We start from the raw sequence: 60,948 nt of genomic DNA on the forward strand, positions 1-60,948 counted from the left end.
ATTCTATTCAGAATTTTTATCATAAATGGATGCTGTATCTTGTCAAATACTTTCTCTACATCTATTGAGATAATCATGTGATTTTATTCTTCACTTTGTTAATGTGGTGTATCACGTTGATTATTTTACAGATGTTGAACCATCCCTGCAATAAATTCCACTTGATCATGGTGTATGATCTTTTAATGTTTTGCTGTGTTCAATTTGCTAGTATTTTGTTGAGGATTTTTGCATCAATGTTTATCAGTGATATCAGCCTATAATTTTCTTTTTTGTGTGTTATCCTTGTCAGGATTTGGTATCAGGGTAACGTTGGCTTCATAGAATGAGTTAAAAAGCTTCCTCTCCTCTTCAACTTTTTGGAAGAGTTTGAGAAGGATAGATATTAAGCCTTCTTTGAATGTTTGGTATAAGTAACCAGGGAAGCCATCTGACTCTGGACTTTAATTTTTTAGGAGGTTTTTGATTACTGTTCAATCTCCTTTCTGGTGATTGGTCTACTCAAATTCTCTATTTGCTCTTTTTTTTGTTTTCAAGGAAGACCAGCCCTGAGCTAATATCCACCACCAATCCTCCTCTTTTTGCTGAGGAAGACTGGCCCTGTGCTAACATCTGTGCCCATCTTCCTCTACTTTATATAAGGGATGCCTGCCACAGCATGGCTTGACAAGTGGTGCCATGTCCACACCCAGGATCCGAACCCAGGATCTGAACCAGCGAACCTCAGGCCACCAAAGAGGAGCTTGCAAACTTAACCACTGCCCCACCGGGCCAGCCACTTTGTTTCTCCTTGATTCAGTTTTAGAAGGTTGTATGATTCTAAGAATTTATGCATTTCTTCTAGGTTATCCAATTTTTTGACATATAGCTTTTTGTAGTATTCTCTTTTAATCTTTTGTATTTCTGAGGTGTCCATTGTATTCTCTGCTCTTTTATTTCTGATTTTATTTACTTGAGCCATCTCACTTTTTTCTTGGTGAGTCTAGCTAAAAGTTTGTCAATTTTGTTTATCTTCTTGAAGAACCAGCTCTTCATTTCATTGATTTTGTCTTCTTTTTTAATCTCTTGTTTTTATTTCTGCTCTGATTTTTATTATTTCCTTTCTTCTACTGATTTGGGTTTTTATTTATTCTTCTTTTTCCAGTTTCTTTAGGAAGAGCATTAGTTCATTTATTTGAGGTTTTTCTCATTTATTGAAGTGAGCCTGTATTGCTATAAACTTCCTTTTTAGAACCACTTTTGCCATATCCCATAAATTTTGGCATGCTGCATTTTCCTTTTCATTTGTTTCCAGGAATTTTTTGATTTCTCCTTTGATATCATCATTGTTCAGTAACATGATGTTTAATCTCCACATATTTGTGTCTTTTCCAATTTTGTTCCTGTAGTTGATTTCTACTTTCATACCATTGTGATCACAAAAGAATGCTTTGTTTTATTTCAATCTTCTTTAACTTATTGAGACTTGTTTTGTGGCCTAATATGTGATCTATCCTGGAGAATTTTCCATGTGCTTTCAAAAAGAATATGTATTCTGATTTTTGGATGGAATGTTCTGCATATGTCTACTAAGTCCATTTGGTCTAACATGTCTTTTAAAGCCAATGTTTCCTTATTGATCTTCTGTTTGGATGATCTTTCCATTGGTGTAAGTAGAGTGTTAAAGTCTACTAATATTGTGTTGCTGTCTATTTCTCCTTTTAAATCTGTTAATAATTGCTTTATATATTTAGGTGTTCCTATGTTGGGTGCATAGATATTTGCAAGTGTTATATCCTCTTGTTGGATTGTTCCCTTCATCGTTATGAAGTGCCCTTCTTTGTCTCTTATTTTAGTTTTTGTTTTAAAATCTATTTTGTCTGATATAAGTATTCTTACCCTAGCTTTCTTTTCATTGCCATTTGCATGGAGTATCTTTTTCCATCCTTTCACTTTCAGTTTGTGAGTGTCTTTAGGTCTGAAGTGTGTCTCTTGTATGAAGCATATACATGGGTCTTGTTTTTTTATCTGATCGGACACGCTATGCCTTTTTATTGGAGACTTAGTCCATTGACATTTAAAGTAGCTGTTGATAAGAATGTGCCCATTGCCATTTTGTTACTATTTTTTCTGGGTGTTTTAGTAGTTCTTCTCTGTTCCTTTCTTCTTCTCTTGCTCTCTTCTCTTGCGGTTTGATGGCTTTCTTTAATGTTATGTTGGGTTCCCGTCTCTTAATTTTTTGTGTACTTATTATAGGTTTCTGGTTTGTGATTATCAGGAGCTTCATATATAATAACCTTCATATATAGTAATGTATATTAAGATGATGGTCTCTTTAGTTTGACCTCTTGCTAAAAGCTCTACTCTTTTACTCCCCTCCTCCCACACTTTATGTTTTTGATACCATATCTAACCTCTGTTTTGTATGTGTGTATCTCTTACCCTCTACCACAGAAACAGATAATTTTAGTACTTTTATGTTTCAATCTTTCCATTAGCTTCATAGGTGGTTGATCTGCTATCTTTACTGTATTTTTGCCTTTAGTAGTGATTTTCTTTATTTATTGTTTGAAAATTTTATTCTTCCTATTTGTGGTCTTCTCTTTTCCTCTTAAATAGTCCATTCAGCATTTCTTGTAAGGCTGATTTCTTGGTGATAAACTCCTTTAGTTTTTGCTTTGCTGGGAAACTTTTATCCTCCTTCCATTCTGAATGATAACCTTGCCAGGTAGAGCATTCTTGACTGTAGGATTTTTCCTTTCAGCACTTTAAATATATTGTGCCACTCCCTTCTAGCCTGTAAGTTTTCAGCTGCGAAGTCAGTTGATAGCTTTACAGGGTTTCCTTTGTATGTAACTTATTGTCTTTCTCTTGCACCTTTTAGGATTCTCTGTTTATCTTTAATTTCATGACATTTTAATTATAATATTTCTTGGTATGGGCCTCTTTGGGTTTATCTTGTTTGATGCTCTCTGTGCTTCCTATACCTGGGTGCCTGTTTCCTTCCTTAGGTTAGGAAAGTTTTCAGCTATTATTTCTTCAAATAGATTCTCTGCCCCTTTGGCTCTCTCTTCTCCTTCTGGGACACCTATAATAAGGATATTAGTGCACTCGATGTTGTCCCAGAGGTCCCTTAGACTGGCCTCATTCTGTTTAATTCTTTTTTCTGTTCAGCTTAGGTGATTTCCTCTAGTCTTTTATCCAGCTCGCTGATCCATTCCTCTGTATCATCTACTCTGCTACTAAGTATCTGTAGTGAATTTTTCATTTCCAGTATTGCATTCTTCATTTCTGATTGTTTCCTTTTTATATTTTCCAATTCTTTGTTGAAGTTCTGAGTTCATCCATTCTTCTCCTAAAATCAATGAGCATCCTTATGATCATTAGTTTGTACTTTTTGTCAGGTGGATTGTCTATCTCTGCTTCATTTAGTTCTTTTTCTGCGATTTGGTCCTGTTCCCTTTCTTGGAAAGTATTCTTCTGTCTCATCATTTTGTCTTTTTCTTTGTGCTTATATCTATGTATTGGGTCGGTCAGCTACTTCTCCTGAACTTGGAGAAGTAGCCTTATGTAAGAGATACCTTATGAGGCCCAGCAGTGTGTTGACCTCTCATCACCAGCTCCAAATGTTCCAGGAGTGTCCCCTGTATGAGCTACGTGTGTCCCTCTGTTGTGGTAGGGCTGCTCTTGCTGCAGGTGCTCAAGGAGGCTAGGGTATCCCCTACCCAGCTGGTTATAATGCTCAACTACATGTGGCTTCTATGGTCCCTTCAGTCACTTTATCAGGCATGGGGAGCCCCAGCACAGTTGGCTGCAAGGTCTAATAGCACATTCCTATTGCAGTTTTTCTGTGAGTGAATAGGCTCCCAGTGTGGTTGGTTGCTAGGCTCAGGGGCTTACAATTGCTGTAGACCTCTGGCCTCTAAGGCTATTGTCAGCTCTCTCAGGATTGCAGGTGAGTGGGGCAACCAGGTCTTCTAAATATTAGAAAGTATATCTAAATGTGCTGTGGTTCAAACAAAAACCTGCACATGAATCTTCATAGCAGCATTATTCATAATAGTCAAAAATTGGAAACAACCTAAATGTCTATCAGCTAATGAATGGATAATCAAAATGTGGAAAATCCATGCAATAGAGTATTATTCAGCCATAAAAAGGAATGAAATACCAATATATTCTACAAAAGGATGGCCTTTGAAACCATTGTGCTAAGTGAAAGAAGTCAGACACAAAATGTCACACATATTGTAAGATTCAATTTATAAGTGACCAGAATAGGCAAATCCATGGAGACAAAAAACAGATTAATGGTTGCCAGGGGCTAGAGGAAAGGAGTAATTGAGGTCACTGCTTAATAGATATGGAGTTTCTTTCTGAGGTGATGAAAATGTTCTAGAATTAGATAATGGTGATGACTGCTCAACTTTGTGAATGTTCTAATAACCACTGAATTGTACACTGTAAAATTATTAAAATGGTGAATTTTATGTTACTTGAATTTTACCTCAATAAAACAAAGCAGTTTTGGAGAGGAATATAAAAAAAGTTTAGATTGGACTAGAAGCTCTGAGAGCCTTCAGCACCCTAACTTCGTGATTGTCAGCCCACTTTGTGGAAATCCCTGTCTTGTTCAGAAGGGAGATTGAAATGTTAAAGGAGAAGGTACAATTACTAACAACAAAAATGTTGATTGCACTGCTGATGTATTTGGTGATAGTGCTTTTTAGTTTAGAAAAATCACAGGGAATCAAAGACAGAGAGGACTTATATTCAATTTATTGTGCCAACTCTTCATCCAAGAACACAAAGTAATAGGCTCCTAAGCATAAAGCTGAGAAAAATCAAATGTTGACATCTAAAGTGACAGATTTTGCACTCATCTCGGAAAGGCAAGCCGTAAAGCAGCCAAAATTGAGGATAGCAGAGAGAAAATGGTGGAAGCATGAGAATGTGACATACAGATTGCATGCAAAAGGGTGAATTAACAAAAATCATATAAGCCTGTATAAAATTAAATACAGTATTAGTAGATAAAACAGTCCTAGAAAAGATGTGGTAAGCTTTAGATTTTAAATCTGGACGCTTTATTCAGTCATTATAAAGAGATTTTAATACATTTATTTTAAATAAAATGTTTAATTAGAAGAGGGAAGGTTCATAAGTAAATTTCCAGATATAGGAGAATTAAAATGAATTTTTACAGTTAACACTGCTATCTAAAGGCACCTATCTTAATGAAAAACGTATGGTCTTAGATTTTAAACAAGCTTCAAATTTTTATCAGTCATGTAAATATCTCAGAAAAGTGTAAAGAATATAATTTATAAACTACAGATGAATAAAGTTTTCTCCTGCCAGATCAAGAGATAAAGGACATTTGCACTATGAAAATGCAATAATAATCTTTTTTCAATAATTTTAACTAAGAAAAGCTACGCTAAAATCTAGACATATGATTCTAACCTTCATATCCCAGTGTAATTATATCATGTTACAGATTAATAAGCATGGAAAATCAATATTTGAGTAATACCTATTTTCTCATACAAACTAGACAAGATTAAAAATTATCCCTATATAATGCCTCCCTCACATATTTCCCTACCACAAAGCATCCTTTATTTGGAAAGAAAAGATTAGAATAACAACTAGTCACATATGGGATTTCAAAAAACACTGCAATTTTTTCCACAAATAACAAATTAAAGCAAAATAGTTATTAAAGTGAAAATTGGAATATTTCCAGTTCTACTAATGGCACATATTTGATCCATTAATAAATACTTGGTATAATATGTTAATTCTAAGTATTGTACTATAAAACAATATTTCAAAGTTATTTTATGCATTTTTAAATTGTTTGAATATTTTCTGCTTATTCTCATTACTGGAGGAATAGCAGCTCAAAAAAACAAGACTCTTAATATATAAAAATCACTACCTTAAGCTAAACTGTGCACATTTGTTTTCCTCATAAAATAGCAACTTATTGAGAAATTTAAATGCCACATTTTCTTATTTGCATGCTTGTAAATGCTTCCACAAATGACATGCAATGTCAATTTGCTTTACTTCTTCACAAAATTCATTTTTGTTCTTTTGGTCAAAATCTGGATCAACCCATGTAACTGAATTATATGTGGAAACAATATCCAGAATTTGACACAGGATGCAATATTAAACTTCTTGAGTACATTGAGTAATTTTTCAAGTGATGGAAGCTTATCAAAAAGACACAGTGCCAGCTTAAGGGTGCTCCAGTTGGATACATCTTGAAAAACTGAGAATCAGATGATAAATAGAACAATGTATTATAACACATAGAATAAGAAAAAAATATGTAAAAGTGTTACTGATATAAAAATGAGTAAATAAATAAAAGACAACAAAAGAAAGCCCTTTCTTATGATAAAATGTGAACTAGCAAGCATAGAAGGAATGATAGAGTTAGAAAATCTCAATAGAGGCGAAAACTAGGGTAAATGTTTGATGAGAAACAGGTTATATATATATATATTCTCAAATTATTACCTAACTGAAAAATTAAAATAATCAGTGTGGCAAGACCAGGAGGACACCACCTTACTACATAACCAAAGTTAGCTTTACAACCAAAGAAAATGGCTAAATGTAGAGTTAATAAGTTAACAGAAACAAACAAAAATATATTTAATTAAAACTAAATGAGGAAAGAAAGAAAAATAAATGACATTAAAACTCCTGGGATAAATTAAAATGATGGTAAGACAGGAAACAGAAGGCAAAAGGTAACCATAAATATGACATCAGCAAGATGGTACGATAGGAGTTTCCTGTCCTCATCCCCTCACAGAAGCATAAATTTGAATAACTGTCCATGCACAAAAATGCCTTCACAAGAGCCAAGGGTTCCAACTGAGAGACGACAGCCCATGCATTGAGCACAAATATAAGAAAAGGCATATGGAAGAGGGGAGGAAGGACAATCTCACATGACCTGTGTCACCCTTCCCTAAGCCCAGGTAGTGCAAGATGGAGAGAAAAAATTTCCCTGTGGGGCAAGGAGAGTGAAGTGAGCAACTGACATCACCGGGGACGCCAGCCCCAGTGAACTTCAGTGCCAGGCCAGCCCCCACAGCCCAAGGCTGCATGTTGGCACCTGCTCTAGCACCAGTCCAGCCCCTGAGGCCCCAGGCTCCAGACCAGCTCTCACAACCCCAGCCTCAGGCCTGCTGCAGCACCAGGCCGACTCCACAGTTCTAGGCTTCAGGCCACTCTAGAACCACACGGCTCCTGAGGCCCTGAGCTCCAGAACTTCCCTGCGTTTCAAGGCTTCAGGAATGCCCCAGGAGACTTAGGCTCCCAGCCCACCCAAGTAGCAGGCCAAACCTTGCAAACCCAGGCTCTAGGCCTACCCCCTATTGACCCAGGCTCCAGGACCAACACCACACTCCCAGACCAGTCCTGTCCCCATGGACATAGGTGCCAGACCACCCTAGCAGACTCCAGCACCAGGCTGACCCCCATAGACTCAGGAAACCAGGCCCAACCCGACACCAGGTCAGCCCCCAGTAGATTCAAGCTTCAGGCTACCCCCATGGGCACAGGTTCCAGATCTGCCCCGTGGACCCAGGTCCCAGATTTGCCATAATGGAATCAGATGCCAGTCCTACATCAGTGGACACACGCTCCAGTCACTCCCATGGAGACTCAGGCTCCAGGTCAGACCCTGTGGACCTAAGCAGCAGGCCTTTGTACCTCCTGAGCCAGTCAGAAAGCCAGCCCACTTGAGGTCTTCAGCAGCAAGCCCACCCTTGGACCCACCAGATGGTGAGCCCAGAACTTCTGGGCGGAGGGCTGGTGAAGGGTTTTTCCTGCCAAAGCCAGTCTATAAAGACTGGAAGAGGTACCTACTTCAAATTTATAGACACCAATGAGTCCACAAGGATCACAAATAATCAGAGAAACATGATACCCACACAAGGAAAAAAATAAAGCACTAGTAAACAACCCTAAGGCCGTGCAGCTGCTCAGGATTAGCAGCTTGCTTTCTTTTATTTGAAACTATAATACTCCCACCACTGCGCATCTTTCTTCTCCAGTTTAAAAGAATGCTACTCTTCAATCCTGAGTGAAATTTCAATGTTTAAGATATTAACTACTAGTTATTATTATTTTTTCATTTATTTGTTGATATAAGACTTTGAACTCCGCATGTCAAGAAGATTGGAGTAATGCTCTTTGGCTCAGTTTCTTGGCTTGTACTCCTGTCTCTTCAATTTTAGATATTGATGTCCTGAACTTTTTCGTGTTTCAATTTATAAATTTAATAGTACATTATCTAAATTAAGCATAAAGTTATTTAGTAAATATATCAAATATAATAGTTATATTCAATGACTATTAACATTAAATTAAACACATTACTAAATGGCACATAACTACTTTGGTCTCGATAATGACTATTTTAGAGTCTCTTGTGCAGATTTCTTTATTCAGATATTTCTTATAGTGATTTCAGGACATGAGAGCCCTTTGGCGAATGCTGCATGAGGTCATGTTGATAATGAATATGCTTCAAATTTGGCAGGGAGATGATAACTGCAATTTCACCTCATCTTCTTTCTCCTTATCAAAATATAAAATCTTCAATATGCTACAATAAGACAGATTATGGCACATAAAATTCATTACATAAATTCTGAAATACTTAGACAACAATTTTTTCCTCTGGTGTCAATAAAGCAATTTAGTAAACAGAGATAAACAGACACGTCGATAAACTAAGAGCATATTATTGCAGAGAGAGATCTCTACTACTCCATCAGCTTCTATGCATCCAATTACAGGGTCCTTTCCCATCCCTCTGCCACAAAAATGACACAGCTGCTTGAAAGGTAGTGTATTCCAGCAGATTGAACGTGACTTGAAATCAGAATTCAGTCTCCGTTATTTGCTACCTATGATATATTACTCAATTTTCTTCTGTCTACATTTTGATACAGCTAAAAACATATTTACAGGATCGGTAAGGGCCTTAATAGTAAAGTTTGAAAGCAGTTTCACATACGATTGGAGGTTCAAAATGACAGTTATTTTCAAAATTATGCCAATGGAAATAATTTAAAGAATGTTAACTGTTGTTTCAAAGCCCACTTTTAAAATCTAAAGTAAGTAGTCCCTGAGTTTTTAATTTAATATAGCAGGTAATGTTTTAAAAAAGTTTTAAAAAATTAATTCTTTGTCGTTTCTGTTAGCCAGTAGAAGTAATTATTTGCTTTCAAAGATAATAATTAAAAACGTGGGAGCATTATCAGTGGAAGTTTGTTTTCATTTCTTTTTCTTTCTTTCTTTCTGTCTTTCTTTTATTTTTCTTTTTCTTTTTTCATTGGCAAGCACACTGTTACTTGCTTCAAACTCTAAGTTCTTCAAGTTAGGATTTGTCTTCAATTTTCCCCTTGATTATAATTCCAGTATTTAATCCCTTTTGTAATTTCTTATTTTTTCCTATTACTTCCTGTTAGATACCCTTGGTATCCTCTCAATTATTCAGTTAGCCTTGTGTTGATGTGAATAGCTGTCTTATTCCATCAGTATTTAAACTTAGTTTTCCAGTTCACTCTTATGCATCTGTTCTGACTTTGTAGCCCATAACAAGCGCAGTTATGTTTAAATTTGCTTTATTTATGTGTATGACTTTGAATGGAAGTTCTCTAATGAATGTAAATAAATTGCTAATACATCTTATCAGTGATTGTAAAGATGTTTCCCTATCTTCAGTTCTGATTATTCCCGAACTCCCGTTGATGTTTCAAATTTCATGTTGTTGTTTTTATTATTTTAATAGGCCTGGAATGCCTTATTTTTTAAATTTATTTTTAATACATCATTGCTGTTGTTGTTTTCTATTTTTTTATTCTTAGCTTTATGATATTAATTTTGATAACTGTTTTGGAGAAAGAAGTTAGTACTATAACTATATAATGTATCTTCTATATAATTTACCTACTTTAAAATATTATTACTTTCCTTCCTTCCCTAGAGCATTGAAGAAAAGACTAGGTCACAAATGAAGACAAGTTTAATTACTCAGAAATATATTTTGTAGTTTCACAATGAGGGAAAATACAACGTATGAATTTGTTTGAAAGATGAAGGAATTTGATTAAGGTGAGACTAGGATGCAGTATTGAATGTCTTTGAGGAGGTTAATCTAACTAAATTATAGGCACAACATAATGAAATAAGTTAGAAACTTTAGATAAATATTTAGAGGAATTTTCTTTCATTTACTCTGATTCATCAGAACTTCTATTTGTTTGAGAGATATATAATCCTCTTTATGGAGTCATTGAAAGCTTTTTTCACTTGCTTATTCCTCAAGGTGTAAATGAAGGGGTTCAACAAGGGAGCAACAGAACTACTGAGCACTACAACTCCTTTATTTATGGCCACCTGGTCCTTTGCCGAGGGCTTGACATAGATGAAGATGCAGCTTCCATAGGTGATGGAAACCACAATCATGTGGGATGAGCAGGTAGAAAAGGCCTTTCTTCTTTGTTGGACCGAAGGGAATCTCAGAATTGTCCTGATGATGTATGTGTAGGACAGAAGTACACACACTAGGGTGATAATGAGTGCAAATACAGCCACAAGGATAATCATTTGTTCTATTACCCAGGTGTCTGAGCATGAGATCTTTAGGAGGGGTGCTGCATCACAGCCAAAATGGTCAATGGCATTGGAGTCACAGAATTCCAGCTGGAGAACCAGGCTAAGGGGTGGGAGAATGATCATCAAGCTAGACACCCAACAGCAGATGACTAATAAGGAGCACACCCTATTGTTCATGATGGTCATGTAATGAAGAGGTTTACAGATAGCAACGTACCGATCATAGGACATGGCTGCCAGGAGAAAAAACTCTGTTGCTCCAAAGAGAATAACAAAAAATAGTTGACTTATACAAGCATTGTAGGTAATGTTATTGTCCCCAGTTGATATACTGTACAGAAATCTAGGAATGCAGGCAGTGGTAAATGAAACTTCTAAGAAGGAAAAATTTCTGAGGAAAAAGTACATAGGCATTTTAAGATGGGAGTCCACCAATGTGAGAGTGATAATAACAAGATTCCCTGTTACACTCAGCAAGTAGGTGAGAAATAGAAAGATAAAAATCAAGATTTGCAGTAGTGGGTCATCTGTCAGTCCCAGCAGGATAAAAGTTGTTATTGCTGTGTGGTTTCTCATCACTGACTTTTGAATTCTACGCAGCCAGCATGTAAAACATCAAAGGGATTTAATGAGGAGGTAGATATTCAAATTCTGTAATACAAGACTGCAAATAAAAGTCAAGCAAATTACTCCACATTTATTTTCTCCTTTCTCGTGATAATCAATATTGCCACAATTGCAATGGCCTTCCCGAATTTTACGTGTATGAGCAGCAGATTATTCCTTCTGGATTCAGATTGTAGTAAACAATCCATCTTTTTCTCGGATAATCTTCACCCCTCAAAATTTAAGAATTTAGTTGATTGTAATTCATTACACGGATTGGGTTTACAAATAAGTTAGAGGAAAACAACATGATGTTATTTCATGTGTACTTAAACGGTCTTTATCCAAGACAAACCTTGGATATAGGACATATCCAGATAATTAAGACCATGAATTCTCTTCAATTGTTACTGTCAAAGGATTGTTATAAGGGTAAGATGCATTTCTCCTGGAATTCAAACAAACACCAATGACAACAAAACATAGCTCTGAATCCTGAGATTTTCCTTTGTCTTCTTATTCTTTTCTGTTGGTATTTGTTATTTTTAGTTCATAGATGGTTTGATGTACAACTATTTTATCTATAGTATGAGAAAATGTTGTATTCCAGTTATTTACAAAAGGAATATCCTCATATGCATTCATGTTCTATTTCACTTAACTGACTGTGGTCCCATTTCTCTCAAAGTCCTTTAAGCTGAAAAGACATGTAATGTCACTGAATATAGTCTTCCAGGCTGTGCCTTTTTTCGTTATGTTTTTAGTTCCTTTGAAAAGGTATTAATGTCTCCACCTTCTCATCTTACCCCTATTCAGTTTAACTTTAAGCCTCTGCAACCTGATTTTCACTGCCAACCCCCCACTGCTTTCTAACGTCTGCAAGAGCTATATCACTTTTGAAGCCAGTGGCACATTTTTGTAACTATTTTGTGGCATTGCCATAACACTTTTCTAATTAAAGTTCAGTCCCTCTTCAAGTGGATTCTCTGCCATCACTCTGATATTCCTCCTAACTCTACATCTCCCTTTCTAGTGTCCTGCACACTCTCCTCATTCTCTGTTCGTCTGTCAAATACTGCTCTTCCCCAGTATTCTGTCTTGAGACCTCTCCGTTATTGTTTTCTGGTTTTTATTTTTCTTACTCCATATTCTCCAAGGGAGATGTCACTCAGTGTAATTGATTGTCATTTGTATGATGGATTGCCGCATGAAGATCATTGCTAAGTATTCACCACCAGTTGGATGCTCCACAGACACGTCACATGCTGTACGCTCAAAGTGAAATCTTGCTCCCTCTCCAAGCCTTCTCCTCCTCCAGTGTTGACTGTTGCTTCGTAAAGATTAGTCTCTTTTTTGTTGCCTGTAAAGCTCTTCATGGAGAGGACCTTCCTTATTTCCCCACCTCATCACCTTCAAGGTCCTCACCCTTCTTCCTCAAAATTTAAGTTCCACTAGCCTTGACTACTTGCAGTTCTTAAAATTTTCTACATGTTGTCCCCTCTGCAAGGGCTCATCCTGTAACTGACTAATGGCTCTTGGTCCTTCAGGGTTCTCCTCAGGTAGAAGTTCTTCAAGGAAATCTTCACTGACCCACCCAGAGTATGTGAGATTATGATCCTGTGTTATTTCCAAGCACCTGTTGCCCACCCTGTCTCAGAATATACATACTGGATACTTCAGAAGGCTTATATTTCTCCTCTGTGTTTCTGGAAACTTCTCCATTGTAGAGGCTATTTTTACATATCCTCACATTCCCTTATGTCTGGCATCTATAGAGTATTATGTAAATGTGAACTGAAGAAACGAAACAGCGTTCTCCATGTACTGAGACTAAGCTATATTCTTTACTGCCTATTTTTGTCAGTTGGTTCAACATTTTAATTTTCACATCTGTTTCAAATTGCACTGTAATTTTGAGTGCATTCTTACACAAAAGGCCTGAAAAATCACAATTGTAAACTTTGTAAGTCCTCCTTTTCCAGACTTTTCCTCTGGCCTTTGAACTAGCCCTTACTTTACTTTCAACGTAATTCTTCACCCACTGTTGTTGTTCACTTGCTGGTTTTCCTCTAGCAATCTCTCTTCCGGATCTCTTGCTTTTAGCTCCTTACATATTTTCCTATTGTCCTGAATGTGCTCCCCATTTAATATTTTTAGATACTGAAGTTGTTTCACTTTCTGCTTCCCCTTTTTTTCAAAGTTGAAACCACCTACCACGTGTCTAAAGATTCACTCCTCTTCTAAGAGAGACGGTGGAGTGTGGCATGTTCTCTTTAGTTTTCCCACCTCAGTCCCCAACTTCAGCACCCTTCCCCTGAGAAGAGGCACTGATGTTCTTCATTCAAGGAATTGCTTTGCTTAGTTTTTGTTAAAATTGGCAAGAAATCACATCAATACTATATATGAAGACATTCCAGAAGTTCAAGAATATACTAATATGCTTAGGATCCCCAACAAAATCTAAGAACAGAGGATTTGTTCTTTCTTTGTTAAATCCTTTGTTGCTGCAGAAACTGAGCCTGACACACAGCACGTATTTCATAATTTTTGAATGCGTGATTTAATGTACCTCATATAGAATTTTAACTCAATTTGGATTTTAATATTTTAAAATATAGAGACAATTTCAGACAATACAGATAGTTAAAAATCTCAGACTGCAACATCAGGAAGATTAGAATTCCTGCTAAATCCTGTGATTGTACCAAGATAGGCTCTATTTCTTCTTTATTTACATAATTTACTTTCCTACCTATATTCTAAAACCAATTTCTCTCCTACTGAAACTCTCAGTCCATTTGCTAATATAACCTGAAATTAATTAATGAGGTATCCTATAATGTTCATAGTATTAATTCCATCCCTCTCTTTATAAACAGATCAGAAGGTTCATTTAGCTGCCCAGTTTATTGCTCTGTCCAGAACCAACCTCAGTGAATAATCTTTTTAGACAAACAAATGCTTAAGCAGAAAGAGAAACCAACAAACTGACTTTTGGTAAGGGAGAAATTATGTCATCCATTGCTGCCCCTTGAAACTGTCATAGAGCTTCTAAAGACTATGTTATTCAACTTTTCCTTGCCTTGTCCGTATTCCTGTTTCTCCATCTTCTTATCTGCCAATCAATCTAAAATAGCACAGCAATCTAATCTTTATTTGGACCCATATTTTGAGATATAGAATCTGACACCATAGTAGCAGTGAATTGCCCTCTTTTGCAGTGATTTTTAATTGGGAGCCAAGTATAGGCTGGTGAGTCTATCACCCCTAGGATGTGTGATCATGCTGGAGATTCTTCAGTGCAGTGGGAATTTCAGGAGTTTGGAATCAGACACACTCAAAACAGAATTCTGATTTGTACAAGGGTCCATAAAAATATTCAAATAAATTACAAATTTTATAATTACTAATAGACTTCAGAACATACTCCAAAATAGCTTTCTGTTCCATTCTCACAGCCAGGGATCTCAGTCCCTTGTGAACAGACTCTTGGTGAATCACAACTACAGTCATTACAGAAGCAATATCATTTGGAAAGGAGAAGAGAAAGCTCATTCTGAGTGTCTTAAAGATAAAATTTCCTGAATCATTTAATCTGTAGTTTGCTTTTTAAATTTTTTCTACTTTCTAACATGATCCTTTATCCAAACTTTAAAGTTAACCAGCTTCCTTTCTCTCTTCCTCTTCAGAAACACAACATCTTTTTATTCTCCCTTTCCATCTTTATATTTTATTAAGTAAGGATGAATTATCTTCTCCTTTTTCAGAAGATAAGAATCTCCGCATTCTTCTAGTTTATCTGGGTCTTATGCAATCAGAAATCCTTCCACAAATGGAGGGTAGGCAAACTAGGGCAAAGGTCAAGTTTGCTTCCATAGCCTTTGTTCTCCATCTCACCTGCCAAAACTCCCAACCTCCTTTTGCCTGACTCCCCAAGGTGTACTGGCCTGTGCATTGGTTGCGTGTGGAATGCTGCACTCTGAAATTCTCTTGGGCTCTCTCTTCCCAGCTAATGATGCACCTCTGGAGCCTTCTCTCCCCATCCCCCTTCTCCTATTAAAGCACATCCACTTAATTCTCTGGCAGGACTTGTTTCCACTTGGCTATAGGAAAATCTGAGACAAGCCATTTTTAGTGGTACTACTCTATCCAGTGTCTACTATTTGCCAAGTACAGGGCTAGGCTCTGTATGGTAAAATTCATTTAATTTATACAGAAATTCTCACAGTAGTTATTTATCTAATGTTTTATCTTCTTTTTCCAAAAATACTTGCATTTAACTAGGTTATTTAATGTGTGTAACTCTCTGAATTGGAGTCATCAAGGATGCTTTTCACAACATAGATTCTTGAACTCAGAAATCTGTATCGTTTGTTGATAGTATCTGTGGCCATTACGTGTTTTCTTTAGCAAGAAGAAAAGGCTCCGTTTCTGTTCACAGAGTAATAACTACTCCTACTCCTTAACTGGCATTAGTTATTTATAACAGCAGCTATGAAAGTACATCTTATCTAAAAGCACAGTCTCCAGGGTTCTTGCTATTTCTCTGTCACTGAAAGAAATGATATCTCCCAGCAGACATCAGTTTGTTATGTGAATGATTTTTCACTTAGTTAGCTTTAAAATATTTCCTGCAAATGACATGAGCCCTCTGAATCTGAAAAATTAATTCCTCTCTCTATAAACATGTGCCTTATAAAATCCTGTGAGGTCCGTCTCTTGGGGCCAATCTTGCTGTAAATGGACCATCATAGGAAAATGGGCTCTCATGCAGGATAACTAAAGCAAAAGAATAATAAAAGTAATGGTGCAGACCTGGCACGAAAAGAATGAAGACACTAACAAAGCTACTGGCCAACATTACACAGTGGCAGCCTGTCACATCCACTGATCTCTCTGTTAAACTCTCAAGGTTTTCAAGAAATTGATAAATAATGGAAACCCTTTCCTTTGATGACCCTTCCACTCCTTGTGAGCCTCTCACACTAATCAACAGCTTTTACAAGGCAAAGTTCTTTGTTTTCAAATTCTCTGAGATTTTCCATATCCCCTCAATCCTTTCTCTATGCAAATCTTATTTTTGCCTTTGTTAGATAGGACCAATTTATGAATCGTTTCTCTTTTATGCTAGTAAAGTAATAAGCTAATAAATTACTATGATTTATTCTTTGCCTTGTCCTCTGATTTTGGTTTATCTAAGAATTAATTCTCTCCTAACTACTTCAGGGCTACAAAAAGGGCAATAAATGGAACAATCTATAAAATAACTAAAATGGGACATCCTTGCTGTCATCCCTTTTTCGTACCTCTCCCTCTGAACACACCAGGCACAAACTGCCTTAGTGAGATCCTCTTCTCAACCTTACAGTCCTGTGCAGTGCTTCATGAACAACAACGAATGTGCCTCTTTCTCCTGGTCATCAAAGTACTCTTTATTGAGTAATTCAGATATTAATGCAACATGTCCATTGAGCTAACAGACTCTTAAGAGGGATTGAATTCTTTCTACTTAAATTTGTCATCACAAAAGAATATTTATAATTTAGGAAATGTTGACATCTTGAGCAATGTAATATTCTTTTGGGATATAAATTCCAGGGGTTTGGAAGGTACTTTTCTGCACATTTCTGAAACAATACTGCATGGATGACTACTTATAGATGCAAAATGTAGCCCTACGTATGATCTTAGTCTTACAAAGGGCTAATGAATAGTACTTCACATGTCTACTACAATTTTTCACATTAAAAGTTGAAAAAAGCTTAACTAAGTGCACTACAGAAGAAAATGCCAATAAATATTTCTTTCTCCTATCTCTCAAAAGGAAAGGTAATTCTCATATCTACCTTTGTGGTACTTACTCTTTTGATACTTTTTCCTGGTTTCAGCTGGCAGCTCCTTGCTGTATTTAACTGTGCTGTGTTAAGGAACATGTGACTCTGCACTGGTCTAACAGGATAGGGTAGGGGAGGAAGATATTTCCTCTACCCACTCTGGGTCCTTCTGGCTGGAAAATGAATTAAATTCACATGAGACAGAATAACAGGAGAAAATTAAACAAAGCTTTATAACATGTATACATGGGAGAGGCTCAGGCAAGCTGAGCAACTCCCCAAAATGGCTGAAGCCACCACCTTAAATATCATGTTTAGCTCAAGACAAAGGAGGATGTTGTGGGTGGGGAGAGTCAGTTATGGGAGATTACCAGAAAAGCACAGTAAACAAGGGTAAGGTTATTATTCAGATTTAAGTCCTTGCCTTCCTCATTGATAAGAGTTTCTAGACCTAAGGTCATCCCTCCCTCTTCCTGGTACAGAGAGGGAGACACCTTTATAGATGGAGATTTCCTTTACAAATGTAAATGTCTCTTAACAAAGGGTCAGCAAATTATACTTTTCAGAATTTCTTTCCTGTCTGCAGTTTTTAAAAGTAACCAGCCCAAAATAATCCTCAAGCCAAAGAGATATATCGTGGGGTGGCCCATTCCAGTCCCCCACAATAGTCAACCTGCATTAACTCTCTAGGCATCTTCTGGAGGGTCTAGAGTTCTTGAGTTTCCCATTTTCATATCATATAAAGACTCTCATTAGGGACTTTTTCTTATTTTAAACCTTGGAAACGTTTTCCTTTGGTCTCTGTCATGAAGGGAAGAAAGTCTAATGTAAGGGAGGAGAACAAAAGAACTCCCTCTGGGTTTTGGAAGATCTCCTATCAATCTGAGCAAGAACTGGCTTTCCTACACCAAAATTAATGATATTTATGTTCTTCTGCTCAGTATTCCGGAGGTGCACTGGGATAATCTGAATGAATAAAGGATCTTCAGTGACCTGGGTTCTAATGTCACTAACGAACCTTTTGCATAGTGAACTTTGGCAAATCAACTAAAACAGGTAGCAGTGACACTGTCCTTTGAGACAATGAGATAGAATAACAACATCAGACAGAGGCCAGGGGCACATTCTACTAGAGAGAAAAAACACACAAGCCTGATTCAGTCTCCTACTACAGTTTCTAAGGATGTTGACGTAAGAGATTTTAGTCAGCACAATATTTTGCTTTACCCAATTTCCCATGATATAATTGTTTGTAAAGTATCTTTTCAATATGAAAATGCACATTGAGAAAAATTACTATGAATTCAATGATATTGCAAAACGAATTTATATCTTTTCAGTCACAGGAGCATTTATCTGCATTTGAGAGACAGGGTCAAAATACATGACAGACACGTTCTTTATTCTGCCTACAGACAACACTTTGTAAGAGCATGATTACATGGATGACTCAAAAACAGTTCACCCAATTGAAAAACACTGATCTAATATTCTTGCTTTGAAATATCTGCCTCTGAGAACTTGAAATAAGTGCATATTTAAAAGGAACCCAACTGAGAATATTTTAAGACATAAAACTAAGGTTTGGAGAACTGGTTAACAAACGCTGCTTTTGGTCAATTAAAAAAGAGAAATAAAATTTACAGTAACTTGGAGATGAGGTGACTATTTAGACACCTGGAAAAATCTTGTAGGATTACATATTAGTTACTTTAGAAATTTATGGTTTGCTGATTTTAGACCAGGACTTGCAATTAATAAATTTGTCATGATTAAAGAAGAAAGCTCCTGTGGTAAAGGGAGAATGCCTTTGTTGCTGACTGTTTGAATAAATAAAGCTGCTCTTTTTTTATTAGTGTTTATTATATCACCATTGCTTTTATGAAATTATGAATTTCTTTCCCTAATTTTTATTTTGTTTTAATTAAAACAAATATTTTTAATTTTTATCATTCATTTCATATTTCTAATAATTGTACACAATAACGTTGTCTTTATTATTAGGATTTATGTTGTGTGAGACAATATATGAGAGGAATAGGCTGTTACTACGCCAATAAGTATTCAAATTTTTGGTCAGGGGCATAGAAAGAGATTAAATAGTGAATTTGATTAAGATTTATGAAAATTATGACTTTATATGCTGGATTTGAACTGATGAGAATAAATAATAACCATCAACCAGTATTATGCAGCTACAGAAAGGTTTAGTCTTTGGTATTTTATTATTTTCTTTTCATCCCCTTTTCTTTTTTTTTTTTTTTTTTGGTTAATGTATGCAGTATGTTGATATATGTAATTTACCTAACCAATATTTTTGCATTTAGAAAATGTCTTGATTTTAATAAATACATATTACAACAAGTCATCCTTTTCTAGATGATTATCTTAGATTTTTCAAACATATAATCATATTATGAGTAATTTGTAATAATTTTTCCATGCATTCACTAATGGGATTTACAATACGTTGAAGTTATCCTATTGTGCAGCTTTTAAACAAAACTTCTATTTTTATGAAATCTACCATGCATAGTGTAATTTTGGAGGTATCCATAATCCAGCTTGAGGAACAGAACATTATCTGTAACTTAAAAATCTCATATTTGTCCATCTCTGATCAAATCCCTCTTTAACTCTCATAGATGAATTCATGGACCACTTAGTTTCTGTTTGCACTCCTCTTCATCCTGCCCTACATCTGAGGAGGCTGACCAGTATAGACTGTGTGCACAGACTCCCTTTCCAGTGGATTTGACTGTGTTCAGCCATTGAGAGCCCCTTATTACACCATTGTCAAGTTTAGTACCACGATTATGCTGTTCTCATTTTTGAAATGTGTAGATAGTCCTTTAACTATGCCCTAGAATTGTCTGTGTAGAACTGGTATTAATTCTTTCTTAAACATTTACTAAATACTTTATAGAAACTTTTATATCCTGAAAGTTTCTTTATGAGATGATTTTCAGTTGGGGATTCGAAGTTTCTAAAAGATACATGAGTATTCAGATTTTATATTTTTTCTCTACCAGTTTTGATGTTATATTTTTGCAAGAATGTTAACACTATTTACAAATTTATGGGTAAAATTATAATTAATTATCTTGCTTTTATATCTATATCATGTGTAGTGATGTGTATTCTAGTTCTTAATATAATTTATAGATTCCTCACTTCTTTTTCTTTGATCACTCTTGAGAGAGATTTAACAATTCTCCTTTGGCTTTGCAGGTCTTTACTTTCCAATCACTCTCTTTGTTTGCTTCTTCTCCATATCTACAATCTCTGCTTCAATTTTTTTTTCTTCTTTCCAATTTAGTTAGGGTTCATGTCATGACTTTCCTAATTTTTTTTGATTAATACTTAGATTATTGATTTCAAGATTTTATCATTTTTTCTAATGGGATTGGGACTCCAAATATGCTGCTAATTACCACTTTCTATTTCTCCCACAAATTTGGGACTTTACATCTTTATATGACTATATCAAACTTTTTTTAACATTTGTTGTGATTTATTCTTTGATCAATGTTTTATAATAGATGCTATTTCATAATATCCAAGTGTATGGTGATTTCCCTTTTTTTTTTTCTTCTTTATTTCCATTCTGGTCAGAATTCATTCCCTTATAATTTTTAATATTTGTGTTATACTGCAACATATGGCTTTTCTCTGCAAATATTTTCTAAGTATTTGCATGAAATGCCAGTTCTAGAGTAGTTGGATGCAGTATTTTATATGTGTCAGTTAGTTCAAATTTACGTATTTCACTTGTCCAGTTTTTTACACTTAAATATGTTTTATATCTTTCCACATTTGTTATTGTTTATTTTCTTTATCAATTACTGAGAGTAGTTTGCTAAGATAGCCACTATAGATTTGTCTATTCCTCTTGAAAGTTCTAGTGATTTTGCTATGCATATTTTGATCCTCTGTTATTAAAGACATATGAATTCAGAATTATATTAGCTGAAAAAGTTTTGTCATTTTGAAGTCTTTCTCTTTATTCCTAGGAATTTTTTTTTCATTTGATAATAAAGGATACTTGGCCTTATTGTTAACATAGGTACACCAGCTCTGGTTTTTTTCAGTATTTGTATTATATATATATTTTCCATGATTTTACTTGAAGCCTGTACACATATTCTAGATGTGTCTCCTGTAAGAATATTACGTACTTTAAAAAAATGTATTCTGACAAGACTTGTATTTAAGAATAGCACTTATTCCATATAAACTTATGAGTAACAGTTTAAAAAGAAAGTTTTCCCCTCGTATAACAGAAATTAACTGGACATTAAACTTCTTAACACTGTGTTTTCAGCTTCTAGCTGATAAAAATGATACATCAGCTATATTACTAGGCAACATCACTTATAGTAATTCTAACCCTGAATTGGTAAAATGCATGTGTACTGGGAGGGCTGTGAACAAACTAAACATATTGAGTAACCACAGCTTTGGCCTTCCCTAAGTGTGATAACTCTTGTATCTTGGCATGTCCCATATAGGTACCAAGGAAGCTCTGTTCATGGATTATTACAAGAGACTTGAACTCCTAGGAGGCAGACGCTTCTAAGCTTAGGTAGGTCTGTACTGATCCATGAGAATTATCATTCTCTTGCACTTGGAGTTCCAAATGAGGCTAGTGTTGGAGGTTTCAAGGACTGAGGAACACCTAACGTTACTATTAGGACACAGTGAGTTTCCTGCCCACAATACTTGTAAGTTAATTATCTCTCTATCTACCTTTCGTCTGTCTAGATTCTACAGTAAGATACACCAAGCATTTAACAAGGAAATCATATGGTAATTTTGGGTTGTCTCCATAGATAGTATCACATAACTCTAATTTTTACTGAAATTAATAGACAATATTTGTTAATTTACAAAAAAATAAACAAACTGAATGAAGAGATAAAATGGATCTTTGCCCTCATCTCTCCTGTTACCTTACTAGTATTGTTGTGTAACTTTTTTTGTTTATCTTTGAGAATCCTATGCCCATAACTAATTTTCCCCCAAAGTTAGTTATTCTATAGATTTCTTAGTGACTTTTGAACAAGAGCCACCAAGATATTTTTTTATTCATTCAATTGATCCCCATGCACTTAAAGAAGTTTAGAAATTTACTGAAATATCAATTTTATTAGGATAAATGCTGTCTATGCTTAGAGAAATAAAAACACTTCTTTAGATTTCTTTTGCTTGCTATATTTTTTCTCTTCAGGAACCTACAATACAGGAAATTATTCTACAGGTTTTAAAATGAAACAATATTTTTGCTGAGAAGACTGTTATATGGTACAACAGATGGAAACAAAGAGAGAGATGATTGTTTCCAAAGTATATGTGGGAACACACTGGACAGCCTGACCAGGAGATTTGTATGTCTAATTAACATAAACTTTTTATTGTGTGCCAGCCTGTCTTAAATCTACGTGTCTGCCACACTCACAAGTTAACAGTTACTACATAAAAAACTGAAAAACCTGTTAGCTTGAAATAACACTAACTATTATCTTTCACAATTTGAAGTTGACCAGGTTTAGCTAGTCAGTGCTTTTGCTCCACGAGGTGTTGGCTTGGCTGGGATTTTAGCGATCTGGAGACTCAACTCGATTAGAATGTCTAAAACAGCTCGCACACATGGCTGGCAATGTTGGCTAGCTTTTGTCTGAGAGTTCAACTTGGGCTGTTGACTGGAGTGAGTCAATATCCTGCCGTAGCCATGTATATAGTGAAATTTTCTCACCGCATGGTGACTGGTTTCTAACAGAAAGAATGCTAAATTCATGAAAGAAACTGCATATTTCTTAAAAGCTCAGAATACACATTTTATCACATTCACTACTTTCTGTTGGTGAGAACAAATCACAAATCCAGCTTAGATTACAAGGAAAATACATAGATTGCACTTCTCTGTGGGGATATCAGTAAATTATTTAAGGTCAGCTTAAATTCACAACAGTCTGCAAAACAGTATTTAAAAGAAAAATTATAGGGGCCAGCTCAGTGGCATAGTGTTTAATTTCAAATGCTCTGCTTTGATGGCCCGGGGTTTGTGGATTCAGATCCTGGCCACAGACCTACACACAACTCATTAAGCCATACTGTGGTAGCATCCCACATACAAAATAGAGGAGGATTGTCATAGATGGTAGCTTAGGGACAATCTTCCTCACCAGAAAAAAAGAGAGAGAGAAAGAGAGAAATTATAGCTTTAAGTAATTATAATAGAAAAGAAGAAAGGTTTAAAATCAACAATCTAAGCTTCTGTAATAGACATAGTAAAAATAAAACCAAACTAAACACAAAAGTAGCAGAAAAAAATAATAAAGAATGCAAATAAATGACACAGAAATCTGTCAAATAAAGAAAATCAATGATAATCTAAGCTGGATTTTTAAGACAACCAATGAAATTGATAAATATCTGAATAGAATAAACAAAAGCAAAGAAGTGTATCAATAACAAATAAATAATTTAAAAACACCATTCCATGTATTTCAGTTATTAGTAAGGAACTGTTACAAAATGTATTATGGCAATAAAATTAACAAGCTAGATGAAATGGAAAATTTTTCCGAAAATTATAAATTACCAAAGTTTACTCAAGAAGAAAGTGAAACGTTGAATAGTCCTATAACAATTATAGAAACTTAACTCTTTTTCAAAATTTTTCCTTCAAAAAATCCAAGCTATAAAAATTACCAGTGAATTGTCTCAAATACTTAAGAAACAATACCAATCCTACACAAACCCATTCAGAAAATAGATTAGGAGGGCAGACTTTCTAATTCATTTTATGAGGACAGGATTATTATGATACCAAAACCAGAAAATGACATTACAAGAAAAGACATCTACAGACTAATACTCCTCATAAACATAGCAATATTCTTGATGAAATGTTAGGAAATACAGCAATATATTAAAGAATAATAAATTGTGACCAAGTAGGAATTACCCTAGAAATCCAAGTAGGTTTAATATAAAAAAGGCATCAATGTGGGACTACTACTTGTGTGATGATGGAGTAGAGATACTTTTCTATTTCTCCACTAAGTACTATTAAAAATCCTCAGCACTGTGTATGTAACAAATAAAAGAAGATTCCAAAAGGTGGAGAAAAGAGGTCAGACTGGCTAGAAAACTTGGGAACCAAGGAATAACATAGTGGTGGGTTCTTTGGGTTTTCTTTTTTATCTCATACACCCGAAACTTGGAGTTTCATAAGCTGACAACCTGATAATGTTAATGAGTACAGACAACAAAATAAAGTAAAATGTAAACCTGTTTTCTAGACAATCAGGAAAAAAGCAGCAGCTTGGAAATGGAACACTTTTAGACAATAGTGGCTTTATCTAACCAAACACACAGGTAATCCTGTGTCACTATTCCCACCTACACCAGTAATGGCTGAATGAGGAGACTAGGTTTCTATGCTCAAGAGGCTGTAATGAGGCACTCCAATGCCACCTCTGGAGTGGTATCAGAGAAGGCTGAGTAGAAAGCCAAGACTTTCACTCTCGTGATGTGGTCATGAGCAACCCCTACCCTGTGGTATCAGTGGACTTCCATCATCTTCTGGCAGTACCAAGACACCTTTCCTTTTCCTCACTGAGGTGGTGTTAGAGGAGGCTTTGCAGAGAGTCAAACATTCACCAAGGACCAGAGGTAATGAGCCCTCTCTCTCTCCCCTCCGCATTGTGTCACTGGAAGTCTTGTGGAAAACATTGATGGGCACTTTTACCCCTTCAGCCACTGTGATATCAGCAGAAGTTAGTGGGGACCTAGAAAGCCCCTCCCTGTCCAGCAGTAATGAGGAGCTCCTCTTCCCCTGGTGTCCACAGGTGCCAAGTACAAGACGTGGACTTGCACCGTATCTGGCAGTGACATGGCTGAGTCCCCACTTTCTGAGGCTGGACTGGTGTCAGAGGAAGCCAGCTAAAACAGAAAATCTAGGTACGATTCAGAGACTCGTAACATAATAACAAATCTGTCCAGGTTTCAATCAAAAATCACCTGTAATACCAAGAACCGGGGAAATCTTAGCCTGAATGGAAAAAGACAATTAACAGAACTCAACACTAAAATGACAGAGGTGTTAAAATTACCTGATAAAAACTTTAAAGCACCTATCATAAAAATACTTCCATGAATAATTATGAAGATAGTTGCAGGAAAAAAGAAAGAAAGTCCCAACAAAGGAATAAAAGGCCAGAGAACCAAATGGAAATTTTAGGACTGAAAAAATTAATTAAAATTTGAAAATTCAATTGATCGCTCAAGAGAAGAATGGACGGAATAGAGAAAAGAGTCAGTCAACTTGAAGAAAGGACAACAGACATTGCACAATCTGAATTAGAAAGTAAACTGATTAATAATAATAATAATAGTAATAATAGCCAGAGCCAAAGGGACCTCTGGGACCATAACAAAAGATATAACATTTTTGTCATCCTAGCCTCTGAAGGAGAGGAGAAAGATGTTGGGGCTAAAAAAAATCATTCAAAGAAACAATAGCTGAAAACGTCTTGAAATGAAAATAGAACATATTAATAATTTTGGGACACAGCTAAAACAGTGCTGAAAGAGAGGTTTATGGCACTAAGTACATTAGAAAAAAAGAAAAGTCTTGAATCAATAATCTAAGCTCCTGGTCCAACAACATAGAAAAGAGAAGCAAAATAAGCCCAAAGCAAGCAGAAAGAAGGAAATACTAAGGCTAAAAGCAGAAACTGAATGAATCAAAAACAGGAAAACAACAACAAAAGTCAATGAGACAAAAAGCTATTACTTTGTAAAGATCAATAAAATTGAGAATGAAAGAGTGAACTTAGATGCAATAGATCAATATTCAAAAAATGAAAACTACCACAACTCACCCAAAAATAAATGATTTGAAAATTCTTTGTACCTGTTAAGTAAATTGAATTATAATTCAAAAGAAAACAAAAAAACTTCCCCAAAGAAATCTATAGGCTCAAATGTTTTCAATGGAGAATTCCACCAGATGTTTAATGAAAAATTAACACCAATTCTATACAATCCCTTCTAGAAAATAAAAGAAGTAACACCTTATTTTATGAAAGTAGTGAAGGAACACTTACTTTATTCTATAACGCTAGTGATGCCAAAACTAGCTACGCGATAAGTGATTAAAGACTTCATTGTTACTTTCATTTTTGGTTTGTTGCCATAATTGACTACTCTGACACCTGGGAGCTCCACTTTCTCCAGGTCAGTAGAGTTCCTAACACCATTAAAAATGTGTATGTGAATTACAAATGTTCTTCTACCAGTGAATGGACCAACAAGCCAGTACATTCATACATGGGAATACTACTCAGCAATAAAAAGGAACAAACTACTATTCATGAAACAATAGGAATGGATCTTGAATGGATCGCTAAAAAGAAAAAAGCTTAACACAAAAGAATACATATTTCATCAATATATTCATATAATATTTTCTCCTAGAAGTTTTACAGTTTTACATTTTACCATAGTCTTGTTTTATTTAGAGTTAATTTTTATAGTATAAGATGTGATGCATAGGTTGATGTTTATTTCTTTGAATATGGATGCCCAATTATTCTAAAAATACATATTGGAAAGACCATGCTTTCTTGATCTAATTGCCTTTGTACCTTTGGCAAATCTTACTTAAATATATTTGTTCAGATTTATTTCAGGAGTGTCTATTCTCCTTAAATGACTTATGTGTATAACTTTTCACCAATACCACGTGGTTTCTATCACAGTAAAATTATAACTGTTTGTTACGTGAAACTTCACAGTTTGTTCTTTTTCAAAATTGTTTGTGTCTAGTATATTTTTGCTGCCTTTTCACATAAAATTTAGAATCAGACTGTTAATACTAAAAAAATATCTGCCAGGACTTTGGGATTGCAATGAATCTGTGGATCAAATAGGGACAACTGCCATGATAAAAACGTTGATTCTTTGAATTCAGTAACAGTATCTCTCTTCTTTTTTAAAATGTCTTCCATACGAATTTTTTAGACTTATATATAAGTACTTCATTTTCTTTCAGTAATGGCATTGTTTATTTTGAATTTCAACTATTCGTTGCTACCATAAAGAAACAAATTTATTTTTGTAGGTTGACTTTCTATCCTGTAAACTGCTGAACTCATTTATTATATTGAGCTTGTTTATGGATTCGACTTGCCAGCAGTGCTCTAAGATCCACCTAAGAAAGGTGCTCATGGGATTTGAAATACGGAAATTAAGGAGATGACAACACAGTTTCGCAGCAGTTCTTGGCAGTACGAAAGAGTCAGCTGTCAGCCAACATGAGATTTTGCCAGCCGCATCCATGCATCCTGAGAATCACCAGCTCTATCGCTAAAGATGCCTAAGGTCAATGATGGACATTTTCTCATACTTAAGCACTATACGCAATTTTGTCATTTCCTTTGAGTCCCTAGTTCTTATGTTGGTTATGTATCCTCTAACATCCTGCCCTGTATTAACACTCCTAGTGCCTGAAATATCTTGGCTATTTCTGTTTTCCTTCCCTAATCCCACTTAATATAGTTATTTTAACAGCTGGAACATTGAACTAATCCAGATAATAAATTTTAAAGCAGCAAACTAAGATGTTGGTATGGAGAGTGAGAACATTAGAAAGATTTGACTTATATTTGGAAGTAAAACCCACAAGATTTGATGAATAATTTGATATAAGAATAGGGAAAGAAGCAGTACAGATGAATGCCAGATTTCTGGTTTGGCAAGTTGGGTGAGGTGATATTCACCAAGTAAGACAACAGGTAGAGAGCAGGTTTGGTAGGAGAGAGAAAATGATACTTTCAGTTTTTGAACCCTGATTTTTATGTGCAGTCAGATATCAATACAGAAATGTAGATGAGACGCTTGCATTGGCAGTTCTAGACATGCTCTACAGAAGGAATGGCTTGTGGGGCAATCTGCATAGCTCGTGTTATCACCAGGATAATTATCTCTCAGGTGATTTTACTTAGCAAGGATATTGTGTTTTCTTAGATAGCATGCTTAGTTGAGGTTATTTTGGGGGTTAAGGGCCAAAAAAATGTTTTGGTTTATGTTATCCATTGCTCAAGCCACTTGTTTATGGTGAAAATTAGAAAGTCAGATATTTAGGCTTTGGCTGCGGTAGGAGTGGGTTAGATAAAATTTTAAAAGGGAGGATATATAGAATGAAAGAACAAAACATAGTCAATAGTTAATTACAGAAGACAAATATTTAATGGCAAACTTAGGAAAGCCCTAAAAAGAGAAGAGAGAGGAAATGAGTGTTGTTTTTTAAATCCAGTGTTGAAGAATGTACTAAGAAAAAGAAGTTATACAATAAAAAATAACAAATATTTATCGAGCTTCTGAAACTGTCGACCTACAAAACAGAAAGCAGTTTAAAAGGCACAGCATTTACTCAGGATCAAAGAATTGCAATTCGGGGAGCAGAGATTCAGGTAGAAACCCAAATAGTGTCCTGCTAGCGAGTAAAAAAAAAAAAGCCAGAGGCTTTTAAAGGCAAAGAAGGGAGGTTGTGTTACAAAGAATGTTAATGGAGTTGGAGACAGGATCTAGTCTTGGCTAAACATTGACCAACTGTTGACTCTAGCTTCAGAAAATCCACAATCCCCAGTCTTTGTGATCAGGATGTCTGTTCTGCTGACTTCTCAAAGAGTTGCTTGTAAAACAGTTGCCGTTTTGGCCCATCCAAGGTTCAAGACAGCAAAGCAAGTTCTCTGGAAAGGCAGTTCTGACTGCGTTTTAAAATGGCTCCATTATAGTCACTTTTGACAGAAACAAACACCTTAAATAACCTCATTTACCCTCATTAAACAAACAAAAAATCAAACAACTGAAAAAATTCTGACTTATAGGCTGTTAACCCAAGTTCACAGTTAATAAAACCAATAAAACTGAAAGCTTAGATGAACTTGAGGCAAGCCACATAGGGAGAGTTAACTGTATCCTAAACACACATTCCAAGTCAGAATTTAGCGGTATTGATTTAGTGAAATCTAGTAAAGAAATACATTTGGTCTGGAGCGTTTACTTGTCACAAATACTTTTAGGGGAAGGCATGATTCATGATGTATCTTTAAGTCTAGGAAAAAGAAAAGCAAACAAACATACTGAAAAAAGAACAATGATACTCATTATCTATACTATCCTATTGTCCTCAGTTCCTTATTAGGTTGATGCTAAGGATGTGGTTCTCCAATAAGGTACCCAAAAAATTCCAGCTACTAGTGACCATTTTTAAGTGACTAAATTTACATTGTGCTTTATATATTTGATTCTTTCGTGATATCATTGGTAAGAATCAAGATCTGATGAAATATGTTACTTGGACAAGGCAACGAGCTGACCCTTCACTATCATAAATTTACCAAGAGAGTGCCACTGTTTAAAGAGTGTTGATATGCATCCTTAGGTGGCCCTTATTTTCTAAGGGCCTTGCAGTCACAGGTACACATGCTTTCCATAAAACCAAGTTGGCCAAATGAAATTGACTGATATAAATTTGGATGGTATTTTCTTTTCTCATCTTTAAACAAGAGTAGCCAGCTTCCAACTCTACCTTTCAGTGAAAAATATGACCCAGGCAGGTATGTCAACAAAAATAACTATGATAACAATGAAAATGATCATTGCTAACATTGCTAAGCAATTTTAGGATGACCAGCAAAGTCTCAAGATTGTAAATGACAGGCCAGAGTGCAAACCTAGATGACCTAACACCAGGACACTTAAACTAGCCAATACACTGTGGCTGAGAATCACGTAACTGACCCTCTTGGATTAAAGAGAGGGTCAGTGATGAACACCCAAAGATGAGTCAATTAGTTCTTTTAAATTGACACTTCTATTGGAATTGCTGGCCAGGAATTTCTTCCCTTTGTATCAAAAATTAAAAAGAGTGAATTGGAGGCTGCGAAGTGCTATGCTATTTATCATGTGGTGAAAGAGTATCTCTTAAAGAAGAAAAGAAAATTTAAACAAATAAATGATTTAGAAAAAACAGAGAGAGAGAGAAGCATGCAAGAATGAGATTGAGTAAGTCATGAACATATGAATCCTTTTTGGCTCCTGAGCTAAGGAGAATTTCCTAGAATTACAAGTCTTCCTAGGATTACCAATCCAATAAGTATTTTTTTCTTAATCTGGTTTTATTTTTATGTGTACTTGGCAGCAATTTGTAGCATTGTTTTATAGAAACACGATTACATGCCATTATCTTTCCTTTAAGTAACAACACTAATTAGAAAAGTTCTACATTCATGAAATTGTTCTTAGTGGCATAGTTTTTTATTTTAATTAATTATTTCCTGATAATATAAAAATTAATGTCCCCCTAGTCAACATTGTTTGATTCTTAATGTTTGTTTGTTTGTCAGTTATCCCTGTACCTCATAAGTTTCCTCTAAGTATCATTTTAAAATGTATATATATTAAAGCAGTGGATTTATATATTACATATAAATATATATAAATGTAAGTACATACATAAGGAGGTACATTCATATGTACATTATATGATTTAATAGATGAAAAATAATAATGCCATGTTCTGTTTGAATAAATTAGGCAGTGATAAATGTTGTCACACTGTATAGAATTTGGAGTACATACAATAACATAGGAAGTGACTTTAGTCATTTCTTTGTGTTATACCATCGGAAAATGCTACAGATCATTCCACAATAATTTGGTGCTTGAATTCACGAAAAGAAAACTTGTAAGGACATTGAATCCAAATTAACATAAACAATTATATTTCTAAGTATAAGTAAGACGAGAGAAAAAGTAAAGCAATAAATTACTTATTGTTCTTTGGCAAAAAATGTGTGTTTGCCGTAATTATAAACTGATGTCAGATCAATATTTTCTAGGAAATTATCTTTCTCACAGCGTCCTTAAGTGCTTGTTTCACCTGCTGGTTCCTTAAGGTGTAAATAAATGGATTCAGCATAGGAGTGACAGAGGTGTTGAGCATAGCTACCCCTTTTGCCAAAGCAACGCCTTCCTCTGCTGATGTTTTCACATACATGAAGATACGGCTTCCACAAGAGATAGACAACGATCACATGCGAAGAACAGGTTGAGAAGGCCTTTTTTCTTTGTTGAGCTGAGGGGATTCTCAGAATTGTTCTGAGGATGTAAGAGTAGCAGAGAATTACTAATGTCAAAGTGGACATAAGAGTAAGCACAGCTATTGGGCTGGCTCCGTGGCCAAGTGGTTAAGTTCACGTGCTCCGCTGCAGTGGCCCAGGATTTGGATCCTGGGCGCAGACATGGCACTGCTCGTCAGGCCACGTTGAGGTGGTGTCCCACATCCCACAACTAGAAGGACCTGCAACTAAGATATACAACTATCTACAGGGGGGTGGGTTTGGGGAGATAAAGCAGAAAAAAAAAAGAAGATTGGCAACAGTTGTTAGCTCAGGTGCCAATATTTAAAAAAATAAAGAGTAAGCACAGCTAAAACAAAGCTCATGAGCTCTAGAGTACTTGCATCTGTGCAGGAGATTTGCAGTAAAGGGGCAGAATCACAGGTGAAGTGGTCACTGACATTGGAGTCTCAGAAATCCAGCTGCAGGTCCATGGCGAGTAGTGGAAGAATTTCCAAGAAGCCAGCCAGCCAAGAACTGACTACACACTGGTAGCAGATGTTGTTACTCATGATGGTTGTATAATGTAGAAGTTTGCAGATGGCCACATATCAACCATAGGACATAGAGGCCAGAAGAAAAAACTCTGCTCAAGTGAAGAGGATCAGGAAAAACAGCTGAGCTGCACAAGCATTACAGGAAATAGATTTGTTTCCAGTTAGGATGCTTATCAAAAATCTAGGATTACAGACAGAAGTTAATGAAATTTCTAAGAAGGAGAAATTCCTAAGGAAAAAAATACATGAGGGTCTTCAGGTGGGAATCCAGGAGGAGAGGAATGATGATAGTTAAGATTTCCAGCGACACTCACTGTATACGTGAGAAATAAAAAGAAAATCGCAGCCTGTAGTTCTGGATTATCAGTCAGACCTACGAGGATGAAAGCTGTCACTGATGTCCTATTTTTCATTTCTGGTGGTTAATGTATGGATTAAAACTTGAATGTAAGACCTGAAACCATAAAACTCCAGAAGAAAATATAAGAGAAACTCCTCTTGAACATCAATCTTAACAGTGTTTTTCAAATACCATGTCTACTCAAGCAAGGGAAACAAAAGAAAAAGTAAACCAATGGGACTGCATCAGAGTAAAAAGCTTCTGCAAGGCAAAGGAAACCATGAACAAAATGAAAAGACAACTCACCAACTGGGAGAAAATATCTGATTTTTGACAAAAATTCCTAGTAAAATAATTTTTAAAAATCTAGCTAATAGTTGAGCATGAAACAATATGTTCAAAAACACGTTATTGAAATATAGGATTGCTCACATATAGAATTTAGATGTGAAATGTATACATACTTTATGTTTGTTATTTAGAACTATCTTGGGCAACCACACCAGGAATATGCAGGTCTTTCTAATGTGTAAACGTACCAATATTAAGGAAAGCATTCCATGTTCTATATATTGCAGTTAATTGACAAAAAATCATCATTTAATATATTTTTACATTTTAATTTATTGATTTAACTATTGAATGAATGTATATATTTATAACGGAGGGAGGGAGAGAAACTCACCAGTGGGCAGTAATCAATGCTGTACAATGAATAGAAGTTGAAACATCATATAAAAATAAACTGAGAATACTTACATATTATCAAAAGATTGATGGTTAGTGTTAAATATTGAATCAAACTAACTTTCTCAATTATCTTAAATCAGAAGACAAGCAGTAGGCTAATATTTCATGGAGAAATAACTGTTTTGCACTCTTTTCCCACAAAGCTATACATTCCCTCATAAAAATCTTGATATTTCCTCTCAAAACATCTAATGGAACAGTTTCCTCATGTTTTCCCCACCATTGTCCCAAATCTGAAATCTTGAAATATTCCACCTGCCATCTTAACACCAAATCTTCGAGGAAAGTTACAAAAGAAAAACAATCTAGAATTATTTTTTGATAAGCTATTCTGATATTTCACAGAGAGCCATTTCTGTTTATTTTCTTTAGGAAAATAGTAAACATGGCACATTTAATGTGTTTCACTGCAGAATTTTTTTTTTTTTTTTTTTGCTTCAGAAGTAATCTTTGAGATAAATTCTTAATGACATTGGGGCAAATAGTAATAGGGCGCTGATGAATCACGCACAAGATCAACTTTGGGGAATATATTTTAACTGGCTTATTATGAGACCTGTGTCTGGGGAGAAGTTTGAGGAAATTATTCAGGAGGAGGATGGCCAGGTATGTGGGGAGGGGAGAAGCTTAGAAAAAATAAACCAGCATTTTCTGATAGTCATTTTCCCATGACCCATGCATCATTCTTAACACTGTGGAGAATCAGTTAAAAATATGAAAGGCAAAACAGGCAGAGGACTATTTTTTAAAAAGCACCTGGTTCCACTGTCTATGAAACAATTTTAAAATTATTGAAGACTTTAAATACATCAGTCTAGCTAAAATTTTCATAGGAAGTACTTCTTGCATCATCAGTTGAGCTAAGTAACTAGTATACATCTTAAATTAGAAGCAAATCAAATTTCACCTTTATGTTTCTATACGATTTCCAACACGTCAGTACAAAATCCAAATATATTTTATATTGTATACCAAAGCTATTCTTTACTGATGAACAAATGAAGCAAACTTGTTCCACAGTGAATAAATACAATGCTAAGAAATATACCTTCTTTGAAATAGCATCTTGTTGAACATATAAGTGAAAACTAGTATATTTAAATTATTTTTGTGTAACTAATAATGGTACTTCAAAAACAAAGGTTTACTAGTTGGATTATTAGAGACTTTGTGACCACTGTAGAGACAAATATAATTTAAGAAAAATTCACAACATGAATCCTTTTAAAGAGGTTGTCTTCACACAATACACACAATTTTTTTTTCAGTTTTTTTGATGAGGAAGATTCACCCTGAGCTAACATCTGTGCCAATCTTCCTCTATTCTGTATATGTGATACCTCCACAGCATGGCTGATGAGTGGAGCAGGTCGGCACCCAGGATCCAAACTTATGAACCAGGGTGGCTGAAGTGGAGCGCATGGAACTTTAACCACTCAGCCACGGGGTGGCCCCTTAGTACATACATAGTTTTAAGTCCTTGACACTTAATTATAAAATCTTCATTTTGAGCAATAGTTAACCATTGTTATTAATATATACATTTCCAACTTCGGTTTTAATGGCTGAATATGGTTTCTTTTTATTTATATGCCCTAATGAATCAAATTCCCATTTGTTGAGCAATTCAAATCCCCTATTATAAATAACATTAGAATGTGTAGATATACAGATACACCTTGGCATTATTGTCCTATTATCTTTGGAGAGTAAGTTTCCACAAAAGAAGTTACTGATCGTAACTTTGCATACTTAAAATGTTCATATATGTTTTTACAAATTGCTGTAGAGAAATGGTTGTTTGTATCCCACACTTTTATAAGAATGGCTCCTTTTTTTTTGAGGAAGATTAGCCCTGAGCTAACATCCGCTATCAAACCTCCTCTTTTTGCTGAGGAAGACTGGCCCTGAGCTAACATCGGTATCCATCTTCCTTTACTTTATATGTGGGACACCTGCCACAGCATAGTTTGATAAGCAGTACTAGGTCCTTGCCCAGGATCTGAATGGGTGAACCCTGGCCACCAAAGTAGAGCACACGAACTTAACCACTATGCCACCAGGCCGGCCCAAGAATGGCTATTTTAACACAAGCTCAGCATATGAAAGATGAATACTTTTAATCCTCACCAATGTGATAGAGAATAAAATATCATTCCCCCTACACTTTAGGACAGAGAATATATATATACAAAAGCAGAAAATAGCAAGCATTGAGGAGAATGTGCTAAAATGAGAATCCTTGAGCACTGCTTGTGGGAATGTAAAATGGTGGAACTGCTATGGAAAAGAGTATTATTTCCTCACATAATTGAACACAGCATTGCCATATAATCCTGCAATTCCACTTCTGGATGTATACCCAAAAGAATTGAAATCAGAATCTCAAAGAGATATCTGTAGTCTCATGGTCACTGCAGCCAATAGCCAAGACATGGAAGCAACCCAAATGTTCATTGACCGATGAATGGATAAAGAAAACGTGGTGTGCATATACAATGTAATAGTTTTCAGCCTTAAAAAGAAAGAAAGTTTGACACATGCTGCACTACCAGTGAACCTTGAAGACATTATGCTAATTTTAAAGCCAGTCACAAAAGCGCAAATGTTATGTAATTTCACTTATGTGAGGTACCTAGACTAGTCAAAATCAAAGAATAGAAAGTAGAAGTGTGGTTGGCAAAGATGGGAGGAGGAGATGTTCTGTGCAACATTGTGCCTGTAGTTAACAACATGATATTGTGCACTTAAAAATCTGTTAAGAGGGTAGATCTCATGTTAAGTGTTCTTATCACAACTTAAAAAAAAAGAGGGGGGACCCTTTCACATTCTCCTCTGGGAAGTTCCACACACACAGTTACACTAAAGGAAGAGGGAAGAGGCGCTCCAGAATTTGGAACCTAGGCTGTGCATCCTCTAGCAGCTCCAGGCTTTGTCTGGGCAACCTTGAGGCATAAGCAGCAGCAGGCAGGAGATGTCAGGTTCCCGCAGATTTTCAGCAAAGCTCAGTTCTGGTTGGCTGCCTGCTGAGGAGTGCCCTGTGAAGCCATATTAGGGGACTGAGAAAAAGGTTGATATGCAAAAAAAGCCTGTGTTTAGTTTAGGGTAAGAATTGGCTGTCAGGAAACATTTTATGGTGACTAGGAGAGGGATGCTCTTTTCTCAACTTGGGGGAACATACATGCCATGAATCTTCTGGCTGAGTTTGATGTTGTATGTGCCACCATAAAGTGCTCCTAATTTTGGCATGCCTGCTTTGTTCGGAATGAATAAATTATTGCAGAAGCCATGACCAGGAAAGGAACAAAGAGGTAGGCAGGATGGTGTATGGAAAGTTAACTGAATTGGGGTGTAGATCTAAATTTTCACCAATTCACTGAGTCACCTGGGACAACTCCCTTCCTCCTTCTGGGTTTCACTTTCTTCATCTCACAAGTGAGAAAGTTGGACCATATCAGGGATACAATAAATCTCATCTCACAGGTCAACTCTAATGATGTTGACACTGTGTTGAAAAGGATTCTGAGGTCATTTCCCCATTCTTAAAGAAATAATCGTGCAATTTATTTGTAATTATTTGCCATAGACATGGGAAAGGGAGGTTAGTTGCGTGTCTCTTTTATTTGGTGTCCCTGGGTGAGAAGATATTCCACTTTAGATGGAAAATTCTGTTATTCTAAACACTTTAATAGTTTCCTTGGTGCTTGACACTAAAAAAATTATTTTTAAGCCCTCCCATTTTAAATGATACCCCATACCTCTCTTCTACAAAAATATAATATTGTAGACTCTCTCTTTAGGTATCAAAATTCAAAACACATAAAGCACAAAACCTAGCCATTCAATTTACTAAGGTTTTCAGTTCCTTCCGCTGTGTGTTCTGGTAAATGAACTCTGCCGTACATCAATAAACTACAGTGTGCAGAATCACACACACACAAACACTTTGAATGAACGGTTTGTGTATCTAAAGTTTATGCATTTGATAAGATATTAATAAAATCTTGGGAATGTTTTGAAGGCACAGCTCTTAGAACTTTAAATATTTTTTTAGTAATTCCTTCCATAGTTAAAATATATATTCATATTATCTCTTACCTTATGAATATTTGTTTATTAATCCTATATCCTAAAAATTTTAAAATGAGTGTTTTTATATCATTGTACATAGTACCATAATTGCATTAGTATCATATAATTATACAATTTTACTATTTGGAATATCATAACCTTATAATATCGTCAACGAAAATAATCCATAACCAATCTATAAATGAAAATTTGGGTGAGTTTATTCTGAGCTGAAATCTGAGGATTATAACCCGGGAGAGTCTTTCCACAAAGGAACAGAGCACTCCAAAGAAGTGGGGGTATATAGGGTGGTTATATACCCTCAAAGAGGATGTTTCACATAGGATTGAAATGTCCCTTTTACAATAGTCACGAGACTGCTCTGTCGGCACAGCACGTGATGGACACAGTGGGTAGTGGGTCTGCTGTCTCAGAGGGCATAGCAGGAAGCAAGTCTATTGTCTTGAGCTGGGTGATCACAGGTGAGCGCAGCAATCAGTTCCTAGCCTAAGGAAAGATGCTTAATCTTTAAGGAAATGTCAATGTTGGGAGGGGGAGGGAAGTTGCACCTTTATCTCAAGGGCCTTTGTTCTTGCCATAGGGAATATCTAAAGCAGATATACAATGTATGCTCAATGGCCAAGGTCAGGCCCTTTTGGAAAAACAAAGTCAGGCTGAATTAGGCTTATACCAAATGGCTTCCTCATATACTCCAATATATCCTATTGCTTGCCATTTTTATTTGTTATCATGATGTTTGAACAATGTAGTAGAGGTTTGCAGATAGCCACAAGCAATTATGAGATAACACATGTATGCTGTTTTAAGGTGCTAAATTTGTGGTAATTTGTTATGCAGCATAGAAAACTGTTACACAAGGTCCTCTTTCTGCCTCGTAAGTGATGCCTTTTTAAGAAAGCAAGTTCAGATTTTGCAAGCTTTCTATCCTTTTCCTTTGGATTCCCTGGAAACTGGCAATCTGATGCACCAAATTCATTCTTTTTCTTTTTAATGCGAGATAGTCTTTCTGAGGTGAACCCTCATTGATCTTATCAGTTTGTATTTATTTCTTGTTTTAAATTTTTTGCTACTTCTGAGACTTCAACTAACTTCCCTTCACAACATTCCCACGTTACTCCTTGTTTGGGTTTGGACTTAGGGATGATTATTCTAGTCTTCTTATGCTGAGGGCTGAGCTATGGGTAATCATATTTACTCTTTCTTCTAATGTTTTTAGAAGATGTGTGCGAAGATTTTTACTTGGAGAACAAAATTTTCCTATAAGAAACTAGGACTTGGAAGAGCGCCTTTTCCCTTCACGGCTTCAACTAAGAAGTTAGAGAGCAAAAGTTGATTATAAAATGCACACCACTTACCACAGGCTCTTCCATTAATTCTTACTTCAGTAAAACACTTCTACACATATAAAACATGAAGAAGAGCAACTTTAGAAAGAACAGCATAAAGTAAATAAAATAGAAATAATAAATAAATAAAATAAATAATAAATAAATAAAATAAAATAAAGTAAAAAAAGTAAAGTCAACATCTCACGGGCAATCAAAAGTAAGCTCAATCTCTTCACCAAAGGAAGGGCAAATTACCATCAGTTTTATTTTTCTTTGGGTGACATTCACTCCTCTTGTAGTTCAGTGAAAAATCTCTCTTTAGTAACTTGCAAAATTATGTTTAAATTATAAAGGTCACCACCAACATATTTTTTGGATGAAATAGTTGGGAAAATGTAAAGGGATACTAAAGCAAGGGAAAGATAGGGATAGCTACGTCTGCGTTGTTTTTCTGCAACTGTTCACAAAGCCATCATTGGTATACCATTGAGCATTGTCTATGGTGTGCTTCATTAACAAACCACATCAACATTTCAATGGCTAAAACAAAATTATTTCTCCTTTCAAACACGTGTCAAGTGTAGGTTGGCTAAAGACACTGCTCCTCATCTTGCTTCTTCTGGGACCCAAGTTAATATCATTTAAAATATCATTAGTAATGGTCAGGAGGAAACTAAAGTGGAGAATAAAGTAAAGGCTGTTATATAGCTCCATTTGTAAATGACACAGCATTTCTATTTATATTTCATGGCCTCAAGTAGCCAAATGACATATTTATGATCTTGAATGTAAGGAAATAAAATCATGCAAAATATCAGAAAGGAAAATATGCTAATTTTTATTGATAATTTTTCAGCTCCAATTCCACCATTTAATACTTAGTTCTGGATGTTGGGAATCAGTCACTGAAAACTACATTACCCAGTCTCCTTTGCCATCAGGCTTCCTGATAGGCTCTGACAATAAGAGGCACTACACAAAATTAGAAAGTGGGAGAAAACAAAAGGATTAATTTTTTCCAATTTTTTGGTCTTGGCTTCTGCCCGATGGCCCTTGCAGTGGAAGTTGTCTTCATAAAGGCAATTGGCTCCAGGCTTCAGCCTATTTTACTGTTTTCAGAAATAGCCACACCCTGGCCCTCAAATGTGTAAGCAGGAGTAAGCTGTGCCCATCTTCAGAGATATGAGGTCCTTCTTCTGAGTTCCCAAGGACCAAAGCATCCATTACAGCAACACATCCTCATAAGAAAGCACCAACTCCATGCAGCACCTACTCTGAGCACCTGAGTTCTGGAAATCTGCCTGTTCCCCCAGAGTAGACAATCCAAGGGGCCAAGGCAGAAGCATCAATGCTTTTTGTTCTCTATCCTCGAAAGTCATATACTTTCTTTTTTTAAAACATCATCTCTGAGGGTATAGTTATCTCTGAGTTACTTCAGTGTTCTTTTTTTGTCTTTCACCGTTTTCAACCTAAATAACAAGTTCTTTGTGTGGAATTCCCACTAGGGAAACTTCCCTTTTCCTTTCTGCTGCGGAGAAGAAAGAAATACCGGTGAATCGGAGAAATTACTATTATATGGGGTATTTCTACATCATCCCATTATTACCTATTCTATTTTCCCTTTGACAATAGCCCTGCCTTCAGAAAAGTATGCCCAGCTACTGACTGGATAGATACAAACACGCATTACCAAGGGTTTTGAACTCATACTTTGCCTGCATTCAGTTTCAGTAAGTTTCAGTGAAGAGGCCACGGAGTGTGGTTTTTGCTTGGCTTCACTGAGCTTCTTGAGTCCATGGGTTGATATCTTAGCACTTTAGAAAGTTCTTTGCAGTTATTGCCTTGAATATTGCTTCTTCCCTATATTCTCTCTCTTCTTCTGAGACTTCAATTTACATGTATGTTAGAACTACTGACTGTGCCCCACAGATATCTTATTCTCTATGTACATATTTCTTTATTTTGGGTATTTATTACTTACCTGTCTTCCAATTTACCCTTCCAGCCTTCAATTGCTAGTAAAGTGATTTAATATGTTCTTAAATTTAGATACTATATTGTTTAATGCTATTAAGTTCATTGATTTCTTTGTTTGGTTTCAACTATCTATTGCAGTCTCCATATTTTAATCATTTTATTCATTTGTTCTATTCCCTTGAACATACCATTAATAATTGTATAATCATCATATCTTAACTCCAACACCTATATCATTTACGGTTTTTTCTGTTGTCTTTTATTGTTCTTATAACCCGATATCTTTGATTATTTATTTGTGTTGAATGCCAGACATTGTTTTTAAGAATCGTTGTATGCTTCTGATAAGTTATTGTTTTTTTCTGATATGCAGATAGAGGTGAGGCTGATGAAATTAATCAAAAAAGGAAATTATGTTGAATTGAAGCTGGATTTATTTCGATAGACTCAACCTATCTCTGGATCACTTGTATATGTAATGTGCAGCTCTTCAAAGATTCCAATTAATACGCTGGGGTGGGGATGGGATGTGTGTCTTTTAGCTCCCAGAGTCTGCATGCTTTTCAGAAATGTAGGGATTAGATCTTTAGACTCCTGCTCTATTCATCTTCAAAATTTGGCAAACATCTCAAGGAAGAAGCTGCTGGATCTGCTTTACTCATTAGCCTCAAATACCACACAGCTTTAGAAGTTAGCATGGGTCTTTAATGGTAAAATTGGCCATTTGTTTGAGGTCCTCAATATTCCAATTTTTCACTCCATCTATATAGACTGCCAATAGTTTTCTTGACTGTCTGAGCCACAAAAGCAATCCTCTACTAGGACCAAGCCCAAATTCTCATCATTAACCACAGGTCAGATATAGCAGATGATCCAAGTGAAAAACACCTGTGGATATTGGTGTCTCCTCTGAAAGTTTCCCTTCTTTTTGGAATTTTAATTTCTCAAGTCCACATTGCTTCTTCAGTAATCTCTTATATTTATAAATAAGATTTCCCTTTGTCCCACATGTGGCTTTCTTCTGAACTTCCTACTTTCTTTCTACAACAACTTCAGGAGTAGCATCAGAAACAAAGGCAACAATCTTCCATATACTTTTTTCATCAGTTCCACAATCGTGCATGGCCTAATAGGTCTAGTCTCTAAAAACTTTTTTTATTCAATATCGCTCATAATAGATTTTCTCCTTATGAAACCCTAGCCAGTATTCCCTCTTAGTCTGCTGTTTTCAAAGCCCATCTGAAAAGGACGTATCAGTACGTAAACACTGAAAACATTTTTATTTGGTTTTGTATTTAAATTTTAGACATTTTCTAAAATATAATTAATCCTTCACAAAGCAAATCTCCTACTTTATATATGATCATAATCAATTACTGATATCACTCTCTCTACAAAATCTCTCTAGCTTCTTCTGTTACCAATTCAAGTGGTTTTTCGTCAACTTTTACATATTTTAACTATAGTTTTCCTAATAAAGTATAAATTTGAAAGAGTTACTTTTCTTATCTTCCTGTAATTTTGAGTTATGTTTAAGGAAAGAATAAATCATGTCTGTGGTTTAGAAAACACAAACAAAAATCTAGATGTATTTTTCTCTAAAGGGATTTTATTTAATTGCATTTCTATTATTAGATACTTTCTAAAAAGTCGGTTATGCCATTGTTTTCCTGGCCTCTGTATTAATATATAATAAATATGCCAACACTTATTAAGTATAATAAAGGTCATTATAAGAGATTAAGACGTTGTGTGGGGCAGATAAGAAATAAATATTTTTTACCTAAAAAGTTACACACACAGGGGCTGGCCCCGTGGCCGAGTGGTTAAGTTCGCGCACTCTACTGCAGGCGGCCCAGTGTTTCGTTGGTTCGAATCCTGGGCGCGGACATGGCACTGCTCATCAAACCACACTGAGGCAGCGTTCCACATGCCACAACTAGAAGAACCCACAACAAAGAATATACAGCTATGTACCGGGGGGCTTTGGGGAGAAAAAGGAAAAAATAAAATCTTTAAAAAAAAAAATTACACGCACATGTAATTGGTGACTATTCAATTATAGAGGTTACACACTCAATATATTCTGTAGAGGTTATAGACAATGTTGTCAATAGATAGATTGCAACATTCTTCTCTTGAATCTCCGTTTGGAATGAAGAGTGAGAGAACTCTAGTTTTCTTCTTCCTTTGGACCAATCTCAGCTCAGACACTTTGAAAAGCCTGAAGTTCTTTATACTCCCTTGTAATCTCCAGTAAAGACATCAGACTCCATTTTAACATCAACATTTCAGGTTTCCCATAGATGCCATAACTAGACTCTTAATTAACTTTGTTGTTTTGTTTTTAAAATTAATGATGAAAATAGTCAATTAGTATCTTCTCCTCATGCATCCCTAGGGCCCTATACCAGTTTTGAGTAAGTATGCTCTTTGTTATTAAAAGCAAAGATGTGGAGGCAAAATCATTAACAAAGATTGAGAGTCTCTAGTGAGTGACCAGAATTCTTTTTACACACGCACAAAAAAACCTCTACTCTTTTGATTCTAGATTAATAACTTGGACATTCAGATTTTAAGTTAGGCTGAATCCAGACATTATTCACTTTTTATTTGTAGAGATTTCAGAAAAATGTGTTTGGAAATGCCACATATATGACGAATGGAGGGACAGAGAGAGACTGGGTCCACACATGTTTAAGTTTCTTATTAAACATCCCTGGATTTTAACGTGATCAAGATCTTTCTTGAGAGTGAGAACACAAAGAAAAATATGGGTTAGAAAGAAATACATATTTTGTTGGAAAAATAATTCATATTATCTTTCTAGTTAATGGTGCAAAAGAAAAATTTCACAATGCATCAAGAATAAAACCCTTCCAGAATTCATGGATAGTGAGTATTTTCAGTATTTTGTTGTTTTATGTATAAAGTAATTGCTATATAATCCATTCTATTCTGAATGTGTGACCACAGATTAAACCAACTTAATTCAGATTTAGAATAAATATTTGTGAAACTCATGATTCAAGATTCAATGTACATATTTGAAAGACTGAATTTGTCTATTAGAATAGCATCATGAACAGTAATTCTCAATAGTTTTTATTGAAAATTTGGCTGGTACATATTCCTTTACACTTAGTAAAGAGGTTGGTACTTTAATTGTACTGAATGTAAAATATTTCTTATATTGATAAAGTTATTTGATAAATAAATGAGAAAAATAGGATATATTGGTGTATATGAGGAAGCCATTTGGTATAAAACTAATTTGATCTGAATTTGTTTTTCCAAAAGGACCTGACATGGTCAGTGAGCATGCATTGTATATCTGCTGTAAGTATTTACCATGTCCCAAATTCAAGAACAATAACCTTAAAGATAAGGATGTAATTTCCCCCACTTTGGCATTTCCTTAAGGATAAACATCCCTCCCTAAACTAAGGATTGATTGCTGACCTGCCACTTTCACCCTGTGACCACCCACCTTGCAGCCACCAACCTGCTGTGCTCACCGAATTGCTGTGCCCAGCAAAGCTTCGTATGTGATACAAGCTCGTTGATGCTATATAACCACTCTGTACACCCTCCCTCCTTTGGGCTGTTCCCTTCCTTTGTGAAAGGACTCTCCCAGGCTATATGATCCTCAGGGCTGGCTCAAAGTAAACTGACCTCAATTTTTATTTATAGATTGTTTATGGATTATTTACGTCAACATATTCATGAAGTTCAGACCGACCGAACAATTCAGTAAATTAATTCCAAATTCCATTAAAAAATTCCAACATCATGCTTATATACTAGTTTTGAGACTTACATTATACTAAAATTCATTAAAATTTCTTTCCATCAAAAGTAGTTCTAATAGGCAGTACCAAGGAACCCAAGACCAACCAGAAACATACTATCAGAAAATAACCGTTTAAAAAAGATTAGTTACAAGAGTTGGGTCCTAATTAGCTGTTAAAAATGTAGAAGAATACAGAAAAGATTTATCTTGCTGAAAGAAACTGAGCAGAAGATTATTTTAACAATGGAGAAAGTAACCAAGACAAGCTAAAAAATGTTTTCTTGTGGATTCAGTAAGATTTCTGAAAGACGCAGTAAGATTACTTCTCAGTATTTTAGACAAAACTTTAAACTAGAGAAACTTGCAGATACATATAACAGGAGATAATATAGCCATTCTTTTACAATGTAAAGAAGATCTGGAAGAGAATTAGGAAAATGAGTATCCAGCAAAGGAGATGAAATAAGCAGGATTAAGCCTGTGATTCTGACTGCCAGGTAAAATGATTAAAATCATAGGAGTAAAAAAGCATAAGTATTTCAACTGAGTTACTTGGTTCCTCATATTACTTTTAAACCTGTTTTCAGTGAAGCATTTTTAAACATGAGATTAATTACTTTTTTTCCAGATCTAATGGTATTAGAAGGAATTTCACACCATGAGAAACCATACAATGGTGACGACATTCATTCTTCTAGGACTCACAGATGACCCAAACTGGCAAATTTCTCTAATTTTCCTGTTTCTGTCATTAATTTTGAAAGGTTCCACAGCCATTATTTTTTCAAATACTTCCTTTTCTCTTTTCTCTTTCTTCTCTTTGTGGTATTCCAATTTGCATATGTTACAAGTTTTGGAATTAGTAAGTTCACAATAAAATATTTTCAGAGTAGTGATATCTAAAAGAGAAGTGTAAATTATTCATATCAATAAATTAAATAGAACTTATTGTAATTCTCAATTTGCAGATGAGGGGATACTGCATAATGTGCTATACAACGACAGTTGTAACAACACTATAGTGATGTGTAAAGCTGAATTGTTTTTGAGTAAATTGTATTGGATGGCTGAATGTCATTAAATTAAAACTGGCATTGTTTAAGATAATAGTAATAGTTACAATTTATTAAGCACTTGGAAGGTAACAGGCATGTTTGTAAGCACTTGTAAAGCCTTGTCTAAATAAATATTCACAACTACCCTCTGAGGAAATTACTCTTACTCTCCCTACTTTTCATATTAGGAAACTGACTCATTGAGATTTTAGCTAATTTGACCAATTTCACACAAATGGACTTCTGCTCCCGGAAATTAAATACAGTGAATAAGGGAGTAGATGAGCTGCTACTCAGACTTGAAGAAATTCAACTCAAGGAGGCCACCATGAGGAGTAACGGCAAAAGAACTTCCCTAAATTAATAATGTAGTTGAGTATCATTGTGATATTTCACTATCATCTATATGAAAACATCACAAGTTAAGAAAACATCAAAATGTGATGCCCATGGGTTCTAACCATAGTGGTCCATCTGGTACCTTAATGAGTAAAAGATAGGATTCTGCCCAAATATGTATATAGTGGAGATCCTGGAGGTACACCCAAAAAAGAAAAGAGAGGTTCAGTCTGTTGAATAAGGAGGTTAAGAGATGGCTAGTATTGTTGAAGGGTTACAATGACTCCTACTTATGGTTCTGAAAAACAAGGTGTTCTACAAAATTCAGACAGAAACTTTTTCAAACAAGATGTCAGAGCAGAGCAATGATAATTTCAAAACAAGAGATATTATTAGTTTAGATAGGAAGTAGGCATTTTGACACTTACATTTATGTGTTGATTAATTTAACAAATATTTTACTGAATGACTATGCTGCAATAAATCCTTTAGTAGGCATAATGAACAAAATGTTTCCTTTGCTTGAAAAATGCTCATAGTCTGTTAATAGAGATAGTCAAGAAGAATGAAATTCCAGGACACTGTGAAAATTTCTGTCATATTGGTAAGCACACTGCACCATTCCAAGAGGTTCATGTGATTCTATATGATTGTAAAATATAGCAAAACAGGTCCAATTATATAAATAGAGCAAAAAAGGAGGCTTGAGCTTGAGAACTTGAACACAGGAAACCTGAGGTCAGAAAGAGACGTAGAGCATGATGAACACTGAAGAGCTTTGACTATGAACACAAAGATTTACTGGGACTCAAATCAGCCTTATGGAGAATGACTAAGTAATGTCTATGAGTGAGATAATGAATTATCAACCGCATAGTCTACAGCTGTGGCCGAGGTTGGTGGTGTGGATAAGTCAGTGCTCAATCCAAAAATGACAGAGTGTCTTGCCCATAAGAGACTAAATTATCATGCGGATATATATTACATCTGAGATTACCAATAGAAGAGTTGAGGGAGTCTTGAATTTCTTTGGCTAAAGTGATTTTTTCGTATTGTCCAAGGGATTTAAGTTTATTTCCAAAGGAGTAATTGTCTTCTGAATGTTTAGTTTTCTGAGATATGTTATTTTAGAGAGAAATCCCCATAGGCTAAGGCTGCCATTTTCAATGGGTTCCTTTAGTGCTTTTGTGAAAGAATAAATTATCTAAATAGCATTTTATTCTGAAATTCTATGATTCACTTGTATATTTTTATTTTTCAAGGTTTCTCCCCTCCCTCGGGAATTGGCAAAACTTATTTTGGGGGCATAGTCCCAATTTGAATCACTGTTCTGATGTTTATTGGCCATATGTAAGTTATTTGTTTCCTATGAATTTCTGTCTCATTCTCCGAAAGGAGGAGGAAAACATCCTTACTTAAAGGGACTGTTAAAATCCTAAAGGAATAGGTAAAGCATTTAACATAGTTTAAAACATTTAATATTCACATGAGGAAGTAAGCCTTGGTTTTATTGCATTATTTTTCTTTGCATAATAAATTGAATCAAAATTCTCTCTTTCATGGAAAGCATAAAAAGGAAGTAACTGTTACTTGTTATTTATTTATTTCCACATGACTCACCATACACTTCTCTCCCATTTAAGACTCTTTTATTTGCAATCATGATTCTCTTTGCCCAAATATCCATTTAGTTGTATTTATTATTTTTACTAGGAATCCTTATTTGTTTACTGAAAATGTTGTGAGAAACTCCATCTTTTATATTGATATAGCACTTGGTATATGCTTTTATAAGAGATTTATTCTATTATGTAACATCTACATTTTTCCCCCACAGGACTGGACTTATTTATTTATTTATTTTTAAAGATTGGCAGCTGGGCTAATATCTGTGGCCAATCTTTTTTTTCCCCTCTTCTTCCTCTCCCCAAAGCCCCCCAGTACGTAGTTGTATATTCTAGTTGTGAGTGCCTCTGGTTGTGCTATGTGAGATGCCGCCACAGCCTGGCCTGATGAGCGGTGCCATGTCCACGCCCAGAATCCAAATCGGGGAAACCCTGGGCCACCAAAACGGAGGGCGCAAACTTAACCACTCGGCCACGGGGCCGGGCCCCCAAATGTCTACATTTTTTTTTTTTTTTCCTTTTTTTCTCTCCACAAGCCCCACAGTACATAGTTGTGTATTCTTCGTTGTGGGTTCTTCTAGTTGTGGCATGTGGGACGCTGCCTCAGCGTGGTCTGATGAGCAGTGCCATGTCCGCGCCCAGGATTCGAACTAACGAAACACTGGGCCGCCTGCAGCGAGCACGCAAACTTAACCACTCGGCCACGGGGCCAGCCCCCCAAATGTCTACATTTTTATCTGTTGCCTGAAATCCTGTGGGGTGGGGATGGTATGTTCTAAATGACTAGCTCATGCCTGTAACCTAGTGGCTTTAAAAAGTGTAGTTAGAAACAACATCTGAATGAATTATCACAATGATATAAGAATTAGGAAGAAATTATATCTGTAAGATCCTTGTTCTACTTCTAGAAAGCTTTTAATATCTATATATAGTTATTGAGTGAAGAAAAAATACTGTACGCATAATCACTTATTTTATTATTTATAGGATATCTTTTTACAGTATTCAATATATATTATCGTTATGGGTTTTTCTTTTTGTTTTGTGCACGGACCTAATTTGAGAAATAGACCTCAGTGTTTCCTGGTTGCAAAGTGATAAATATTTGAAATAGCTTGACATCTCCTAGAAATTTAGAGTGTGGTTATTGATATAACATCTTTCATATACATCTGAGATAATAATAGTTATGGATTGATACACAGGTCAAATGAGTAGAGAATCAATCCATGATTCACAACAGAGGTTGGGGCCAGAAGGAGCCCTCTGGGAAAGTTTCAGAGATCATAATAATCTTTTTCCCAGTAGCCCTTCTTTACTCAGGAAATAATGTGATTTTTTTATAACACACAAGATAATGACAAAGAAAGAAAAGTGAAAACTAAGATGACAGCCAAAGTAAACAAGGTTTATCACATGCGTGAGACTTGAGGGTTAAAATGAAGCAACATTTTGCAATTATTGTGAAGTTGACCATAATTCTGCCAGGAGAAAAGGCAGGAAAACTGACATTTTTTTTTTTTTTTTTTTTGTCAATGGCAACACTATCTGGCCTATTGCTTGCTTAGACACAAATTCATACGTTTATCAAATTTAATTTTTAATTATGTGTTATTTTTTCTCCCCACTAGATTATGAGTTATTTTAGGGCAAGAATCATCCTTTTTCATTAATATATACCCAACGTCTGTCATAAAATAAGTAAGTAAAGCCCTGAATGAGATAAATACACGTAAGAAAGTCCGTTAACAATTCTAATACTTAACATGAACGTCTATTCATAAATTATTACAAATGAAAGTCAGTGTGAAAAAGAAAGTAACCCTACTAGTGCGAATTTTGAGGTTAAAGCAGAATGATTTAAATCCCAGTTCCGAAACCTGCAATCTCTGTGAACTCGAACTCTCAACCTCAATTTCATTCTGTTCATTCACCTATAAATGAGGAATAATGTTCACTTTCTAAGAGATTTTGTACAGTGAATATTGCATGTGACTCACCTAGTACAAGGCAGAGTGTGTGGAACATATCAGTAGATGCTATTTCTTTTTTCTTACCCGCCAAAACCCTAAAGGCAGCTCTAGGCCCTCAGATTAAAATTTAGTTCTCCAGAAAGTTGAACTCTCACCAGTTGATCATAGTTTCATGCATTTGCTTGACATGTTTTACATTGTCTCCTCTCTGGTTTTTAATTTTTGGAGGTATTTAATCTACCTAAATAAAATACCTCTTACTAAAAGAGAATAACAATTGTAGGTACCTCATGAATTCGTTGACGGGATTAGATGAGCCAATACAAAGAAAACAATTAGAATAGGTCTTGAATATAGTAATTGCTGAAAAAAAATTATTTTATCTTCTACCCCTCCTCCTCTTCCATCTCATACCCCTTATTAGTATTATTAATAGCATAAAGAATTTGAATATATATATGAGTTTCTAATCTTTTATAACATTTAAGTAGATCTTTACATTTTATTCCCAGTCCCCTGGTGATTGTGGTTATTTGATTTCATAGAAATCAAATAGAACTGAAATTTCCCAGTAACATTCATTTCTATTACCTGATAAGAATCAAAAGTTCAGAAATTCACATCTATCCTGATACTTTTTCCATCAAACTAAATGCCCTGTGTCTGCTTAAAAACAAAACACTGCTACTCAAAATCATAATCTTTAACCCAGATTTTTTACTTCATCCAAATACATTTGAATAAAACACCTGAATTTACAGAAAATTATGAAGCAATAGTCCGCTTTATCAAATTTATTGAGTTCAATGTGGGGAGATTTTAGTATGGGAATGGAATAAAGAGGTAATTGTATAACTATAGTGAAGGAAAGAGAGTTTGGAGAGAGTATATTCATACTCATACAGAAAGCATTGACAAAAAGTTCACTCTTTTAACACTACTAATACTTTCATTTACTAGAGAAAAATACAACGTTTTGGATGGTGGCCATAGAGGCTTGCTTCACTTGCTGGTTCTGTAGGGTATACATAAGTGGATTCATCATAGGAGTGACAGAAGTATTCAGAATAGCTACTCCTTTGGTCAATGATGCAATTTCTTTGGCTGAAGGGTTGGCGTACATGAATATGCAGCTCCCATAAGAGATGGAAATGACAATCATGTGAGAGGAGCAGGTAGAAAATGCCTTTTTTCTCCGACTGGCGGAAGGCAGTTTCAGAATTGTCCTAATGATGAACATGTAGGATAGAATTATTAATGCTAGAGTCAAAAGCAAAATCACTATTGGGGCCAGCCAGTGGCGCAGCACATTCCACGTCCGCGGCCCAAGATTCGCCGGTTCAGATCCCTGGTGTGGGCCTATGCACCACTTGTCAAGCCAAGCTATGGCAGGCGTCCCACATATAAAGTGGAGGAAGATGGGCACAGATGTTAGCTTGGGGCCATTCACCCTCTGCAAAAAAGAGGAGGATTGGCAGCAGATGTTATCTCAGGGCTAATCTTCCTCAAAAAAAAAAAAGGAAAATCACTATTGCAGAGTAAAAACCAATCACTTCTAGGAACCATGTGTCTGAGCAGAATAATTGCAAGAGGGGAAAATAGTCACAAAGTGATCGATGACATTGGAGCCACAGTAATCTAATGGAGGAAAGAATAACTGGTAGAAGACATTTAAGAATCCTACCAGCCAAGCACAAAAGATAAGCAATGTGCAGAGTCCTGTTCATGATGGTTGTATAATGCACGGGTTTGGAGACGGCTACATAGCGATCATAGGATATGGCAGTTAGAAGATTTCAATTATAATGAGGAAAATGAAGAAAACAACTGAGCTTTACCATGACTGTATGAAATAGTTTTGTCCCTGGTGACAATTGTGCTCAGAAATCTGGGAATACAGACAGTTGTAAAGGACATTTCTAATAGAGAGAAATTCCTGAGGAAGAAATACATAGGGGTCTGTAGATGGGAGTCCACCAAGGTGAGAGTGATGATGGTCAGATTTCCAGTGACACTTAACATGTATGTGATAATTAAAAAGAGAAAAACCACAATCTGAAGCTCAGGGTCATCTGACAGCCCTAGAAGAATGAATTCTGTGGGTACGGTGCGGTTTTTCATTGCCGATGAACAGAAAAATGCATGTTGAACAGAAAATTCTTTTCCTCCCTTTTTCCTCCCTTTAGAACAGAAAACGTATGTTGCCTCTATCGAATATAAAAAAGTTAAAACAAGATTCAGGCTAAAGTATAAAATTTTTAAGATATACGTGATGATGAATAATCTATGAAAATAAAAATCACACATTCCCTTCAAAAACTCTGCAATTTCTATTCGACCTTACATTCAAGTAATGAATATTATCTGAAGTTAAATATTGATCTCTTTTCTTTGAAAATACACTATCACAGGCCATGGATAAAAAACTTTGTGCTAATATTTAAACAGAAACTATGTCTTCTAATGTTTCTTTAAAATTAAGCGTACAATTATTCTTTAAAATATTAGCTCCTTTTATAAAAAATATGAAAATATTCTAATTGATTTTTTTTCTTTCCTCAATATTATAAAAACTGGTCTGGATCGTGGATAACGTAAATACAGAGTTTGAAAGCTCATAGAGGTTATTGAGGCCTCCCTCCATATTTTATATTTTGAGGCCCACAGAGTTTAGGAAACTTTCACAAAGTTAAACAACTAGGCGACATGGTAATCATCTCACTTTAGAGCAAGCATGTTGATCCATGGGAATGTTTTGCTGGCATTCTCTCCTAAATTAAATTACTATCTTAAGAGTTTAGTTGATGTTATCACTCACTCACATCATTTTTTCTTTTTCTGCTAACAAAGAAGGATAAGAAAGGTAAACTTCCATTACTAAAATGAATAATTGCTTAAAAACAGTTTAATTTACACCATGCACAATTCATTTTTTTTACAATATTGCTATAGCAAAAGAACAAGTAGACAGTCAAAATAACACTTACTGGGAAGCAGATATTCTTTCCAATAGAGAAGATCTTTTCTATAATCCTATTTCTGTAACAGAATACTATTTAAACATAGAAAAAAGTAAATGAACAATCCAAGACTTATTTCTGTGCTCCTGCTTTGGGCCTCTATTAATAGTCTTGTTGGTAGTAAACAATTATTTAGATTTTAATATTGAAAAGGTTATAAATTCACAAACACATATGCAAATAATATTCTTAAACATTTAAAGAAAAGGGAATAATATATATTATATTGAAGAATAGCAATTTTACTGACTTTTTGGTTCTTCTTGATGATTTAGAGTCAGATTTTATTGTCTCATTTGCTTAAATATTTACAGAATTTCAGGACTGCTAAATTGAGTTAGCAGTTTATTTGGTTTCTATTGTACTCTCAAAACAGACATGATGATTTAACATTTCCCTAGCTCTCAAAGGTTATAGTTCTCTTTGTTGTTAGACTAGTAACGTCAGACCCACAATATCCTTCATTCCTGATATTGTAAAAATTTTGGAACATTTTGTTATAAACTCATTCTTGCTTTTCTTCTCCCACCTAAGCTCCATATACAAATTCAGTTACACCTGAATGGACTACTAAAGTACTCCTCAATTTGCCACTTTTCATATGGTACAAAATATTTTTTTATTGAAACACTTTCTTTGTATTTATGCAAATATTTTAAATGAATATTTTGTAATTCTATGATTATACATCTATGAAATCTAAGTAATATTTTCCTTAGGCTTCAGAGACTGTTATATTTTCCTGGAAATGCTGCTTTGGAAAATAGAAAGTAAGGAATGTTCTTCTCTATGTATGTCATGCAAATGGAACTGGACTTGTTTTATCTGTGTCTTTCTTGTTGGCTCAGGGGGATTCACTAAGTAAACAGAGTGTCAAGGAGAGGCATCATTGAAAGATGCAGGTGGATCATTGATGCTGGTCTTTTTATAAATATTGATAAGAAAGTACAAAAGAGGGGCTGGCCCCGTGGCCGAGTGGTTAAGTTCGCGCGCTCCGCTGCAGGCGGCCCAGTGTTTCGTTGGTTCGAATCCTGGGCGCGGACATGGCACTGCTCGTCAGACCACACTGAGGCAGCGTCCCACATGCCACAACTAGAAGAACCCACAACGAAGAATACACAACTATGTACCGGGGGGCTTTGGGGAGAAAAAGGAAAAAATAAAATCTTTAAAAAAAAAAAAAAAAAAGAAAGTACAAAAGAGCAAAACTATTGAGGTGAATGAGGCAAATGTATAGGCAACACGTGATACTGAATGTGTGAAAGTTTGACTTAGAATTTGACTTTCCTATGTTTGCACAAGGAGTCCACATTTTTCTCCCAGTAATTCTGGTCTTTAACCTCAGGAGAGTTAGTGTGCTTATCTCCTCTGAATTTTGGCAACTTAGAGAAGAGTTCTTTACAAAACCATAAAGAAATGGTAGAAAATAATGCTTTGGATTTCTAGGATGACTTTATTGTCTTCCAAAATGGACAACATATTAAAGACAGATAAGGAGTTCTGTCCCTGTATCGGCCCTTTGAATTTAGGGAAAACTTTCCCACTGCCCATGACTAATATCATAGCAATGTTTGCTAAATGTTGCATTTATTGCCTTTTAACTACTTCCTTTCACAATATCACTTACTTTCATTAAATCCTTTTTTATATTTGTGCATATGATATCTCATTGTGAGAATATTTATGAACCAAGAAAATAAGCATTTGGAAATCTTGCATTGGATATTCTTGTTTATTTCCACATATTCTGCAATGAGAGATGTCATTTTTATTACTAGAAGAATATAATACTCATATACTATATATACATACATGTGTAATATAAATTGTACATCTTATAATTTGTCCTTATTTTCTTCACTGTTATAAATATGGAAATGAAGAATATGTGCATTTAATGTCAGGAGTGCAGATTATCTATAGGACTGAAAGATGAGAGTATTGGAAAGTAAGACAGAAGGAAGAAAATAGGAAAGGGCAAACCACTGGTGAACACACAGGACAGTACATAGACATTGAGATACGTCAAGTTTATAATTGATACACATTAAAATAGGCATTGAAAATATTTAATATATTTCAGTAGAGACTTGTTGTTAGTGCTGTCCAGTCAATTCTGACTCCTAGTGACTCTGTGGACAACAAAGCAGAACCCTGCCTGGTTTTTTGTGCCATCCTCTCCCCTTCAGGCGCTCTATCAGACGTTGTTCCACTGCTATTCACAGGGTTTTTGTGGACGTTTTTTTGGGAAGTGGGTGGCCAGGTCCTTCTTCCTAGTCTGTCTCGTCTGGAAGCTCCCCTGAAATCTGTCCACCACGGGTGACCCTGGTGGTATTTGAAATACGGGCAGCATAAATTTCAGCAACACATAAACACGCAGCTGTGGCAGTGTGACAACCAAAAGATGGGTGATGTGGTTCCCTGACTGGGAAATGAACCTGTGCCAGGGTGGTGAGGCCTCTGGATCTTAACGACGGGACCACCATCAGTAGAGATAGTGAAACTGATTTTCTGCTTATGAAAATTCAACTCCTTCGCCTTTATTTTTGTATCCAAATAGAGATTCTTTTCATGTTTTGTTTCTTAAACTCTTTAACAATAATACATGTATCAATCATTTTATTGATTACCAGGCATTGATTATACACTTAAATTGTGTCATTTTTTTCCAAACGGACAATAAAAAACCTCATGAGGTGAGTATTATTATTCAGATAAAGAGTTTGAGGCAGAAAAAAGTTTAAGTATCTTGCCTTCACCACATGTGTTGTTGTGAGCAACGTCTTTATTGATTTTCTTAGAGGGAAGAGAGTGAGTTTGATCTCACAAAGCACCACATTTCATTTGAAAAATCCTATGAGACATGTTTCTTCTCCATAATATCTTTTCTCAGACTCCTAGCTGCTAAATTGCCTCTCTTTCTTCCTTGATCACTCTTCTCATTCTCTTACTTTCTACTTTTATTTTTTGTTCCTAGTTCCTAATAGTTCTCTAGCTTTTCTCCGGGCCTCCTAATAATTCACCCTTTTGAAACTGATTTATTTTTATTACAGTCCTGTCCACAAGCTAGTAGGACATCTGCTTTTTGATAACGTGTCAAATTATCTCCAATGTATTCTGAGGTTGATGAGTGACTATGTTTAAAGCCAATGAAACATACATAGTTCAGCTACCAGGATTCTCCTCTGAATTTTGGCAACTTCACTCTTCTTAAAGAGTGAAGGAAGAATTTCAATTACAAATAATATTTTGCTTTAACATGCTCAAACTCCAAAAGATAAAATTTATTAAATCAAAGTGGCTAAAGGGTCCAAATATTTTAAGACCTTCTTTGAAAACCTAAATTGAGATCATATTACTGAATAATTCCGGTGCATGTTACCAAATTAATTCCAGTGATATATCATCATCCTTTATAGGTAAGTCCCCCAGCAAGATGTCTGATTGGCCTACCATTTACTGAGGACCATCATTTAATTGAGTTATTATTCTATAAAGTGAGTTTAAAATCTCAGAAGTTATTTTATTGACAGATGATGTTGGACTTCATATAGTACCAGGTGTAACCCAAATAGTTAAAAGAATATTTTTATAAGATGAATATGGGTTTACATCATTTGGAAATTCCTACCCTTAGAAAGCTCGAAAAGCAAACCTTAATAAGAAGAGTTATTACTGACCTCGTGAAAAGTCAACACACATAAAATAAAAAAGGGTTATCAACTGGCCTAACATAAAATAAAAGGAGAAAAAGGAACATTAAACAAACACCTTAGAGAATATTCAGTTAATTATTTCCTTGTCAATCAAAATTGTCTAGCTTTGATGAAATACATTTTATTTGAACGTTGTTTTAAAGCTAAGTCAACGTTATGTCCATTATTATATAAATTGTGTTTATGTTGGATAAAATATTTAGTTAATGCTTCTGATTTCTGCGATGCTGGAACCATTCTAAATTATGCAACTTATTGATTTATTCAAAAATATTTATTGAATATGCACTACACGGCAGATGCATATTCTAAATGAAGAGGCTGTGACTTCTTGTAAATGTTCAACCGTCTCTCAGGGGATAGAAGTAAGGGGCAGCTGTGCAGAGTTTGTCAGTTTCTATGATGTGAAGTCTCCCGTGATGGCAGATTTCAAGCTGCTGATATGACGTTACTGAATGCAGCATTGAGGAGAGACACACACAGTTGGCTCTTGGGAAGTGATACAGGCAGGCTCCACACACCACTGCTGAGAGCACATCATTTTGTCTACAAAGGGGTGAGGGATGTGAGAGAATATAGACAATAAGCAATGAACTCGATAAGTAAATTATAAGTTAATAAGTGTTTTGTAAAGGAAGGGAAAATTTAAAAACTTGGAAGTGGGAAGCTACTATAATTTTAAAAAGTGTCATTGGATAGGCCTTACTGAGGTGCCATTTGGACAGAGAGCTGAAGGAGTTGAGGGTGTTAGCCATGCAGATACCTGGGAGAGCAGAACTTCAGGTTTAAGAAACATTTAGTGTAATTGCACTAAGGCCTTGGCAGGAAAATCATGTTATTTGCACATAAAGATTTGTTTCTTCCTTCCTAATATTTTTAAATATGTTTGTTTTTTGTGCTAGTGCCCTGGATAGACCTTCCAGCAAAGTATTAAATAAAAAGCAGTAGCAGGAATTTTCATCTTGTATTTGATTTTACCAAGGATATTGCTGTGGTTTCAGAAATTAAGCATGATATTTGAGGTAATTTTTTATTATGCATATTTTCAAACATACACTAGGATAGAGAACTGGAAAAATAAATTTCATGTACAGATCAAGCAGATTCAATAAATATGAAGACTTTTTCATATTTCCTTTACCCGTCTTTTTTAGTTTTTTTTTTCTTTTGTTGACGTATTTTAAACCAAAACCTAAGTCTCATACCTTTTCACTCCTATATATTTTCAGTATGAATTTCTAAACTATATGTTTATTTTCTTGCTTAACCACAGTGCAATTTCCACAGCTAGAAAAATTAACAAAAAATCTTTGGTTATCATTTACAACCTTGCCTATACTCATACGACCCCAATTGTGCCCAAAATATCATTCTACAGTTGACATTCAAATTAGAGCCAAACCGGTGGCATCCAGCATATCTGGTTGTGCTTGCCTATGCAGGTACTGATTTGGTGGATGACCTTTATCAGGTTAATAATGTTCTATTCTTTCTATTTTACTAAAAGACTTTTTAAAATCATAAATGGCCACTGCATTTTATCAAAGAGCATTTTTCTTTTTGTTTTACTTTTTTTCTCTTTAATTTGTTAATGTGGTAAACTCCACAAATAGATTTTCTAAAGATAAATTATCTTTGGAATAAAATCATATGTAAAATGAAGTAGTAGGTTTCCTAATTTCTTTTAATATTTTATCTTCTATTTTATGAGTCAAATTGCTGGTTATTTTTCCTTTCTCATATTATCTTTTGATATCAAGAATGATATCAAAGTCCATAAAATGAGTTAGAAATGTTTACCGCTTTTTTCCTCTGGAAATGTTTTATAAGATTATTCTCATTCACATTCATAATAAAAAATAAAAGTTAGAGTTAAATTTTAAAATCTTACATATATTATTGAATTTTAGTCAAATTATCTTACATTCAAGGTGAAATAATATGTGGGTCAATGTTTATGGAAAAATCTAAGACAAGTGTGGGCAAACTATGCTTCATGGGCCAAATTTGGCCCATCGTCTATTTTTTTTAAAAGTTTCATGGGAACACACCCAAGCCCAATCGTTTACACATTGTTTATAGCTGTTTTCATATGACAATGCAAGAGCTGAGTAGTTACATCAGAGACTCTATGGCTGCAAAGTCTAAATTATTACTGTATTGCCCTTTACAGAAAAAGTTTGTTGACCTCTGATTTTGACAATCAAAATGTTCCTACAGATTCCAGACATTTATAAAAACCACTAAGGAGTTGGTATAGAGTTATATAGAAAGCTGAGTCATCCAATAATACCAGCATAAACTTCCTCATATTTTTTGTAATAATGTTACAATTCTTTTGATTCCCAGATCTACAGCAATCTGCACTTTATTGTATATTTTTATTGAGTGATTGAGAACCAGCAATTATCAATCAAATCTAAACTTCAATATTTTCAAATTTTCCCAATTTAGCTTAGAAATGATAGTTCCAATAAAAAGGAAGGAAACAGTGACTCCATGACCCCCCAGAAACAGCTGATCTCCTCGGCGTTAAATTGTGACAACTTTGTTTCTCAGCAAATCATCGAGCTGAGTCTCTCAATTGAGTATAGTACATGAATATTATGAAGAATTTGGCCCAAGTGATTATGATTCTAGTCTTTCTTCTCTTTTCAAGAAAAAAGTTAATAAAAATTTAGGATATTTTTGAGTATCCTCCATTCTTATTTCAGCTTTTGACTTCACGGAAAACAAGAAAAAATTTCATGGCCAGAGTTGTCTGATCTTGTATGATCACTGTATAAATTCTAATCAGTAAATTTTCCAATGAAGTCCCACACTCTAATGCATAAATTAGAGTGAATGTGAAAGATTTGTTTCACAAAAAAAAATTCTCAAGTTTACGTATGGTGACTGCCATTACCTTCTTTATTCCTGTCTATATGGCTTGTCACTTAAGTAATTGAATGAATTATATGTGTGAGATATTATATCAAAATGGCCACAAATATGAGAAAGTTATAAAACACTTAGCTATTGGTTATCAAAAAGAGCAGCTTAACATCAAGCATTTATTTAAATATCCCACTGAGCCACAGCAAATTGTAATCAAATTTGGTATCTAGTAATTTTTATTTCTTCATGCTTCTATTAAAAATTGGCATAATCTGTATGGCAATTATAGAGTTCCAAAAAATTGGGGGTTATTTGAAAATTTTCCCTAAGCAAGTATGTATTCATAACTGTTTTTTAAACTAAGTTGTATGGCCCAGAAATATTAAACTGCATAACGAAAAATGATTCTTGATTTCTTAAGAAAATATAATTACATGATTTTTTTAGTTGTACTGTTTTTCACATAGTTACTACATGAGCTACAGCATCAAGTAGATAGTGTCCATAATATTCTAATAGGTCTGTCTAAGTATGTTTATAGCAAATTAAAAATAATAGTAAACATGATTTAATATTTCCTGAATTTCTAGAAAAAGTGTTTCCTGGTCAAATCATAAAACACTGTTCTCTCTTGTTCTGTCTCCTTCTTTCTTTAATTTTCTAAGCATTATTGTGAAAAATTGGAATTAAAAAATATCTAGAAGATGGAAATGAGGTCAATCTCATAGTTAGAGGGTAGAAAGACTAGCCAAAGGAGGGAAGTGCATGAGAGAAGATTTGAATTTGAATGGAGAAAAGAAAAACTTACCTATCTCTCTGCTGGTGTATAGAGAGAGCTCCATATCTGTACCTGTATCTGTATCTGTACCTGTATTCAAATATCCTTAGTAAACTGCTGACAATAGAAGTACAAGCAATGCAAAATACCTCCAGAGAGGCTCTGTGAATATTAACAGACTTTTGAAAAGCTCTGTTTTTCATCTATTTGCTTTTGATTGTGCCTCTAATTTATGATAGCACTTTCATTTTTTCATTTGCTTGTGAAAAAGAGTCTTCCTCGCCATGTCCACGAAGGCTCCCTTGACTTGCTGATTCCTTAGGCTGTAAATGAAGGGGTTCAGCATGGGGGCCACTGAGGTGTTGAGCACAGCAACTCCCTTGCTCAAAGACACTCTGTCTTTTGCTGATGGATTAATGTACACAAAAATGCAGCTGCCATAAGAGATGGAGATGACAATCACGTGGGAAGAACATGTGGAAAATGCCTTTGTCCTCTGACTAGTAGAAGGAATTCTCAAAATGGTTCTGATGATATAAATATAGGACAAAATTATTAATGCCAAAGTGAACAATAGAGTAAGTACAGCACAAGAAAAACCCACTATCTCTAGGAATTTTGTGTCTGAACAAGAGAGATGTAGTAAGGGGAAATAATCGCAAGTAAAATGGTCTATAACATTGGACTTACAGTAATCGAGCTGTATGAATAGCATGAGTAATGGGAGTATGATGAGGAATGAAACTAGCCATGAAGAGAAGACAAGGAGTGTGCAGACTCTCTGATTCATGATGGTCGTGTAGTGCAGAGGCTTGCAGATGGCGATATAACGGTCATAGGACATGGCAGCCAGAAGGTAAAATTCAGTGACTCCCAAGAGAATGAAAAAAAAGAACTGAGCCATGCAATCATTAAAGGAAATGGATTTATCTCCTGAAATAATGGTGCTCAGGAACTTGGGTGTAGTGACAGTTGTGAATGAAACTTCTAATAAGGAGAAATTTCTGAGGAAGAAATACATGGGGGTCTGGAGGTGGGAATCCAGCAGGGTGAGGGTGATAACGGTCAGGTTCCCAGTGATGCTGAGCATGTATGTGATGAGCAGAAAGACAAAGATCAGCGCCTGAAGCTTTGGGTCATCTGACAGTCCCAGGAGGATAAACCCTGTTATTTCTGTGTAGTTTCTCATTTTTTTTCTTTTCTTGTGTAACCTAGAGGAGAAAACACCATGAGAAGGCTTAAAGAAAAGAGGATTATCCATGGGTAGTGCTGGAATTTGTCTCTGGAAGCAAACATATTATACCACACTAATTTAATTTAGATTTTTAAAATAAGTTAATGAAACTAGGTAACATGTTTTAAAGTAAATTTTTACCATATGCCAAGTTCTGTGTTCTACATAGACTATTTCTTCAGAAAATCCCTATTTTACAGGTTGCAAACAGTCTAAAAAGATTTTTTTTAATCTTATCCAAATCGCGTACCCTAAATGGGAAGAACAAAGATTTAAACCTAGGT

General features: G+C 35.3%; 2 protein-coding genes and 2 pseudogenes across 2 annotated transcripts; all 4 read right to left on the reverse strand.

Moving 5' to 3' along the window:
• Positions 1 to 10,272: 10,272 nt before the first annotated feature.
• On the reverse strand, positions 10,273 to 11,211 carry OR6C2K (olfactory receptor family 6 subfamily C member 2K). The gene is given in 1 exon segment (NM_001391016.1): positions 10,273 to 11,211. A coding segment is annotated over 1 exon segment (939 nt).
• On the reverse strand, positions 31,546 to 32,180 carry OR6C76DP (olfactory receptor family 6 subfamily C member 76D, pseudogene; annotated as a pseudogene).
• OR6C7OP (olfactory receptor family 6 subfamily C member 7O, pseudogene) lies at positions 50,587 to 51,160 on the reverse strand (annotated as a pseudogene).
• OR6C1V (olfactory receptor family 6 subfamily C member 1V) lies at positions 59,675 to 60,619 on the reverse strand. Its single transcript, XM_001490916.3, has one exon. The coding sequence runs from the start codon at positions 60,617 to 60,619 to the stop codon at positions 59,675 to 59,677; it is 945 nt and encodes a 314-aa protein (XP_001490966.2).
• Positions 60,620 to 60,948: the final 329 nt, after the last annotated feature.

The sequence above is a fragment of the Equus caballus genome, chromosome 6 (assembly GCF_041296265.1).
Source record: "Equus caballus isolate H_3958 breed thoroughbred chromosome 6, TB-T2T, whole genome shotgun sequence".
Taxonomy (NCBI): domain Eukaryota; kingdom Metazoa; phylum Chordata; class Mammalia; order Perissodactyla; family Equidae; genus Equus; species Equus caballus.

Bases quoted from the DNA above. Each gene is read 5' to 3' on its own strand.
- OR6C1V (XM_001490916.3), bottom strand. From the start codon at position 60,619: ATGAGAAACTACACAGAAATAACAGGGTTTATCCTCCTGGGACTGTCA.